At 32.1% G+C, this 72089-nt stretch overlaps 1 protein-coding gene across 1 annotated transcript; it reads right to left on the bottom strand.

The window, feature by feature from the left end:
• Positions 1 to 22790: 22790 nt before the first annotated feature.
• Positions 22791 to 57122, bottom strand: LOC140438473 (uncharacterized). Its single transcript, XM_072528140.1, has 3 exons — positions 56987 to 57122; positions 48743 to 48991; positions 22791 to 23662 (listed from the first exon to the last, which is right to left on the bottom strand). The coding sequence occupies exons 1-3, from the start codon at positions 56999 to 57001 to the stop codon at positions 22907 to 22909; spliced, it is 1020 nt and encodes a 339-aa protein (XP_072384241.1). The 5' UTR covers positions 57002 to 57122; the 3' UTR covers positions 22791 to 22906.
• Positions 57123 to 72089: the final 14967 nt, after the last annotated feature.

The raw sequence follows: 72089 nt of genomic DNA, 5'->3' as shown, positions 1-72089 counted from the left end.
ACATAGGAGGTAGGGTACCGATCAGTATTCATAAAATTAATGACATAGCTGGTAACAAAAGAAACAAAAAACTCGCTTTTTACTATATTTTTCAGTTCATATTATATCCATAAATAATTATAGTTTTAGAATAATAAAAACATAGTTTAAAATGCTAAGTAATTGTACAAAGAATAAGCCGCAAGAGGTATAACAATTTTAAGCTGCTGCAAATGGTTGAATTTTGATTCATTAATTTTTGGTTTTTCTTTGTACATTTGTAAATACGGGTCGCATATCAAACACCGTATAGTTGTGGCAACAAAGTTTTGTTTTATAATACAGTGCAGATGCTTTTAGGCACAATGACAGCTTTACTGCCTGCATGTCAAGGCAAAGGATTTTGCCCTTTTTTTGTACTCCTTTTTCCTTGACCCTTTCTTTTTCTGTCCGAGCCATTTGTTTCACATTTATATGTGACGCATAATCTTTATTAAACAAATTACTAACGCTATGCTGATGACAAGTATCGCACTGATCCTTTTTAGAAGCAAATAGTGAAATATTTTTTGAAACAAAAAGTTTTCTGAAACTGGTTCTGGACAGTCCTCATTGTTCTGTTTCCTTACATCTTACACCTTACATCGATATATTCCGAGGAAAACTTTGATTTTGCAGTTTTCTCATTGTAAGCTTTTCTTTTTGAACCACTCCGAGAAGTGGAAGGGAGATCATAAATATTTTTATGAGATCTAATCCCATGTTCTCCATTTTTCACCCAGTTGTGACCAGATCAACTATTTATAGATAGGGTGTTGCAAAATATTTCCTTACACACTTCTTTTCGTTCACTATTTATTTTTAGAAGATAATGAAAACTATTTTCTAGTCTATCTCCAGACGTCGGTCTTCGTTTTTGGACAGGTTTTTTGCAGTCTACTAAGGATGAATAAGAATGATTCTCTCTCTCCTGTTGCCGACAAGAATGTAGCGTAGAATAATTTTTAAATAATTTTAAACTGTTTGTCCTTGTTTTAGAGTAGTGTTATGTACAAGTTATGTTTAATTTCATGTTTATTACATTCTGCGCTTGCTGGATAGCCCAAATTTGACGAAATGCCCCTGATGATGCTGTAGAAAGCGAAAGTACTTAAGCAAGATTTGATTATTAAAATTATGCTCAATATTTGCCTTTAATTTTTCAAAATACTAATTATATCCAAACTCGATTACGGTTCAATTGTTTATGCTTCCGCAACCCTAAAACCGTTAGATACAATTCACAGTACCGCACTTCGGATCGTTCTCAGAGCTTTCCACACTTCACCCATAGAAAGTTTATATTCCGAAACTGGAGAACCATCATTGCAGTATAGGCGGACACTTTTAACACTTTCACACGCTTTTTCTGTAGCTGCTAATAAGGATCATCCACTCTTCGAAAATACTTTTTCTAAAAATAATCTTGACTTTCTGTTTAATAAACCTCGTACTGAAAAACCTTATTACACACGAGTAATATCAATTCTGAATAGTTTTGACATATAAATCCCAGATTTATTTCACTGTAACATCCAACATCCGACACAACATGGTTAATAAGCATCCCAAATTGCAACACCTCTCTAATAGAGTTCTCCAAAAAATGTAATAACAACATACTAATCAAAAAAAAAACTAAACGATATTCTTGAACGAGACTACCTTAACTGCACAAACATCTTTACGAATGCCTCTAAATCTAATGATGGCATTGGTTGTGCATTTGTTACTCCAACGTCTACTTTGAAATTTAAACTACCGCCTAGCTCAAGTGTTTTCACCGCTGAACTGTTTGCTTTGTACCGGGCTCTAAAACATGCAAACCTCTCAAGAATTTCAAAACCTCTGTTTCTTACCGACTCGCTCGGCTATCTTCTTGCAATACAGCATCTGTATCCTAAACGGCCCTTGAAGCAACTAATAAAAATTTGAGAAGAGAACCACATAACTCCTAAATTTATATGGATCCCTTCGCATATAGGAGTTATCGGCAATGAATAGGCAGACAGTAGTGCTCGTGATGCAGTAACAAGTGCGGAATGTGAATTGGTGCGTGAGAGTGTATGTAAAGATCTCAAAACGTTTTTTTAAACAAAAAGTGATTGGTCAGTGGCAGCGCAAATGGTTGCTATCTTAATCTAAATTAAGATCGCTAAAACCAGATACATGACAGTGGAAAACTGGTGCTAGTACACGGTTTATTCAAATGGTTCTAACGCGCCTACGTGTAGGGCACACTAAGATCACACACTCTTATTTAATTTCGGCCAGTGAACGCCCCCTATGCGACATAATGTGCTACGCCTCTTACCGTCGTCCATTTGTTGAGTGTCCAAAATTCCATAGAGAACGTTCAATAAACAATATACCAAATACTCCACCAGATTTATTAGGAGAAAACTGTCACGTAAAAAACTTATTAAATTACCTAAGGTCAATCAATATTTTGTATCAGGTTTAAAGATTTGTTTACTGAGTAACGCCGCTAATAACCTGTTGTGTCACATGTCAGATTTAAGCAGCAAAAATTTATACACAATATTGTCGGAAATGCATTTTCTTTGAATTGTTTTCTGTATCTCATGCAGCAAGTTGTGTTTTTAGTATTGCTTATATTAATTGTTTACTGATTTGACTGATTTCAAATTTATACCTTCTTCCGTTCTTGTTGTTTATCGTTGTTAGATAAAAAATACTAACCACGCAATACTTTACAATACTTTAAAAATCTTGTATTATTTTTATGCTGAATAAATGTACACGCTTTATACAAATCGTCGCGAGTGCTAAATCAGGACTTTTGTAGAATCATAAAAGTGCACGCGAGCTTTTAAGCGTCTTTCCACAACTTTTCTGTCTCTACTCCTAACTTCAAACAAATTATTCATGAACAAGTGCATTTGGTTAGGCACAACGAGAAAAACAATGCATGGAACTGAGATAATAACTTCTGCTGGTTTCCCACTAAAAAGATTTTTACGACTGCTTGGTAGTTTACCGCAATTTTTTGGTACACACAGCTCTAATGAAAATATGTTTTCCGCACTTTAATGTGCAGATTATACTTTTGCGCCTGGCGTTGGATAAAATTGGCTTTGTTGGTTTTGACAAAGGAAATAGACAACCTTTGTTGCAGGAAACTATTATTTAAGCTAATTGTCGTAATGGGATCTTTGTTGTAATTTTTGCAGCTGTGCATCTGGTTTAAGCGATTGTGTAATAAAATTAATTACAAACTATTTCCACATATTTTATAATAAAAATAATTCAAAAAACTGTGCTGGTTTTCAAAGAAGAGAAAATATAATATTTGTTTAATTACAATTAGTGGATTCTTTGGGACGTAAGAAACTAAGGATTTTGTATCCATAAAAGCAAACTAAAAAATCTTTGTAATATCTTGCTGTAAGTAGCTCTTTTGGAATATAAATTTTATTTTTGCGCAGTGTTTTACACAAGTTTATATTTTTATTTAATAGCTTGTCGGTTAAGTCAATATTGGTACAAAAGTTATAGGTAGATATTCTATTCTTCTTCTTCTTAAGGTGCCGTGCATTTCTGCGAAGGCGTCCACCGTACATCGTCTTGTCAGGTGAGATGTTCAATAGTCAGGATTAAATAATTATGTTTTTAGCAGCATAACGAAGCATTTCATATTTCATGAACATTTCATGTCTATTGTCGAATATTGCGCAGCCATGACATTTTTTTACGTCCCAGACCTCTCCTACCCTCTATCTTCCCTTCGAGTATTAGTTGCTAAAAAGTATATCTTTCTCCTCGTAATATGTGTTCCAAGTATGCAGTCTTCCTACTTTTTACATAACTAAAAAGTTCCCTATCCTGTAAGCCCGCTCTTCTGAGTACTTCCTCATTTCTGACGGTATCCGTCCATGATATTCTAAGCATCCGACGCAGGCACCACATTTCAAACACTTTAAGTTTGTTAATGGAACTGACCTTTAACGTCCATGCTTCCATTTAGTACAAGAGAACAGGCCACACGTAATACTTAAGCATCTTGTATCGTAGATTGAAGTCCAATTTACGATCAGTCATAAACTTACGAAGCCTCAAAAAAGCATTTCTGACTTGTTCAACTCTGCTCTTGATTTCATTCTAGTGGTAACAACCCTCGTTCAGCAAACAACCCAAGTATCTAAATTGCCTAACCTGTTCGATTTCTTCTCCAGAGACATATATCTTGGCGTTGGGGTAATCATTTCTAGTTATAATCATTGTTTTTGTCTTCTTGATATTTATTTTTAAACCCCGAGCTTTACTTGCAAGAGTTAGATCATTTAAAAGGCATTGAAGATCTTCGATGTTATCTGCCACTATGGCTGTATTTTCGGCATACCTGATGTTATTAATAAATATGCCGTTAACTTTAATACCCTTATTAGAGTCTGCCACTGCTTCTGCGAAGGATTTTTCTACGTATAAATTGAACAGCATTGGAGACAGTATACAACCTTGCCTTACTCTTTTTTTAATGGAGAACTCTTCTGTTTCGTTAAAATTTTAAAGACGTATTGCTGCTGTCTGGTTCCAAAGTTATTCTTTATCTTGCAGATATATAGTTTAACAGGTATATCACTACCCTTTGTACTTGGTTCTTTTTAAGTTTGTTTCCTTCTTGGCCTAAAACTATAAATTTTTTAATATTCGCTGTATAAACCGAACTACAACAGCCTTGCCTCAAATCTTTAAACCGTACTTATCAAGCTTGCTCTTCATGTAAATCCGAAAAGGGGCCTTGCTTCGAAAAGTGGCCAACTGTTGATCCACATACAAGTATTCAAATATATTTAAAGATTTCTTGCAATTTGACACAAAACCATCAAAGACATCTCTAATTGAGATAAATTTATCAGCGCGTGTTCTTTCTTCTCTTGTTTATAAATTGTCGAATCTTAGGTGAAATCTATTGCATAACAAGATAATACCATAGGACAACATAAAGTTCTTTTAGAAAACTGTTCTGCATACCGCGTAAAAGTTGAACTAGAATTTCCTAAACACTCGTCTAAGGTTAATAACATGTCAATGTACTCAACTTTTGAGTACATTTTGATTAACAATCTAATTTTACAAATAACAAGGTTTGAAAAATCTAATTATTGTTGACTCATTGTCATAACAATCAATAAATGTCAGTTTCACATGGTAAAGATATTTCTATCAGAACTTTATTATTATTTATACCAGCTATATTACCACTAAAGGGAGCGGCTACAAAAATGGGTTTAATAATAAACACCAATAAAACGAAATACATGAAAATAGGTACGCAACCACAAATACTATGGCCACTTGTTATAGAAAACGACGTCATTGCAGCAGTTAACGAATTTGTATAGCTGAGAACGCAGAAAACCGCAGAATTTGCACGGCTAATAGATGCTATTTTGGGCTTAATCTTCTTTTTAAATCTACAGTTATATCAAGAAATACAAAAGTAAAACTCTACAAAACAATAATACTCCCAGTTCTAACATATGGTTCAGAAACCTGGACATTAACAAAAAGCAATGAAAACATGTTAGGATGTTTCGAAAGAAAATACTTAGGCAAATCTATGGAGCGGTAAATAAAAATGGTGTCTGGAGAAGACGATACAACTTCGAACTCTATAGAATATACCAGGAACCAGATATCGTAAAACACATTAAGATAGGACGTCTGAGGTGGGTAGGCCATGTAATGCGGATGAAGCAAACCGACCCAGCTAGAAAAACGCTCCTTGATAGACCTATTGTTCAAAGAAGAAGAGGAAGACCCAGAACAATATTCCTAGATAACATAGATCAAGATATGAGAAATAAGGAAATACGTGCTTGGCGGAGGAATGCGATGGATAGGGACGACTGGAAAAAAATTCTTGGGGGGGCTAGGACCCACACAGGGTTGTGAAGCCAAAATAATGAACAGCATCGGTTATTACTTCATAATTTATTTTCAAATCAAAATTTTCCGAAAACATTACACCGTATTGAATTTTACCAAAAGCATTTTTTGGTGTAAAATTGTATGGTGTTTAGGTTCATTTAGAATTTTGAATTATAATTTTACCCTTAAAAAAGTTATGTTGAATAATATTTGGTACGTACCTTGCAACTAGCGCCCTCTACAAGAGTCGTATATAAAAATACATTCATGGAATGTATTGGCTTCCAAAACATATTTGCAAACACTTTTATTACAATGTTTTCAGTAGTTTTACAAAATCGTAAAAAAATGTGTAAATTTGTTTTTCTTCAACGCATTTGAACTTAAAAACGGAAAGCTTTACAAAAAATGTTTACTAAGCAAACCACAAATTCTTTTTAGTGTTTTAGCTATCCTACAAACGATATTACCTTAAACATTTCGTTTAACTACATTAAATAGATGTCTATAAACCTAAATCTCTTAAATCTAGTGCATGTTCAGTGTTTGTAGTCAGGGTGGTTTTATTACGCATTGCATCCAAGACATCCCTACATATGTAAATCTTCCCAAGTTACTCTTCAACAGATAGTAAAAAAACAAGTCGATTATTTTATAATCAATCGATCCTTTCAAAATACCGTGATACTGGTTACCACATATTCTAGACCGGACGTCGTCTTAGACCAGCATCCTCTAATAGGAGACTTTAATTTTAGACATTCCCCCGTGTCCTTAAGTAAAACAGGCATTCGAGGTGATGAATAATCCCTCATCCTCAGCTTCCGCCATCAAGTATATATTTTTTCTCCCTCTAAAAATTTTGAGCTTCACACCTCCTTTTTATTTCTTTTTGAAGGCAATGATAATAAAATGTTTCTCTCTACAGATAAGATGGAATGTTTCTTGTTCAAACAGTCAGGATATGTTGCTTCTAATTGAAGACGTGAGTTTATGAAGGTGTTAAGTGACATTTTTTTAATTTTTGGTATTTTTGCAATATTAAAGGTGTTATGTTCCAAACTTTATCCTGATCTTCTCAAAACATTAAAAGAATCAATAATAATAATAATAATAATAATAATAATAATAGTCTCCCGTTTTATACCGCTGTCGCGGCTTTGGGAATATAGCAGGGTAGTCTGCTATATCTAGGGCCTACGGTATACAAGGAAGGTAACATGGCCAGTGCTACGCTTCAACCGTCTATTATTACCCCTAGTTTTACCCAAGGTACTCATTTTTATTAAAAGAATCAATACTTACGAAAAAAGTCAGGGTGTAAAGGTGTTGTATATCAAAACATTTTGTTATTTAAGTCAATGAAAGAGTCATGGATACTTGACACCCCATGAAAATCGATATTAACATACGATAAAAAAAATATATTTAATCAATCATGTTCGTCCATGAAGGTGACAAGTACGTACATAACACCTTTATTTTCGAAAACTGCGCCTTTTTCCGAGTTCATTGAAAAATTGACAGATTGGAGGCGTTATGTTGATGCACATAACACCTTCATGTACGACCGTCGCTGTTTTGTTTTCGTTATCGTTGTGAAGTAACTTTGCGCATTTCTCTTAAAATAAAATTACTCCATATAGTGCCTTTCAAATAGTGCAAAACTAGATAAAGAAGTCGAGGGCTAGAAAACTAGTAGAGGCAGCAATTAATTCAATGGATTGTGATGTATTTATTGAAAAAGACAGAAAATATAACCTCAAAAATCGAAGCCCATGTAAATGTTATGTCAAAATATCTAATTTACTAAGTCCAACTAGTCTTGTTTAAATTAGTAAATACGTTGATTTCTACAATTTTTAATAAATATAATAAATATTAGTCGATAGGAATATCTAAACTCAATGTACATTACATTGTACACCAGGTCTGAAAGGGTTGGTGAGATTCTTTATAAATATTGTACTTCAAGTGTTTTCAGATTATTGCTTCCATGGAAAGTAATCTCAGTACGTGGTGCATTTACATAAAGGTACAAACAAAGATAAAGGTACAAACAAAGGTATTTTTATACTATTGGCAAAGCTTACATTTGGTGGGGTAATATTTGTGTATATAATCTTTCATTATGCTTGTTTTTATTTCTTTCTATTCCCTAATTTATCTATTTTTTTTTAAATTTGAACCTATTTAGTTTACTTACATACCTATGTACAGTCAGGGTCACATCAATTTACCCTGTTTCTTATCACTACTGTATGGGACTTCATATAATAGTGCCTGCAAACAGGGTTGGTCAACAAGTTAAATAGGTAGGTGCTAGTATTCTGGTATGAAGTACCTATTTCACAGTGTAGGTACCTCACTTATGTATACCTTTATTTGCATTTCTTATTTGTTAAAGCTGAGATTAAAACTATAGCATATTTATTATTTGATATAACTAGGTACATCTACTTCATATATTACAGTTTAAAGGTATACCTTTGTGTATATTAAATATTAGTTTCCAGTTTTAATTGGATTTCTAAAAATTTTTCCCGAATATAGTTAGACACAGACAGACGTGGATTGTGTTTTCTTTGCTCTATCTTTTATTTTGTTATGCCCCATTGTTTGCATGTAAAATAAAAACTAATTTTGCTTTCATCTAACACTTTATACATTTTTGTTTTCAGATCAAGCAGAAGAAATTACTCGGGAAAACAATAAAATATTGGATTATTCATCAGGTAGTAGTGAACTGTTTGTACCGGAATCCTCAGAGTCAGACTCTTCTGCTAAGTCGTCAAGTTTATTGGCTCGCGTCGCAGAAGTTTTACAAAATAATGGGTCCGGCACACACGATTATTTGGCCAACAACGACGATGTGGAAAGTACATCACGCAAAAGAAAACCTTTCTTAAGAAAGAAAATAAATCCAAGAAAAGGCAAAGGAATGCAGCAACTTGGAAAACTAAATCAGCAGCTATTTCCAGAGAAAGGGGAGAAGAATATCGGTCATACAAAAATACTGTAGTACCTAAAAAATCTATATGCGAAGGTACTTTATGCCATGAAAATTGCAGGTATGGCTGCTCTGACAAGATTAATATAAAGCAAAGAAAAACATTGTTGAAGGATTTTTATTCTCTTGATGTTAATAGCAAAAATGCACTATTGTTCAAAACTATTGTTTGTAGTAATGTAGCTAGAGTACGTGCAAATGCAAAAAAAAACACAAATCGTCGTCGTATAATTATTATGTTACTTTGAATGGCTTCAGTGTTCAAGTGTGTAAACTGGGTCTTTGTGTTTTATACCAAATTGGAAGAAAAAAGGTCGATGTCATTATAAGTCGCATCAAAAATGGCGCGACCCACCACCTGCTGATCGGAGAGGTAAGCACAACAATCGACCTATGAAAATGAGCGATGATGTTACTGATCGTATCAAAAAGCATATAAGTTCTTTTCCTGCCAAATAATCGCATTACTCTCGTTTCAAAAATATATACAAAATGTACTTATCGCCTCTGCTAAATGATACCAAGATGTACCAACTGTATTTGGAAATGTGCAACGAAGAGAGCTTGCCAAATATTTTTAAAGTCAAAAAAAAACATCCTAAAACAAAGTTTTTATAATGCAGTTTAATTTGTCATTTGGCTACCCAAAGAGCGATACTTGTTCAACATGCGATGCAGGAGGTAAGACTGACGAACACATTGCAAACTATCATTATGCAGTTGAAGCGATGCGAAGAGCCAGATAAAAACCCTCAAAAAACGACAGTATACTGTATATTACTGTAGATTTGCAGCAAAATATGCCACTGCCCAAAATATCTACATCTATGGCTTTTTATTTAAGACAACTTTGGTTTTATAATCTTGGAATACATGTTGTCAACGGTAAATCAAACAGCTCAGTTTGTTGTACTTGGACGGAGAATGTTGCTGACCGGGGTAGTTGCGAAGTTGCGCTGTGTTGTTCATATTGGTCACGACAATAAGCTCTGTGCGACTTCCTAGGAGTATTATCTACACCGCAGAATTATATGGAATACTTCAAGCATAAAAGACTTTAATCCATCCTACTTCAAATAAAAGCAAAACAATTGACATTTACATTGATTCTCTTTTCTCGATTCATTCTATAAGATGCATCTTCTCCAAAAATGCACTAGTCCAGAAAATACACACCATCTTTAACCAACTATATTCTGCTAACATAAAAATCATAATGATCTGGACTCCATCTCATGTTGGTATATTGGGAAACAAAAAATCAGACCAGGCCTCTAAAGCAGCGTGTTCTTCTGACTCAGCCTTCAAAGAGGTTCAAACTCATACGGATCTTAAGATATTGATAAAACACAAAATCCTCAGCTCATGGGCAGACCTATGGAATAAAACAAAAATCAAGCTGCATGACGTTCAACTTAACTTATCTCGCGTCAATATGTCCTCTATGAACAGGAAAGAAAAATCAGTTATTCGCCGACTACGAATAGGACATACACGTCTCCTTGGGTACAAGGGTACCATGTCGTCGACATGGGTACCTTATGGCATCAGAAAACCCTTCAGTATGTCACTACTGTAATAATCCCCTTTTCCATCAAACACGTGATAATGTGATAATGGACTGCTGCCAGTACGATTCTTCTAAAAACAAGCACAACCTAAAACAAAATTTAGAAGACATTCTTAGTGTTCTAAACTGTTTTGACAGTGTTCTTAAATTTTTAAAAGAAACAAGTTTAATTCATCTAATATAAACAATGCATAGTGATAATTTCTATTGTTGAATTTCTCCACAAAAAAAATGTTCGTATCAAATTCTTGTATATAAAATATGTATAATTTTGTAAATTGTACCCGTATCAATGACGATTAGCTGTCGAGACACGTTAACTTTGAATAAAAAAAATTTAGACAAAAACTAATACAATCCTAGACAAAAAAAGATATGACATCAAGGATTTGAAAGAAAATAACAATAAGGAAAAAGGGAACTTATTAAAACATAAACCAACTGACGTGCAATATACATAAAGCCTTTCAATTATTAGTTATATTGCGACGTGCATTTCGTATGCAATTTAATTTATTAAAGCAAATAATAAAGGAAATTTCACCTATTTATTCTCTACGCAAAACTTTTCAAATTAAAATGGTTTTATGTTTAAGTAAGAAGTTTTTATTTCTATTAAACTTCGTGTTTCAAAAAGCACCAACCGGTTTTTGTGTCGCCTAAGCTTCATACAGATGCACAGCATGTATAATCCTCAAAAGCTTTGTACTTAAACATTTCATATGGAGTTTAGGCTGTGACGCAATGCGTTAAAACGCTTTTTTAATTACGTAATTTATAAAAGAATGTCAGTGAAGGTACCTGCCTGTGTACATTTAATGTTTTTTTCTCTCCCGGTCCTTCCTTCCTCTTTTATATTCCCGGAACGGCACAATAGCTTATTACGGTGAAAAAGGTTTTCGGAATGAATTCTTGTTTAGAGAACGCAATAGTAATCTCTTTTTAAAACACGCAAAATTTCGGTCTCCCAACAACAGGTTTATTTTGAATGTTGCGATTTTGTTCCCCTTAACTTTATTCTTGTGATTTACAATACAGTTGTGTAATATGAAAAGTATTCTTACTTTGCAACGAATAACAAAATTGTTGGGAGGATAAGATGAGTTTTATTTTTATTTAATCAATTTATTGAGTATTTTTAAAATACTGTAACATTCGCGTATTGAATTCAATACTTTTTAATATCTACTATTGTGGTATAGATCAGTGATTCTCAAATTGGGGGCGATCGCCCGGGGGGCGGTTTGAGATATTCAGGGGGGCGATAGAGCGAAGGGGGCGATGTGGGGGGGCGACAGAGAAAAGGGGGCGATAAGGGGGGCGTTTAGCATCCGAAAAACGAGAAATGGGTAATTGAGAAAAATAAGAAAAGAGAAAAAATAATACAATACTTTCGATCGGATATCCATAGGATAATAAAAAGTAAATATATGTATACCAATGCAGGTAATAATAACACAAACATCTCGTCTAGTCACAGAGAGCTATGAATCATAATACAATTTAATTCTATACATTATCGTTATAATTATACATTATAGAGAATTCTGCATTCTCCTTTGATCGAGCTTTCGTATTGTGCGATCATCCGCACAAAAAAAAAGAGAGAGAAGTGGAATAAGAATGATGAGAAGTACGTTTTTCGGTTGTCGTCACTTCAAATGTGAACTCTTTCGTTCCCTAGTTTTGTAGTGTGGTATATAAAGTTGTTTTGTTTCAACTGACAGTCATTGTGTTCAGTGAATTGTTATTTTAATAAAGATACTGTGATTTATTTGTGAAACTGTTAAGTCTGTCTTTCAATTCGGACATAACCACTTATCTTATCGAACACGAGGCGTCACAATATTAGAATCATTATTAGTCACAATGTTAGAATTCGGACAGAGACGTCGACGCGTGGCAATATAATTATTGCGAGATAGTGTTTTATTCTTTTCCTTCTCAATAAGTTGTAATTAATTACTCTTTTGTTTTGCTCTCAAAATGTCAGCACCTAAAAAAAAGTGCCGGCAGTACTCAACGGAGAATTTAAAATATGGATTCATTGAATTGCCAGGAAATAAGAATCTACCATTGTGTCTGATTTGTGCAAAATCTTTGCCAAACGAAGCCATGAAGCCGTCTCGGTTTATGGATCACTTGAAGAGGACGTCGAAGATGTTCTCTGCAACAAATTGAAAAGCAGAGAGTTTACTGTGCAACTTGACGAGAGTACTCTGAGAGCACAGCTTTGCTGCTGTCATATGTCCGATTCATTGACGACAATGGAGAAATGGCCGAGGAAATGCTGTTTGTTAGTCTGATTACTGATACAAAAGGATCTTTCATATTTGAGGTCGTTAAGAGATTTTTTGAGGAAAAAGAAGTTCCCTTATTAAATATGATCGTCATGCGTCATTCACAGAGAGCATTTGGCTGCCAAGAATTTGAGTGGGAGGTTACACGATTCTATTTGACTTGTCATAGATGCGGTAAATAAAATTAAAGCAAAACCAAAGAATGATCGAATATTTCGTACACTTTGTGAAGAAAATAATGTGATATTTAATACATTACTTTTACATACGGAAGTCAGCTGGCTTTCTAAAGGCAATTGCTTAAGGCGGTTCTTCAGTCTCATGGATACTGTTATTGAATTTCTTAATACTACTGACAGCACACTGAGTACATAACTACAAGAGAAGCGAAATGACATCGCTTATTTATCAGATTTTTTTCAAAAATGAAATGAAATGAACCTGCAACTACAGGGGAAGAACATAAATATGGCCAAAGCGAAGGGAGTAGTCGGAGCATTCATTGACAAACTATCTATTTTTGAAGAAAATATGCAGAGAAGAGATCTGACCAAATTCCCCAACTTGAAATCTTCTTGTGGTGATTCTGAGGATCTTCAAACATACTGCCTTCACCTTCAAACACTGAAAGAAGATCTGCAATCCCGATTCCAAGATTTGACTAGTCTGAAAGTGCCAACTTGGTTTATCAATCCTTTCAGCGTGGAAGTTTCAACGGTGTGTCCTTCTCTTCAAGAAAACTTGATTGATTTGAGACAAGATATTGAAATTAAAAGTTTGTTTCGGGAGTGTGGGTACGAAAGATTTTGTGGAATCTTGTGGAATGCAATCAAATTAATATTATCGGCATTCCCCACAACATATCTAGTGGAGAAAGGTTTTAGTTCTGTGTGTATATTGAAAAACAGACAAAGAAATAGGCTCGACATAATAGAAAGATGGGATTTGAGGTTGTTATTAACCAACATTAAGCCAGACATAAAGAGATTATGTGAGGGACACCAGGCCCAAGGAAGCCATTAACAATTCTTTTACACACATATAACCATTTATCATTTTACGAAATGTAAAAATAAATAAATATGGATACTTACCTTTTGTATAGATTCATTATTTGTTACAATTTAATTGGATGGGGAGGAGGGGGGCGATTGTAGTATTCATACCTGGTGACACCTGTCTAAGGGGGCGATCATGGGAAAAAGGTTGGGAACCACTGGCATAGATAGTGGTAATGATCCAGTTCATCGTAACGGAGTGATAATAATTCTAGAAGACAAATACAACAATTCTGTCATAAGATTGTGCAATTTTTTCACCGATATCTTTTTATACCAGTATCGGAAAAAAACAGTAAATATTTATTAAACATTATTCAGACTTACACTCTTATAGCATATAAGCCCATGGCAGAGCCACGAGCGGGGTATATTAAGGTAGAAAAACTTGACTAAAAAACGAGACCTAACTTTTAGCTTAGGGGATATTAACGCTGCGGTGTTCGGTAAATAGAAGGTTTCTGGATTGGTTGAAGACTTTGGACTAGGTATAATGAACGACAAGGGAGAGAGACTGAGTTTTGTCAACACAGCATGGTACCGGCAAGTAGATGGTTTTATCCTTTTAATACTGCGAGGCACATAGATTAAAGCCGGCTCTAAAATATATTGGGATTAAATAACTTCGTAGTATGTCTTTGCTTGGATTTAACCTATAAAAAGTCCGTTATTTTTGGTCTCAGTAGTTCGCGCTTTGGCTGACAATAGTTCGCGCACGTGTTCTCTATATGTTTAAGATATTTTTATTGGTTTCTTTTGTTTATATTGTTCTGAAGCTAGTTTCTTGTGGTATTTTAAAGTAATTAATATTGAAATGGGAATAAGCTACAATCGAAGGTTAAAGTAAGTTTATTGACGTCCACTTATTGTTAATTTCCACTTCGGAAATCGTTGCTAACTACAACAAGCACATGGGCGGGGTCGATTTATTTGTTCAGTTAATAGCTTGCTACTTTACTTCATGGAAGTCTTCTTTTAAGTCTTTATTTAAGTACTTCATTTAAGTCTTAGTATTAGAATAAAAATCCGATAAAATACCTTCTAACTTCGCAAGCGAATTATAGTGACAATGAATAGACTAACACCTATTCATATTTCCAAAATGAGACAAGTGACAATGACCACTGTCGCACGCATACATTAACACGCGAATACAGTACAAAGAACAAATTAATTTTTGCCAAATCGGCAGCTGAGTGACCGAACACACACTTTCCCTGTGCGGAGGGGCACCAACTTAGGTTGGTGCAGGGCACACACTTTTTTAGGGACATCAGGTCCAAAGTAATGCTCATACCAAGTAAATTCAGTAAAGTAACTAGGGAGAAAAGCTTCTAGCTACCCCTTAATTTCAGGTGGGCTAACCAAAACCATGTAGATACGAAGGGTGTTGTTCATTGCCCAAATCGCCCGACGTAAAGTTCATAAGCCTTCACTACGTATGTTAGACGTAGTGAAGGGGTGGAGGAAAAACCTGGGGGTCAGATAGGTACCGTTCCAGAATGATTAGCTCTTCTGGAGGGAGACCGGTTTGATCTTCGGACATGTGGATCCCACTGACTAGCAGTGGTATACACATGTCACTAGGGGTTGGGTTGAACGCTTCGCGAGTGTGTGTGTGTGTGTTCATGGAAGTCTAGGAGGTGATGGTTAAAAATATTTTTTTTATTTGGTAGATAGTGCAATAGATATTTTTTTTATTTTATTTTATACAAAAAAAAATTATTACCGTCATTGATAAATGCAAAACCCACGACTCATTTATTATTAAGTAGTTCACTAGCTCACCGATTAATAGGAAACTATACAAATACAAAGAGGTTTGAAAAAAAAATAAAGGTATCACTATAACACTAAGAAAAGAACTACAAGAGCCTATTATAATAAAGCCTAGAATAGAAACACATTATTAGTAGCACCGAAAAAAAGATAGAGTTTGAAGCTTTTACATAGGGAGTGATCCGAAAGACACTTTAATTACTTATTTTAATCTAAAACTATGTACCGGGATTCTCATTAGATTTTGACCCCCACTTATTTTCCTTAATTTCGGGAATACAAAAAAAAGTTTCAAATAAAAGTTGTATTATTTTACCTATACCGACCAACAATGTAGCAACATAAAAAATTTTGTATACAGGGAGTGCCCAATAAAATGCATCTTCAAATGGGACACCCTGTATTTTTTATAGTTTTGAATAGCCCTGCATTTCCTGATTACCAATATATAACATTGCGTAGCATTAGTTATGTTCTATAATGGCATATGGTACTACAAAACGGTAATCATAGGTGGCTATGCAACTGACATTTCAAAATGAAACAATTATTAATTTATTATAAACTGTCAGTCCTCATACCGAGATGGGTTATACTGCAGATGAAAAAGTAAATATATTCTCAGTTTACGTAAAAAATAATAAAAACAAGCAAGCGGCAAAAAGAGAATATAGGCTGATTTATCCAGATCGACAGACTCCTTCTGCAAATACATTTTTATATAATTATCGTCATGTCATAAATAAAAAAATGTTTGAACGGAAGAAACGTACTATCGTAGGAATTGATGATGAAGATCTTAATACTTTGCTTTACTTTGAATTTAAAAATTAAATACTTAAATAATAAATTAAATCCATAATAACATTTTTATTTTAGAAAATTCCGAAACTAGTCTAAACAATGCTACTAATGCATTAGAGAAAAGCCGTGCAACGATACATAGAGTCTTAAAAAAGCACAACTATAAGCCGTACAAATTACAAAATATTACCGGTACAAGAACTTACCGATGTTCATAAGAGAAAGCGTTTACAGTTCTGTCAAGACATGCTTACAAATTTAAACAATAATCCTAATTATTTTTATAACATTTTATGGACAGATAAATCAAATTTCTCAACTTCAGGTATTTTTAATCGAAGAAATAGGTATTCGTGGAAACAGAAAAATAATAGAATAAGAAAAATTAAGCAAATAAAAAAGTGAGGAAGAAAATCAATAAATGTGTGGTGCGGAATATTTCAAAACAAAATAGTTGGACCATTGTTTTATGGTTATAAATTAACTGGGAAATCATATTTGGACACAGTCATTACAGAAGTGGATGAGTTATTAAATCAAAATTATACACAAAATCAATTAAATAGTATGATACGGCGAAACAAGATGGAGCACAGCGCATAAATAATCAATTTAATGTGTGGATCAGCAATAAGTGTACCATTACATGGCCACCAAATAGTCCCGACTTAACACAATGTGATAGCTGTTTATGGGGTTTTCTTAAAGAAAAAGTGTATTTTGATCAAATACAAAAAATATTAACACTATCACGGCAAAAGTTCGCGCGGAAATTGAAAATTTAAATGGTCATAATAACATAATATCTGACGCATTAGAAAATTTGAGACAAAGATATTACTTGTGAATTGATAAGAATGGAGGGCACTTTGAGCATCTATTGTAATCTTAAATGTAGTATTGTATCTTAAATGTAGTATTGTAAGTCATTAATTTTGTTGACTTTCTAAAAATATATTTTTTTCTTATCTTAGTATAGTATAGTAGTACCATACGCCATTATAGAACAAAACTAATGCTACACTATGTTATATATTTGTAATCAGGAAATGCAGGGCTACTCAAAACTATAAAAAAATACAGGGTGGCCCATTTGAAATATTGAAGATGCATTTTATTGGGCATTCCCTGTATACAAAAATTCGTCTGTTGCTCCACTGTTAGTCGGTACAGATAAAATAAAGTTTGTTACAAATAAAACAAAGTCATTTTTTAATTATTAATTAATTATAGTCAGGACAAAATTATATAGGGCACCCCTTCTTTTTTATAATTTTTAACATACTGAATTACATATCAAATAATTTTTATTCGTTAAACAAATCGATTGGATCATGGTATAACAATTTCTTTTTGTAAATGTAATAAAAATATTACCCAATAAAGTAACTTTTTGTACACATTGTGTATGAAAAATAGACTTATGAGCCTTGTAACTTTCTACACAATAGATATGTATAATTTATCGGTGTTTGTAACTAAATTTTCTTGATTTTACTAGTTGATAATAATTTACATCCTAAGGGCACGTTGATGACCCTTTAAATAATACAAATTCTTGTAATCGATTCGAGAAAATGCAGCGCATCAACCGTTACACGATTGACATTTAATGCAACTGGTATTTTTACAGAAAAAGATAAATTACAAGGAAACGAAGTAAAGATCAAGGACAGATATATCGTCACGAAGAGAAATCACTATTTCAATACAAAAAAGGAGACAACTTTGTATACGAGTAGTTGTTTGTCTTTTTGCCAATTAGTTTGACAAAAATTCTTTAATGCAGCTAATGTAAATTGATTTAGAGTAGTAAAATTAGAAGTTGAAACGAACTATACATTATACATCATTACCCATATAATCCATGACTTTATTTAAATGTCTAATAGATCAGGGTGAATATGTTTTAAGGTGAATTCGGATTTTTTAAGAAGTGGTCAGGTGATAACTTCATTAATGATTTACTTATCCTCGTCTTAAGTAGGTCGGGAACATTAATAAAAAAAGTAGAATATTTAAAAATTACCAAAAACATCGATTTCTTTGCTTAAAACTTCAACACAATTCACTTTGAATCAAAGTCGTTATAAAATAAACAGCGACAATAAAATTTTCTTAAGATACGGCTGGTCAGAAATGTTTTAATTTCTTACCCTGGCCACAAAATAGAAATAAATACAAAAAAGGGGGGGAAAACAAGCCTTTTTTCATTGACAAATCAACAAATCTTTTTCAACCACTTGAATTACAATTAAGGGCCGATTCTTCGAACGCTAATCAAAACTTGATTGTAATCAAATATTTAATTAATATCAAATACGTCACATTTTGAGGTTATGTTGACTGATTTATTTTATTAAATTTTATTATTTTGCGTTTTAATTTAAAATAAACCATAATTAAAGTTTTTTTTTTATGTTAATTTCATGTTTTTATTTACAAATAAATAATAATAATAAGCAATTTTTAATAATTTGGGCAGCTACTGTGACGTATTTGATTGTAATTAAATTTTTGATTACAATCAAGTTTTGATTAGCGTTCGAACAATCGGCCCTAAGACTTTTATAATTCGTCTAATAAATTATTATAACATAATAAAACAGACCATCAAATTTCATTAAATTCGATTTAACAAATTTAGTATAGTAATTTTGCAATCAAATTTTTTTTAATCGAATTTGTTTTAAATCTTGCACAACAAAAACCAGAACTTTTAGAATTTAAAAGTTTGCCAATTATTTTACTTTTTTACAGTGGTTCCTGATATACAACTGGTCTAAGTTGACCGGCATTTGAAACGAAGTTATAAACAATAGGATAATAATCTTTAAACCGTTACCTTTTTCTCGATAAAAATTTTCATATCTTCAAGATATTTATAAAATAATATGTATTATAATAATAAAAACCATCAGTATTAAGTGTGAAAATGCAAAAGAAAAGGTTGGAACAAATTTAATTTCAAATATCAAAATCGGTATACCTAAAAAAGTGTATTTTCTCGGCTTCCAATGAAGCAATTTTCTTTATTTTTTTTAATCCGACCGAACTCGAACAGAGCCATCTAAAAACGCATTACAAAATGCCGGAGATGCTTTAGTTTTGTTAAAAGTAAATAAATTTATTTATACTCTAGTCGAAAGATACCCAAATGCCTCTGAATCTATAGAAATCATACGCTGATTTTTCTGAGAATGTTATCGAATCACAAAAAATATGAAAAAAAGTATACTATTTCTACCCCCGGGCTTCTCCCTAAAACCACCCACTGTAGCAGTTATCACGCTGCTCCCTTAAAAATCTGCTTAGATATGCTCATGGCCCAAATTAAAATGTAAGAGGTCGCTGTGGTGTGAAGGTCAAAGCCCAAATCTTAGTGGGGTCAAGACTGGATAATGCCTAGCAGCCTTGCACATCTCTGGTGGCGAATTCGGAACCGATTTGAGAAGTGAGCATCTTTTACATTTGTAGAAATTTCAGTTATTACTATCATTAAATATTAAAGCAACTCAAATTAAGAAAAAAAACTTAAGTAATAATAAATTTGATATCAAACCGATTTGGGGCCGAGTTAAGCTCGAGACTGCACAGGACCAATGGTCACTAGAGACAAGGCTTGTCGTGTCTAGCTCAAAAACCAACACATTCACTGGAAAGAACATCGATTCCAGTCAAACCCTCTCGCCCCTGGCTCGCTGGCTGCCTGAAAAGTGACGAAGAAAGAAGAACGAAAAATCGCCGGTGATTTTTCAACAACAACAACAACATTCAAACTCAAGCCTGAAGAGGGTCAACCGACCCTAAATGGGCACTTCGAACATTCTCTCCCTCATGAATAAAGAATCCCTACCCTATCCTCCGAGAATGAACACTGATGTGTGTATGTGTGTGGAAGAGCAACACTTGAAGAAATTACCTTGGCTTATTCCAGTCAGCTTTCCGTTGTCGTTGGTTTTTGCAGAGCCGAGAGGGTCAAACTCAATGTGGACCTGTTTTCTGTGGAACCAGCTGTTGGAACAGATAAGCTTTTGTTAATTCTAAATTTATATAAATATTTGCAAATCGTTTTATATATTTAAATTGTTGATACTTGTTTTGATTTACAATCAGTTATGCTTATATTTATATATTCAAGTAAACTTACTAGTTTTTTATAAATAGGGAAGGGGTAATTAAAGTTTATATAGGTTGTTCAATAAGGGAGGGGAAAATTTAATATGGTTTTTTTTAATAGGTTTTTATAGAGTCTCTGAACCGACTCATTCTATTACATATTTTATATAAATATCTTGATTATAGTAATTGGTATTTAGTTGCTCTTCGAACACATATTAATCCTATCGGTGAGTACCTCACCCCTTTGCGTTTGCTAGGTAAGGTATTTATTTATTATAACCATAGTTGTTCTTTTCTTACCTTTAATACCTAACCTAGTCTAGGTTTACTTTGTATTTTAATACTAACCTTTAGTGTTGAGTTATTTCGCTTTTCTCCTGGACTTTAGATTATTGTTTTTACTAATACCCTTGTTACTTGGCATAGTAGTGGTGGTATTTTTATTTGTTCGTGGCTATTAAATATTTATTAGGCCCTATTTACCTTTACATTCCCACCACTACTGTTATTTCAGTTTTTCTTTTACATGTAGGTTAATTATTTAAACTGTGTTTATCAAAATTTATAAATATAGTTGTCACCAGTAGTTAGCTTTTTATTTAAGTTTCTACTAACCTATTTTAAACTCATTTCAGGTTAGTGTATTAGGTATACCTGTTTCTTGTTTTTCCTCATTTCTCAATTCTCAAGCTAGTCTTAAGTGACGCCCACATTCAATACCTTAGGCAACTTCGTATATTTACTTATAGTGTCTTCAATACAAGGATAAATTCCAAGTTGTCCTATATAATTTCATTGTGTTACAACGTCTCATTTTCTTTCTTGTTTGTATAATTTTATCTTCCTATATATTGGTCTTTTATCTCAAACTCAATTTTAAGTGTAGAAAAGTTAGTCCGAATTCTCCCTTGAGATTTGGTGCTTCTCTGGAGCTTTAAATTGAGTCTTCTGAGCAAAGCCATTCTTTATTAATACATTCAATAAATTCACTTCAAATTCTACTTTTTGTAAATTTTTATTCCTAAATTACAATACCCCAGAGTATTGGGGTTTCACCACTTCGTAGGGAAAAAACGGAAAACGTCGATTTAACAAGAATCTGTGCGCCGCAAGTCTGATGTATTTTGCCGCAATTTAAGTCAGTTTCTATAAAAGTATTAAATAAATAAACGTTGCGTAATTTTTGCTATTTTTTACGATTCTCATGGGATCACTTCTTAATTAACCGGTAACAATGAAATTTCTATTTTTAAAGCACAATCTTCAAAACCTATGGCATGAATTTTCGGTTTTGATTTTTGGCAACAAATGTGAGACGTTTCAAATATGCCTAAAAAAACTCTGAATTTAGACTTTCACATTCCAAACGATTGTACGTTACGGAAAATACTTCCATGAATACGGCAATGGGTAAAATTTGCAGCTTAAGTAGTGAAGTTTAGAAAATTGGTGCAGTCAGTTATGAGCAGGATAAGTCATTGAGGTATCAAGATAGATGGGAGATTCATAAGATAGCTGAATATGTTAAGAGCATCAAGCGGGAATATCCTCAGATTCAACACTCCTAAAACAGCCATGAGCGAAAAGTTTTATTTTAATATGTAATTAATGTTTGATAATACTTAAACAATTATTTGTATGACTACAATTTTTTAATAAACAGTATATTTGGTAAGATTTATTTTATTTTCCTTTATATTTATAACTTGTATAACTTTTGGGAGGGTACTGTAACTTACGAAGTTGATGTGATAGACAAAATCTGCGCTTATTTTTGCAGTGGGACGTCAAAAGTTATTGAACACAAGTCACAGATTTGAAACAACAAAATTGCTATTCCTCTATGCTAATAACGTATTAAATGTTGTATTTAGTCCACATGCTCATTTTTTGAAATAGACTGATTTATAGATATAAAGTTTCTTAATACAAGTTGATTCATTAAGTTTTGGCTCTAGTAGAAATAATTTTTATTCCACATTTTAAAAAGTGCTCTTAATTCACATTAGACAATTAAATAAAGCCATGGATTAGCTGGGTAATCATGAATAATGTATATTTCGCTGCAACTTTTAATTTTACTACTCTAAATCAATGAATCCACTTTATCTTATAACTAGTCAATTACACAATGACCGGTGTATATACGGTACTCTGATAATGCTATTGCAGGCGGTCATATTTAAGTCCTGTTACTTATACTATTGGTAATCTTGTGAAAATAAAATATCATATTTTACAAAAAAATAAAAAACATTATATTTAGCTATCAAATTAAAACAGTACAGATTTGAAGGGAAAACTATGTACAACAGAGTTTTGCAATAAAATAAATAACGTAAAAAACAAATTAAGAGGAATATGTGACACCCGCCTTTGAATGGCCCTGCGATCCCAACGTGTAATACTGTGGAGCTTGCGCAGCTGAACCTGCTGACTGAGAATAGTAGAGCTGTGGGCTAGATTGAGCGGCAGACTCGTACTCCTGTGGCAGCTGGTAGGTGTATTGTTGAGAAGGAGCTGAGGAATAAGTTTCTTCTTGGGTAGCGGCTTGAGCAGCAGAAGCCTTTTGGTATTGGTAGACTACAGGAGAAGCAGCTTGTTGGTAAGAGAGTTTTTGTGGTGCAGCTTGGTGGTAAACGGGTTGTTGTGGAGCCTGAGGTTGTTGTTCGGCAGCAGCATAGGCAGCTTTTTGAGCGATTTGTTGGTATATTTCTTCGTAATTTGGTGCAGAACTGGCTGTGTAGGCATTTGATGGAGCAGCACTAGCTGAGTAGGCATTTTGTGGAACAGCGCTGTATTGAGTTTTAGCAGCTGAAGTGTACTGAACTTTTGGAGATGAGGTGTATTGGACAGCTGATGGAGTGTACTGAACTTTAGGGGACGTTATATACTGCACTTTGGGTTGGGAACTGTAGTCGGCTTTTGCTGATTGTTCTGATTGGTAAGAGACAGGGACGTCCTGGCTTGAAGCTTGTTGGCCAGCAAGTTGTTTCAAAAGACCTAAGTTATTGTATGACACAATAGGGCTGCTGTAGCTGAAACTAGACACATCGGCTGCTGAGGAATACTGTACTTGCTGTTTGGGTTGTTGTGCGAAAGTGTACTGAAACAAAAATAACGCAATATAAAATTTGGATATACATTTTTCAAATGTGGTTTAAATAGTAATTTTTGGATTAAAAATATCTTTAACTAAAAAAAACGTCATATGATCCGGTTAAAAAAATATAAAAAAATATTCGTATGGCATAATTCGTAAGTAATAAACATAGCATATTCATAGTTTCTTGTTATCAATTCCTTTATTTTTTTATCCTTTCGGGTACATTCTATATCTTGTATTGACTTTTATTATAATTTTTAATAAAATTCTGTGGCTATGTAGAAAATTAAATTTTTGTTGGATGTGATTTTTATTTTGTATTCGCTGGACAGATTTTTGCATTTTTACTGTTCAGTTTAATGTTTTTTTGTCGTTGTTTAGCTTTGATGTAAGACCTTTCAAGCTTTTATTTTTTTAGACTGTTTTTTGTTTGTTGCTTTTTATAGGACTACTTCTAATATATTATTTAACTCGTTGATAGGTCTGTATATGTGTATGTTCGTACTGCTCAGAAAGTGTTCTATGGGGGAGTTCTGGACTAAACAGGAGTTCCACAGTACTTCGCTCCGGACAACCTGGCCAAAGAAGTTCATATCGCTGACATGGTGTGTTTCAGAAGCTAATAGGAAAGTTTCAGTGGATATATAGGAGGAAATGGTAGGTGTGAATCAAACAATTATATGCGAATAAACTGAGAACATAACATAGGGGCTGCCAAAGAAAAAATTGAAACTCTGTAATGGTTGTCCTGATGACTTCCATAACTTACAGATTTACAGATTTCCTTGCAGGTTTTTGAAGGTTCTAAAATGTATGAGGAATAGCTGATGACAAATCGTTGTAGATGTAGATTTTAAAAAGTTCTTTAATTTGCTATTTTTGAAACTAACAAACATAACCAATTGATCAAGATCATTGTAAAAACCCTAATTTCTGCAGTAATTTATAACTGTTAATAACTATGTTTTTTGCATAATGATACAACTACTTGAAATTATGGCAATTAATGAGTTAATGAAGTATGTCAAATATCAGCTAGATCCACCAAATAGTTTATAAGTTATTCAATTTGTTTTTCCCAAAGTGTAACTATTTAAACAAACATAATGGCCCAAACAGTAATTTTATAGGTGTTTAGCAGATCGCAATAAAATTCTTTGAGGCTTAATTTTAAGATGTAATAAAAAACATTTTTTCAAATTTGTTTTTAAAGCATTATTTAAAAACTGACTTTTGACCTTATAAAAATTGTTAATACCTTTGATATTTTTTATGTAACGCGCTTGTAGTCTCATTAAAATAGAACCTTCTAATATCAATAGGAACCAAGACAGCAATTTTTTTTCTTAAAATTATATTTCGATTATTTATTGACGTTAATAGCTGAAAATTCAACATATTATAAACGAAGATCTAAATTTTATTATCCATTTTATAGAATGCATATACCAAGCAGGAGTAAAAAGGTATAACGGGTTAAAATGATGGTACTCGTAAAATACCACGTTTTCGAGCTTCATTTTTTATAGAATGGAACTTCAGATTAAAACGCACTGAAAAAAATGCAATATCTCGGATTTTATGGTACACAGAAGCTTGATTTATTTTTGTTTTAATTATGATGCTCCATAAACTAATAAGAACTCTGCTAATTTTGCCTTCCGGAAAAATCTAAAAAGCCCGGAGAAATCAATTAGTTAAATTTTTTCATAAAAAAGTTGAATTTTACCATTATTTTCTAACAAATAGTTAAATTTTATTAATTAATAATAATATTCTATATTAATATTATATTTATAACATTAATTATATAAAATTAATTTATAAACAAATATAGTAATAATTATTAATTTTTCTTGTAAAGTAGAAAAAGATTCGACTCATTTTTTTGTTGTAATTTTCCGATTTTTTCTAGAGGTGAAAGTAGTCCAGTTCTTATTATTTTGTCGAGCTACTTCATTTAAAAAAATGAATGTTCTACGTGCGATAAAAGGTGAGATATTGCATATTTTTCCAATTTGAAGTTCCATTAAAAAAATGGAGCTGGGAAAGTTCTCCCCTCCACTTTAAGGTGGCGGTATTTTACGATTACCGATGGCCAAACCCTTGGCTAAACCTCTGACGTTGAATGTCGATTGAACAGGAATATTTTCCAGATATTTTAAAAGTGGCAACAATTTCTTCAATACATAAAAAAGATAAAAGAAATTACATTCAAAACTACAGACCTATTAGCCTTTTAAATAGTATTGCCAAGATTTTTGAAAGTATTCTTTATGATAATATATATGAGCATGTTAAAAGTAAAATCAGAAAATTCCAGCATGGTTTTGTAAGAGACAAATCAACAGTAACTAATCTCTGTGTTCTCTCTGAACATATTTCTAAGGCTATTGAGCAGGGGAACAGTTGGACGTTCTGTATACTGATTGCGAAAAAGATTTGTTAAGGTAAACCACTGTGTTCTTTTAAATTAACTGGTACAGTTTGTTTTCTCAAGAAAAGCTTTTAATTATTAAAATCTTATTTGTCAGATAGAAAGAATACAGTAAAAGTAGGTAATAGCTTTTCTCGCCAATGTGTCATCCTCAGGAGTCCCACAGGGAAGCAAACTAGGACCATTGCTCTTTATTTTATTTATTAACGACTTGCCAGACTGACTAAGATTAGTTATCCAATGGTTTAACGATTCAAAAATGACCCTTAATGTTAAAAAGTGTGCAGTAGCGAAAACTCAATAGTGTTATTGAAGATTATTATATTAATCATGATCGAGTTGAAAAAGTAAGTGTTATGAAGGATCCTGGAGTTAAATTTCAAATCAACATGAAGTTCAATATACCCTTTTATGAAATAACTAATAAAGCTTATCGTGCTTTGGGTTTTGTCGGTAGAAATAGCAAACATTTCAGAATAAGCACAATTATAAAACTCTATAATGCTCTGGTGATACCACATATGAAATATGTTTCAATTATGTCCTACTGCATTTTCAAACTCAGAAATGATTGAAAAAGTTCAAAAACGATTTTTAAGATTTCTATACGTAAAGAAAAATAAGAAATATCCATATGTGGTCTCATACAGGGTAATGTTAGACTCATTTCAGTTGCAGTCACTTGCACTAGAAGAAACAGTCAGTGCGTTATGTTCATATACTTGATTTTTAACAGTATTAAGTACACAAACTATGGTTTAATTGAGTTTATTTACTGTAGGGTACCCAATAGTAGGTTAAGGATAACTAACCTAGATCTATTCTTTACAAATTGCTATAGAAACATATCACCAGTAATACACAATATGTTTAAACAATATGTTAAAAATTTGTAATGAAGTATTTAATAGACTGACTTATGTGGATATATTTAATGTAAAAAGCTGTAAACTTAAGACATTGCTTGCTCATCAGCACTAGGTTTAAGGGGTTTATTGTATTGTTTTCTTATTGTATTATTAATGTCCGTTTCTGTCATTCATTTGTTGTATTTTTTTTTGTCTTAAATACTTTGCATGTAAGTACTATTAGTCTATAGTGTTTGTAAGGTGTCTAAATAAATAAATAAATTACTATCACTTTAACAGGTTATAACTTTCTACACCTTTCCTTACGTATGCCATCTATAAATTGGATCATAAAATTGAGATGTTCACTTATAATCTATTCAATTTTTAGCTTTTAATATTAATCATCAATGGAAATAGGATTAAAAGAATGCTTTCCCGATTCTTAATTCTCATAGAAGGTTCTTTTTTCATGTTGTGTTTTTTCACTTAAACAGTTTTTTAAAAATAATTTAGATAAAATGTGAAATATTTTTTTAATACATCTTAAAACTGAAGCCCCAGAGAATCGATTACGATCTGATAAATGATCTCTAGAGTCACTTTTTGGGCAAGTACAACTTACAAACAAAAAAGTAGTTATATTATAATGGCATTGTTCAAAAAAGAAAGTTATTAACATTTACAAATTACTGCAAAATGAGGGTTATATTTAATTATCTCTGTCAATATTTTATGTATGTTAATTCGAAAACTCGCACTGTAAATAACTTTTTGAGACTCACAAACTTTATTTAAATAATTTTTCTCTATAATCTATAAGAAACGTTTTAAAGCAAAAATGATTTTTTTATTTTTAATGATTGTTTAATGAAATAAATAAAAATGATGTATCCCTCATATACCTTCAGTACCTTCAAAATCCTGTATAAATTGTTACGTGAAGTAGATATTTTTTTCACAGATTGACTGGGGTACATATTCTGCAATATACAGGTAAATCATTGTCGGTATAGGACAAAAATATAACACATTACACAATATTTTCGTCAACTATGTAACAAAATCCTTTGTCTTTAATTTACCCTTCGTTACTGTGCTGGAAAATAGTGGCAAATTAGCACGAGTATCGCACTACAAACTTTCATGATCTAGGCTAGGCAAACCCAAATCCGACTTTTACATTTACACCATTTAAAAATTCTTTTCATCTAAGTAGGTATTATTTTGAAGGTTAAATAAATGCTTATTATGTTCTATTTATTAAATATATTAATTAATTTGTATTATCTTAATCAACTTTAACAGTCAAATTCTTTTGATACATTTTTACTTTAGAGTATAGAAAATATTTTTATGATATCTTTATATTACTTATTTGACTTAAAAATATATAAGATATTATTCTGATATTTTTTACGAACCTAAGGCAAATATTTGTTAATTAATTTATCGTAACGTTAAGGAATCTATAGCAAAAGCTAATGAATTAATTGTTATAAATTCACTTTCTCTAAAAATTCCAACAGATGGAGCAATAACATAAAAATAATCGTCATTCTTGTTTTTATGTCGATATAGAAAAGCAGTAACATCATGTGCGGGTATAACGGTCGGTTTAAAATTGGATTTATGTTGCAGCATTCTTTACCAAATTACTGAAATAAAAGAGAAACTTGAACTTGAAATGCGCTTGTTTTAATAATTTATAACCAACAGATTGAAACCGACTGAATTTTAAATTTAACTTAAAATTGAGTTTGTCATAAAAATTCACTGCAAATTATTTAAATTAGTAAAAGTTTATAAAATATTAATTAGTTTGTGTGAAAGTAATAAAAATAGTAATTAATATCGCAATTGTAGTTTTTCTTTTGCATTCATGACTCGGGGGAACTCTTTTGCCTTTCGAGAGACTTAGCCATAGCATCATTTTGTGCGGGATCTTCCTGTGTTTGGTCTTTCTGTTGATTGGTTGTTTTTATTCGAACATTTTCTTTATTCATTCATTAAATTCATTGAATTTTTCATTAAGTAACTTAAAATTCATAACCTATTTCTTGTATAATTATTAGAATAAATAGGTTGTCTTTTAAAGTGGTTCTATTATGTCCAAATTAATTTTAATGATAATATAAATGAAATATTTTTTTTTTCAATAAAAGTGTAGTTAATGTATGTTTAAAACGTGTTTTTTTAAGTCTTCTTTTTTGGTGTGATTCTTCACCATTCAAACCTATCTATAGATAACCATTGCCGATATATGTGAAGCAAACCTTAACCCGTTTTTAAAAAAATTTACATAAAAATCAGCTATGTCGGTTCAAACTTTTGTCAAAAATGATAGCAACTTCAAAAATATATTCGTAGAAGAGCTGTAAACAAATATCCTGGTCAATAAATTAATTTTAAATGACTTGCATACTAATAAACTTATATAACAAACAATGATTGGAAATAATAAACTACGAGAATAATGACTGGTGCAACTGAAAATTAGATACCTGTAGTGTTTATTACCCTTTTCGGAAGATAACTTTCTTCTGAGTTCATATACTTATACATACAAATTGGAAAGTTGCAATTACTTCGTTATTGTTACTTTAGATTTAATTGAATATGATGGCAAAATTATTATTACTTCATTATTTGATTACTATCCGGAATTATATCGTATAAACAAATTGAATTATATTAAATATTAATAAAATATTTTATTTTAGATGTTTTTAAAAGCCCTAATTTTTAATTTTTACGTCAACTAATGGTCTGTTATTGATCTATTATTGGCCTGTTCCATTCTATACCTAATTTTTTGTTCAGGTTTTATGGACTTGACTTTCGTAAGGATCTAATAATCGTAATATTTAAATACGATACGAAAGACGATACCCGAAAATGCATATTTTGTGTATCGACATAAAAGTTTTGCTCAGTGTCACTCTGGAAAGTCCAAAGAAGACTGGTCCTTGTTTGTTTTTTGCAGTACTTCATCTCCATTAGCGCAAACTTTTTAAATATCCATTTTGTCATTATACTGGGTACACTTTACCAATATTATGTTGTCTTTGGATTCTGGCTTTTTATGGCTGAAAGATCTTCTTCTGGCAAGTTCCTTAGATCCTTTATTGCCTTGTACTTCTGATGGTCTGGTACCCATACAACTGCGACACTCTAGGTGTTCCCACACTGGCCTGGAGTCTAGCATAATAACATAGGACTCCTAATAGCTCTCTTAACCGCTTGAATATATATATATATATATATATATATATATATATATATATATATATATATATATATATATATATATATATATAACGGTGGTATAGGTATCTGAGAAAATGCCTAACTGATATTAAACTGATTTGAAAATCTCAAAATATCAAACAAATGTTTTATTGATAATGGTCGGAAAACGTTTTAAAGAATTGTAATCCTTTTCGATAAATTTTAAATATTTTTAATAAAATATACCATTATCCACCAGATGTCTTTAATTTTTGTAAGTTTTTTAAACTATGTTATATAGTTTTTACGCTTTTACACAGAAGATAGAGACGAATTTTCAATGGTTATAGCCAACCTTTACTAGTGGACAACCAACCTTCATTAGTATACAGCCAATTACTGGGATTTTTTTCTTTTACTTTGTAGCGTAAAAGTAATTTCTGAATGAGAGTTAAAAAGTGATAGAAGTTGTTCTATGAATGATGATTGGGAGAAATTGCAGTATTTAAGTTTTGCAGTATTTGTAATGACAAATAAGTTAATATTCATCAGAAAAATCATAGACAAAGAGGATTTTTGTCAGCAAAAAATGATAGAAGGGTTTGTTAGGACGTTTAATATACATCCAGTAAAACTACTTCAAAACTTTTTTAGAACAGGTCCCCAGGTCGGCTCGAGAAGTGCTGCACAAAAGATATAGAAAATAATGAACACAATTTGAACAAAAACTCCCATAAAATACACTACAAACAATCTACTAATTGTTTGGAACACTTCATTGTACCCTTAACAATTAATGAAGCTAAAATCCCCGATTACATTGTAGCTATAGGCTCCATATTCCAACTAAACACGACGTTTTTGCATAAAAAAATGGCCAATTATTGTTACATCTACTTACCAAACAAACAACTAGTCGGCACATTTTTAAACTCCCATAATGCTGTCAATATTAATGGAATACAATCAGAAGTTAAAAGAAACATTACTTTAAAGCAACGGTAGGTTATTTTCAATGCCAGTCCCACAATCTCAAACTCGTTGGTTCCAAAATTACGTATCTAAATGCCAGAATCTGAATACAGCTATGTTCTTAGGCTCAGATGACAAGTTTTTATCAATCCTATAATAATAAGTCTCTCCTAGGCTACCTCATGTTCTTTTACGAAAATACTCCCTACCTCATAATATCTTTCTATAGATGGGCTCAAAATGAAAAACACTGGGTTAAAAAGAATTAGACTGCACATTATGTCCCATTGTTCACAAAATAAAAATATAAATTAAAATGATTCTATCAATCAATCAAAAAACCAACACAAATTGACAAAACATATAACATTTTCCACCTTTCTAATACAGAGAAAAAAACTTCAGTAATATCGGAAACTAACTTAACTTTGACAAATTTTTTCTTCTTACAAATTACAGTCTATTATCATCAACTGAGTTGATGATAATGACGCTGTGTCCAGCGTCCACTGCTGGACACAGGCCTCTCTCAGCTCTTTCTCTTTTCTTTTGTTGTCCATCGGTTGTCTGATAGCCTGGCGATATGTGCTGCCGAATTCTACTTTAGCAACGTGGTTTTTTCTTTAACTTACTTCTCATCAAAGATAATTAAATAAATGCCTTTATATGTATTACTGAATAACGCAACAACTTACAACAAATAAAAAGACAAATGTTTATATCTTTTGAAATAACAAATAACAATAGTATCCCCCTGACGTTCGCAACTCCTCAAGCACCTCAAGAAAACTTAAAAAAAAAGTGAAAGTACTCTGGATTACATATTTGAAGCTCTTAACTCTATTTAAAGTTAAATAGAAAAGCGAAACCCACCATTTTTCTTAATTTTCCAGAATAATGAATTATGACTCCTTAAATAATGCCTTAAATTATTAAAATTCTATGTATAATACCCAAAATTATAGAAATGAACCATCAGAACAATTAAATGATATCCTTACATTCATATATGGCCATACTTAAAATTAAAATTTAAGAAGTAACCTTACAAGAATTAAAAAAAGTAAAACTAGTAGCACAAGATGAAAATGAGCTGAACAAGAGCTAAAATGTCGTTTACAACAAAAAGATTGATAACATCTACAAGAATAAGAAGACAAAGAAAATAGGAAACATATATAAACGAAAGCAAAATAAACAACCTGACTACCAACATGAAAAATCTATTAAGCTAAGTTGAATCAAGTACTGAAACGTTTGAAAGACATTAAATTTTACAATATTTAAAATAATATAATTATTTTTTAATTTAATTTTTTTAAAAGTTAGAGATTGTAATTTATGTTGTATTTTCTGTTAACTCTCTGTAATTGATGCAAGGTTTTTTTTTAAGTTGTCTTAAATTAAAAAATAAGTTTGTTTGATAGTTATTTATAATTTAATAATTATTGTTTATATTCTCATATTAGATTAAATCTATATTTATAACAATTAAGTAATTATCTTGTTCCAACTTATACTTATTTACTTGAGATTTAGAAGAAATTATATACAGTATTTTTCAAACCGCATTTGATGTTCAACGCTACAACAGATATCCTTGTATTTTATTACTTCCAATAATTATTACTGTATACGTTGAAACTTATTAAATCAATTAAATCGGCCAGTCTAGCTAGTCATCTAATAACTCCCGTACAAATACGAACGAGTGAAAGTCAATAGAACAATAAAAATGAACTTGTAGCAATAGGAAGGACTATCTCGTTACATTATCAAATGAATAAACGTAGCAGCACTGACAAGTTCTCTAATCTGATCAAGATATGCATCAGTGGCTCTCCTGCGTGATGTTCTACATGTTACTCTGAGTTATTATAGTCGAGCCATTATCATTGAATAAAGTTATATTAAATTATTATGTGTATTATCTGAATTTCGAACTATAGTTGTTACAGGTTTGATAAATACGAAGTGTAACTTAAAATGTATTAATAATTAAATTATTATTAATTATCAATGAATTTATTATTTATTATTATTCTTTATTTAATATTATGATTTATAAAAAATGGGCCTATACTTTATTATATGTTAAACAAAGATTCAGGCTTCCTGTTCTTTCTTTAAATGCCTCTCTGTTAGTTCAGTCAAAACAATAACTTTCTAAATAAAAGTTTAGGCGAAAAGACATGATTTTGTCATGGAAATATCGATTTAAAGTAATAACTATTACCTTATATTTTGCTTTGAGATGAGAGCCAGACTTGAGATACGAGGAATCGGTTTTTATTCAAATTCATACCTCTTATTTGACTACTTCTAATTTGCTTTGTAAATAAAAAGTAGTTTTACTGGTAATAGATCTTTACAGCCTCGCGATAAAGATCATTTTACGGGTCTGTAGATGACTTTTACTTGGACCGACAAATTAAATGGTCGTTGGAAGTTAAATCCGACAAAAATTCGGATTCTAATACTAACCATATTGCACTCTGATGTCAGTGTAATTTACACTATGTAAATTTTTACTATAGACCTCAGTCTGTCTGCTTTGCTTGTTTCCCTCATTTTCGAAGTATTGTTGATAAGTTGGGTTCGCGTTTTGTGCTTTTTGTACATTACAATATTATATTTATTTTTACAACCATTGGTTCGAAGAAGAAGATGATGTCTATTGAACTAAAAGGTGAAATCATTGAAAAACATGAGCAAGGAGGAACCTTAACACATAGCATCATATGTAAGAAGGCACGAGCGATTTACAAAGATTTGCTGAAGCAGATTCCACAAACTTCTACAAATGATAAATCGGAAGACCCGTTTAAAGCCAGTCGGGGCTGGTTTGACAACTTTAGAAAAAGGACCCATTCACTCCGTTGTCAGGCATAGTAAGGCAGCAAGTTCGGATGTGAAAGCAGCTGAGGTTTACATCAAAATGTTTTCCGAACTGATAGAAGTCAAAGGATACATCCCCCAACAAATCTTCAACTGTAACGAGACAGGGCTTTTCTGGAAAAAGATGCCGAATAGGACCTACATAACGGCAGAGGAGAAGACGATGCCAGGTCACAAACCTATGAAAGATAGATTAACTCTACTACTTTGCGCCAATGCGAGTGGAGGCTGTAAAATCATACCTCTTCTAATGTACCATTCAGAAAATCCCAGAGCCTTTAACTCACATAAGATTTTAAAAGAAAAACTGCCAGTTATGTGGAGGGCAAATTCAAAGGCGTGGGTCACCAGAAAATTTTTTGTGGAGTGGATAAACGTGATGTTTGCCCCTTCCGTTAAAAAATATCTACAGCAAAACAACCTATCCATGCAAATCCTTCTTGTCCTCGATAATACCCCTTCTCAACCATCAAATCTCGAAGATGATTTACTCCAAGAGTTCAAGTTTATAAAGATTCTTTCTTCTTCTTAAAGTTCCATCTCCTATCGAAGGTTGGATATCATAACGGCTATGGTCACTTTGTTGGCTGCTGCTGTGAAAAGTTGTAGTGAACTACAGTTAAACCATTCTCTAAGGTTCTTCAGCCAGGAGATGCGTCTTCTTCCTTGGATCCTTCCTTAAAGATTCTTTACCTACCAGCAAACACCACTCCTATCTTGCAGTCCATGGATCAGCAACTGATTTCTAATTTTAAGAAGTTGTATATCAAGCACATCTTTCGGCGGAGCTTTGAGGTGACGAAGAACACAAACTTTACCCTTTGAGAGTTCTGGAAGGACCACTTTAACATAGTAATATACCTAAGAAATATTGAGTAGATCTGACTAGGTGTTACAACAAGAACCCTAACCTCTGCATAAAAGAAGCTGTGGCCTGAGGCTGTCGATCAGGATGAAAGGGCATGTGAAGGACTGGAACCTAAAGTATCAGTGGTAGATGATATTGTTTCTCTTAAAAAATCCATGGGTCTGGAGGTGGATGAAAGAGATATGAACGAACTTGTCGAGAAACAGTCTCAGGAGCTGACAAACGAGGAGTTAGACGAACTACATTCGCAGGAGCATACGGTGGTTCAACGAAAAATTAGTTTTGAAGAGGAGCCAGATTTGGAAAACGTTGTCTCTACAAGAGAAATAAAGGAGATCCTGGGAATGTGGGAGAAGGTTTCAAGGTTCTTATATGTTGAATATCAGCATATAATAACGCATCATATATGCTGAAGGCAGGAAAAAATTAAAAAATATTTTATACCATCTAAATACACGTTACTTGTTTAGCACATGAAATGAACAGAGTTACGGAAGAAGTTATAAAAAATTTTCATATGTAAACTCCCTAATATCAAGCATAAAAAAGTATTCCTTAAATCTCCACTAAGAATTTAATTTTATAAAGAAACGCTTCCAAATATTCCTCTTCCTATTCCGTCACAACCCATTCTAACACGATGGGGAACATGGTTGGAAGCTGCTTTTCTATTTAGACTATTTCGTAGATTTAATAAATGTAATTGACGCTTTTACAGATAAAAGTTCCCAATCTTTGCTACATTAATTTTTAAAAACAGTGATCTTCAGCAGCAACTTTCATTCATTAAATCAAATTTTAGTTTGCTCAAAAACCTATTACTCAATTAGAATCATCAAAGTTGTTCTTGGTAGAACGCATATCCTTAATAAAAGAACTTAGATCAGCTTGTCAAAGTGTTAAAGGTGACACTAGAAAAGATATTTTTGAAAAATTTGAAACAATAATTAAAAAGAAGCAATGATTTTCAGAAACTTATTGCGGTAGCTGACGTTATTGTTGGTAATTTTTCCGAAGAAATAGATTTAGAACCAAACATTTTTGTGAATTTAACATATGTTTTTATTGGAAGCCATAGTTTTTATTGGTCTAAGCCATTGGTTTTGTAAAAATTTGAAAAACATTTGGTCATTTATTGTTTTCATAATTCCAAGCAATAGTATTTTACTTTTTAACTACTTTCATTACAATTAGTTAGTACATTACAATTATCTACTTGGTTTTTAAATTTATTTATATTTTTTCTAATTATTAAAATAAACATTAATTAATATACCAATATTAAATATATATTTTAATTGACATTATGCATATTTTCTAAAAGAAAAAATGCATATATTTTATGCCCATATTTTTCACTTTTTATTGCATATTTGTCTAGTCATATAAGTCTATTGCATATAAGTCTATTTATGACCAATCTTTTTGTAGCACCCTGTACATAGCAATAAGTAATCGAGACTGATAAATTGATCAGTCATAAAAAATATTCACGGATAGTTTATTTAATGTTTTGGGACGCTTTTGTTTTCAGAAAAAAATTAATTTAATTTATCGACATTCGTGTCCCTGTAAATTCATCAACACAATCCCTTGTTTAACTTTTGTTCTGTTTGTCATTTTTTATGTTTATTCAAACAATGACACCCTTTATACGCAAAATCTAAAATCAATACGTAAAGGTCCTATCAAATTTTCGCCTAATTGAAACGACGGTTGTTTAAAACAGAGACAGGTCTTTATTAGAAATCCTCAAATCAACCTTACGTGAACTTAACGACTACTACAATCAATCAAATACTACGGGAAAACCAGCCGACAATCACTAATAAATTGGAAGCAAGATCTATTTACTTTCACTGAAACTATAGGCCAATCACTTCTTTATGCTTGCAATAAAATGACTTTTATTGGAGTATATAGTACTTTATATGCGGAGAAAGTATCACCTTACTATATCCTTTGGCTTAATTTTTTGCTTTGAAAGGTTGTTTTAATTACGAGAATGTATTTTTATTACAAAAGTACGTTTATTTAAATAAATCCATACATAAGGCTCCAAATGCACTGAAAATATATTGTAAATATTAGTATAAGTAGTACTACATGCTATTATTCTCTAAAAGAGACAGACAATAGAGTATTTATGATAAGAGCTATGCAGTGGCGTTGCAATATTAAACAATCGAGAAGATTGTTTTAAATTGGAAATCGTACTGATTAAAAATTATTACTCACTTAATAATAAATGGAATTTGATTTTACACAGATTGTTTTATCGATACCAAACTTTTTAGTCAAATCAGAAACTTAGTAAAAATGTTCAATACTGACACTGTTATAATTGGTATATTGATGATCGTTTTTTTTTTCAAAATATTCTACGGAACGTGGGCTGAAAGGTCTTTAGTTGATACTCTATGAAGTTTGGTAGAAATTGCCAAATTCTTAATTTAGTATCGGTTACCTTAAAACCGTAATTATAACGTTATTATTAATGTAATTAATGACTCATTAAGGACATACAAAGAACTGATAAGAATTATTTTCGAGAATTTCTAGTCACTGGATTTAAAAAATAAAAACGCAAGAGAATGCAGCGATTACAGCACCATTAGCTTGATGTCTCATGTGCTAAAGTTACTACTAAAAGTCATCCATAACCGAATATATCACAAACTGGACATAGATGTTAATGACACACAATTTGGTTTACGCAAAGGACTAGGAACGCGTGAAGCTCTTTTTTTACTTAATATACCGATACAAAGATGTCTGGACGTCAATCAAGATATATACATATGTTTTATTGACTATAATAAAGCATTCGATAAAGTACGACATAAACAATTAATGAATGTCCTGAAATCAAAGAAGATTGACTATAACGACCTCAGGATGATATCAAATTTATACTATAAACAGCGAGCAAAAGTACGTGTTAACGAACAGCTTTCAGAAGAAATCTAAATGAGATGTGGAGTGAGACAGGGATGCGTATTGTCGCCAATTCTTTTTAATGCCTACTCCGAAGAGATCCTGAAAAACGCACTTGAGGATGAAACAGCTGGAATAAAGCTAATAAACAGCTAAATAAAAATTAACAACATTAGATATGCGGACGACACTGTGATTTTAGCCGAAAATATTGAAGATCTTCAGAGACTGGTGACCAGAATAGCGGAGTACGAAAAAGAGTATGGTCTAACAATAAATGTCAAGAAGAATTTATGAGAATATCGAAAACTCAAAAAAATAACTAGAATCTTCTAATAAACGGAACCAACGTCGAACAAGTAGACAAATATGCATATCTAGGAACAATGATTAACTCCACAAATGATTACATTCAGGAGATCAAAATCAGAATAGAAAAGGCTAGAGCAAATTTCAACAAAATGAGAAGAGTGCTATGTACAAGAGATTTAAAATTGGAACTGAGAGTTAGGTTGGCGAGGTGCTATGTTTTTTCGACTTTATTTTATGGAATGGAATCTTGGACCTTGAATGCGACATCAATGAAAAAACTGGAATCATTCGAGCTGTGGGTGTATAGAAGAATTCTGAAAATATCGTGGATAGAACACGTCACAAACAAAGAGGTTCCAAGAAGGATGAATAAAGAAATATAATTTTTTAAATATAATTAAAACAAGAAAATTGGAATATCTAGTTATTCTAAAAAAAAACGGATATGTTATCTTAATTGACAGAAAAAAATTTACCATTCGTATCGTCAAGGTTAAAATCGCAATTGTATGAAATCATCAAACGACACACACAAGATCATATTCAATATAAATTTGACAAAGTACTGAACGAATTTGTACATGGTTCTTTAAAACGTCCACCTTATCATTCAGACTTGAACCCTATAGAAATTGTTTGGGCGCAAATAAAAGTTGAAAAACAATATGTTTATTTTAAGTTAGAAGACGTAAAAGTGTTGATGAAACAGGAATTTGCTAGGGTAATTGGAGATAACTGAAAGAAACTGTGTGTGAACATGTTAAGGTAGAAGATACGTATTTGAAAAATGAACGTCGCATAGATGTAATTATTGAACAATTAAGGATTGATTTAAATGATTCTAGCGACGACGACAGTTCTTTAGATTAAGTAAATATACTGTACTATAGGTATATATATATTATTTTTTTACTTTATTAACATCATTACGTATATTCTTTTATTTAACATCGTGAAGTTTCAGTGAGTAATATGTAATGAGAAATGATATAAATAATAACGGTTTTAAAGTTAAAATAATATTTGTAATAACTATTTATTAATAGGGTAATATAATATATAATATACTGTTTTACATACATTATGTTAAACAATATTGCCAAATAAAATCTAATATTAGTGTTTAATACATTGTGTTTGTCTGTCTTTAACAACTTGATTAAAATCATAAGATTTTTTTTGGAGGGCCACTGCTTTCTTAGCTCAGGCTTTACTGTTCCGAGAAATTTCCGCCACTACATTTGAAATATCTTTTAGTATTACAAAAGTAAGCTTTAAATAATTATTCTTAAGGATAAGATTGGGATAAAACGTGGATGCCCATTTCTCGTTTATAAACCGTGGAAGACAATGTGTTTGAAGACAATAAACTAGATTGGTCACAAATGGAAACATTTTCAATAACAAAAAAGTTTTTTAACATAGAAGATTTAAATATCAACAATTGGAATTATACGATTATACGAGGTAAGAGAAAAGGATATAAACTTAAAAACACTGTCACCTAGCGACAGACAGAGAAATGATGGTTGACCATGATTTAGGAAGACACCAGAGGACACTAAGGATGAAATTAAAAATTTATCTGTATCTGTATATACTATATCCACCCTAAAACTCGTCTAATGCGTTTTTGAATATAGATTCCGAATACAGATTAAATAATAGCGATGACAAGACGCAACCTTGTCGCTTTCCTCGTCAGATTCGTATATCTTTGGATGTTGTGTACTCTATTTTAATTGTTGCCGTTTGGTGCCAATATAGTTTTAAGATAATTCGCAAGTCTTGTTCATAAATTCCAGTTGTTCTCAGAATTTCGATCATCTTTTGATGGTCAACACAGTCAAACGCTTTTTCGATAAATTTTCGTTAAAAATCCATAAAACATCTACATCCATGTCTCTGCATCATTGTGTTAACACATTTAGGGCAAAACAGCTTCTCGTGTTTCCAATCCATTTCTAAATCCGAATTGAGTGTCACCCTTCTGAAACTCACACTTCTTGTAAATTCGTGTATATTATTAACATTGTAAATCTAATTTTTTTTTTGTTCAGAACATTATATTTGTTATAATTTTGTAATTTAACTATTTATTTCTATTTTATTTTAATACTGATATTGTAGAGATGTACATTCCAAATATTTAATAGTAACATTAATAATAATAAATAAATTTACTCAATCCTCTTAAAATTTTAAATTATGTGAATATACCAACTTACTGGCCTATTGTTACAGTCTGCAACGCTTTTATTTATTGTTGAGAAAGACGGATCTTGAAAGTTGGATTCAATTTATTAGAAGCAGTAGTTATAGATAGCTGTAAGACGGCTTTCATTAACGAAAAGAATATTGTGAAAAGCAATTGCGAAAATGGATTAAGAACTTCTATTATCACCTTCACTAATTATTTAAAAGTCACATAGACAAAAGGGTAAAACTTAGGAGAGATTAATTTTTGAACCATTCTAGTAATTTCTTTAAGAAGTTATTTTCTAATTATTTTACAATCTTCTATTAGATTTATAGAGAGTACAAAAACATAATTCCAATTTAAGATATTTCTTTCATACTTTGTTGTTTTTGTTAGTTCTATATTTTCATTTAATAAATGTTCGAATTATCTTTTTAAAACTGAATTATTTGACTTCATGTTTATCGTCTTTGCTATTTTGTAAAGTATAAAAATCTCCATTAAAGCAAGTAAGTACTAAGTAATATAGTATTTAAATGTCATAATAATATACTAAATAATTTTCTCTAACTCACAAAAATTACTAGAACATATTTTGCTTTCTTTACCTACTTGATAAATTAAAGGCTAATAATATTCATTCATTACAATAATAAAAAACAAAACGATTAAATTCTAGCATTGAAGAAGCTTCCCTTGGTGAAATTTTCACGAATTCCAGTTGATACCGTAAAGTCTGACATAAATCTACGAGGATTAGGAGATGCAACTGCACTAAGGGACTAACGTCGATTGTCGACAGAATAAAACACTAGCGAGGAAATGAGCAAGCAGAAATTACATAGTTAAGAAGCAGAAACTTGTTGGGAGTTGCCAAATTGCTAAGAAATGGAAAAAGAGCAACACTCTAGACGTCTCTTTAAAAAGCGGACATTTTAAATTTAAGTTTTATTACGTATACAATTTGTCCTTTGATTTAAGTTCCTTGTTACACTTTGAGTTGTTTCCACTTAAATAACTTTAACTTTAATGGACAGCTCTTTGTTTAACTTTTATTTTCTTAGCAATTTAAAAATAGTTCTTCCACATTTGTGCTTATATATCGTGAATGTATTTTATTAAATATGCAGATCTGTTTTACAATAAACTGCAATAATACATTAAATGGCAAATCAAGATTCTTTCAATTATCTTTCTTATTGTTCAAAATCATTTGTTTTAAAGGCCGGTCCTCACTTAGTGACACAACATGCTATCCTCTTCTTCTGCTTTTTATGTAGACATGACTCTGTCTGTTTTTCAATGTGCATCCAGTAAGTTGTCGTTCCACCATTTTCGTGGTCTTCCTACTGATCGTCTTCCTATTCGGGAACCGTCTAATACTCTATTTGTTGTCATTCAGCTTATATTATGATCGTTCCATTCTAATCTTCTATTTCTTACCCAGTTCTTGATGTTCTCCACCTTGCATCTACGTCGTAGATCTGTACTTCTAGCTCTGCTTTATAGTGTCTTACCATCAATTTTTTTAAGTGTTTTGGCCATCGCCCATCTGTCATTCTGGCTATGTGTCCTGCCCATCTCCATTTTAGTCTGGCTATCTTCTCGATGATGTCAGTCACTCCGGTTCTTCTCCTGATGTCTTCGTTGGTTATTCTGTCTCGCAGAGTTATTATTAACATGGACCGCTCCATTCTTCTCTGCGTGACTCTCAGTTTGGTAGCTGCTGCTTTTGTTAAGGTAAGTGTTTCTGCTCCGTACGTCAAGACTGGGAGGACGCACTAATCAAATACCTTTCTCTTTAGGTATGTGGGCAGCTCACTTTTAAAAGTTTCTCTCAGTTTTCCAAATGCTCAAATGCTGCCCACCCAAGGCCGATTTTTCTCTTCAGTTCATGAGTCTAGTTATCCCTGCCAATCATAATTTCATGTCCCAGGTATTTATATCTATCTACGAGTTCTATTTCTTTCCCACCAATACTAATGTTCTGGTTAGGCACCAAATTTTCTGGGTACCAGATTTCCTTGATGTTATCGTTTTCTAATATGTTATCAACAATATTATTTAACATGTTGCCGAAATTCTACTAAATATATGCTACATGTTGCTTGTTATTTCAACAAGTTATTTGTTACCTGTCAGGGAGTGCTAAAGATAAAAGGATGTTGGCAAGACAGTTTTTGCAACATGTTGGCACTGCATACTTACTTAATATTTTTGAATCTATTCTTTAGTTGCATTATAGGCAGGAAAATTATTGATTTTAAGTTCCATCTATGATAAAATAGAGTAGCTAAAAAGTGCATAATGCAGTTAATATATATTTATTTATAGACAATAGCTTGGCGTGGGATTGCCGCCACAAAGATTATAAAAATCGTCAAATTAAGAGTGACGTATTTACCCAGATAGCGACAATATGTTCCTATGGCTAAAATCTAACAGTAATAGCTAGTCCTTGTTGTAAAGGTATTAAGTCTCTAACTCGAGTATCCTTCTCAGAATCAAGTTACGGATTTCTTGGTTGTGTTTTGCCGATAATGGAATATTCTTTTTTGAAGTAGTTGGACTGTAAAAATAAGTACTATCACAAGTAATTGCAAAATATGATAAAGTGAAACATGATTTATATGAAGGACACATTTTTGGTTACAAAATCATAAAACGAGTACATAGAACAGAAAAAACCGCTCGTTTAGAAGCCATTTACGAACAGCAATTGGAAAAATATGTAGTACAGCCCATATATGTGGTATAGACAAATAAACTTCATATAGAATTGACCATATAAAATGCAAAAACTTTTGAAAGCGATCACAATATCAAAGAATAGAAAAGCAACAGGTGCTGACAAAATTTTGAAAATAGAAATGTACAGACTGTTGGAAGACCAACAAAGAGATGAGATAAAAACTTTCTATAAATACTTTCTTGAAAATGAACAGCATTCGATTGAGATCTTTGAAGAAGCTTACTGAAGGAGGCCAAGACCCGACTTAGTATGTAATGCCACTAGATGGATGGATAGAGAAACGTTAACTTACTGTGGTTTTTACCATAAAACAAAATTATTAAAGAAACCTAACGTAGAGTATGTTGTATAGAAAATAATATCCATTGTAATTATTTTTATATTTTACAATTTACATATTTGACAATAAATATAAAGTAGGTAAAGTAGACAAGATTTTTTAAACAATAATTAGAAAACTTCTTTAATATCTTTAAGTATAAGTACCTATTTTAAGTTTGTGAACCTATTTTTCCAGTCTAAGTATTCGACCTACTTACTTTGTTTCCTAATTACCGTCTTAGAAGTTTTGTTTTCTAACGACACATTTAAGTACACTGATTTGCTTTTGTATGTACATACTTTGTTTTTATGAGATTGTCTTTTATAAAATGCAATGGTTACTCAAACACATAGAAGTGCCTCAAACAACGAGTTTTAAAAGGGTTTTGTTATTTTTACGATGTCTATCATGTCATTTTAAAATAAGGGAAAACTTGCTTTTGATTTATTTACCTTTGTGGGACGTGTAATTTATAGCTTTTATCGGAGATGCTATTACCGAGGAAATTTTCTGTTGTAGAATTATAATTAATTGGTATTTTACGACTTCTTGTTTTATTGTATTTCTCTTTACGCTTTTAATATAATCATACTAGAAACACTCGACCAGAAATTTAAATTCAAAATTCAGATTTTAGCGGTGTGCATTTTTGCCATCCAAAAGTAAATAGTAATTTTTTTGTAAATTTATTGACGTTGAATAAGTTATCACCAATGTTAGTGTTTCTGTTGCATTGTTTTTTTCAATTTAAATACGTTTTATAAATATCATGTGTATTGGTTCTTCTTCTTTTGGTGCCTATTCGTTTCGAATATTGGCTTTCGTTCTCGCTATAATTATTTTATTAACTGATGTTCTAAATAGAAAATAGATTAGTTGTTGTTGTGGAGAACCATTTTTACAAGTTTTTTAACAATGATATTCTTCTTCCCCAAATTCCTTGCTTTCCGAATATTTTGCCTTGAAGGATTATTTTCAGTAATCTGTATTTGGTGCCGCTTTTCATTACGTGTCCAAGATATTCTTTCTCCTTTTAATCGTATACGTCACTTTTCCTTCTTTCCTTATTCTTCGTAGTACAGTTTCGTTGGTTATCTTGTCTGTCCATGATATTAGGATTCTTCTATATATCCACATCTCGAAGGCTTTAAGGTTTTTCTCCATAGCTTGAGTGAGTGTTCAGGATTCAATTCCATAGTATAATATCAAAAAGATACAATACCGTAGGAGCCTTACTTTTATTTTCAGATTAAGGTTGTGGCTTTTAAAGAGTTTGGCCATGTTTTTGAATGCACTTCTAGCCTTCTCTATTCTACATTTTACTTCTTGTGAGTAATCCCATTGTTCGTTTACTATTGTTCCAAGATAGGTAAACTGTTTTACTCGGTCCACTGATGTATTCTTAACAAGCAGTTGGACGTCTCTAGTTTTATTTTTGCTGATGACGATACATTTAGTTTTTGATATGTTTTCTTGTAGTCCAAATCTTTCACTTACTTTAGTTAGTTTGTTTATTAATTGCTGTAAAATATTTAAACTGTCTGCAAATATAACGGTGTAATCTGCATAGCGGATGTTGTTTAGACGTTCTCCATTTTAGAGGATTCCATGTTCGCAACTTTCGTTTGCAAGTATACATCCTTGTCTAACGCCTCGCAGAATCTGGATCGCTTCTGTCGGTTTATCTCCAAGATTTGTCCTTATTGTAACTGATTGGTTCCAGTATAAATTTTGAATCATACGCCGGTCTTTATCATCTATTTGGGCCTCTGTTAGAACATCCATCATTTTTCGGCGATGAACTGTGTAAAATGCTTTTTGGTAGTCCACAAAGCAGGTATTCCACAAAGCAGGTGTATTGGTTAACCTTCTGTTAATCATTTAAAAACTGCCTAGCGGTTTATCAAGCTTCTGTTGTTAAAATTAAGTGTGCACACAACCAAACTTATATGGAATCACCATGTAATTCAAAGTAATATTTATTTCCCTTAAAAAACTTGTTATTCTTGCAAAGAGTAAAGGTTTTTATTAAAAATAAATAAACTAATAAAACAATCAGATAACACAGCCCGACACGGTATAGATTATTTTTTGTTTTAGTTGTAAATTAAACGAAAATAAATAAACTAATTTTCGCTTTTAAAAACGAAAATATGTCCTATGTGGAGTTAACGGATGATCAAAGCGGAAAGATTATTGGTCTTGTGGAATAAGGAATATCTCAGTGGTAGGCGTAACACAGGGCGTTGTGTTAAAAACCTATGCTAGGTATCAGGAGTTAGGAACGCTTAAGAATAGACAAAGATAAAGTAGCCAAAAGTAACAACACGATCGTTTTATTGTCCAAGTAGCTAGAAAGCTAGAAGAGACCCAACTCTTTCTCAACCGCAGCTTTAAAATCAGCTTTTGGAAGGTACAGGTGTAAGTATTTCAGTTGAAATGATAGGAAGAAGATTTCGTGCAAAAAGACTATACAGTAGTAAACAGTTACCGGTTCCCGAGTTAACCAGGCAGCTCAAGATTGATCGCGCAAATTGGTGTCTTCAATACCAAACCTGGATCATTGGAAATTGGCAAAATATGCTATTTTTACTTTTTTGCCTTATTTTTGGTTCTGGAACCTGTAGTTAGTGAAAAAAAAAAGAAAGGAAAAGTGCAGTAGAAAAAAATTAATTTTCATGCATAATAATGCATATCCACATACCAGCAGAGTTACTACAGACTTCTTTGAAGCAGAAGATATTACTATTGTGTAGTGATCTTCTTACTCACCCGATCTTAACTCTATAGAGCAATTCTGGGATAAGCTTAAAAGAAAATTAGACCTCTCCGTCATAATTCACAAAACACCTTACAGCTAGTACAACCTGCTCTTAAAGAAAGGAAACAATCTACCACAATAAAATCTCGTTTTGACAATTTGTTTACGACCATTTCTATGCGAACTGGTGCTTGCATAAGGTCCAAGGGTTAGTAATACCGACGACTAAAAAAAAAAAATCGGTTGCCTGTAAAGTCGGTTTTACGGGCGAAGATTTTACGTGACAACGTCTTTTTCTCGGTAGAATATTTATTGATATGAATATTATTAAATTGCACAATAGGAACAAGGAATTGAATGAAAATAAGAATTGCACAAATTTTAACTATAGAAATATATTTTGTTTACTAAAACATTGTACATGTAAACTTAAACTTAACTAATTTCTATTTGAGTGATTTTGTTGAGGATAGGACGATGATAGGAGAAATATGAAATGAAAGGAAGTGTTTCTGCTGTAATGTGTCTTGAACGCCAAGAACGCTCGAGAAAGACAGAGACACAAGCACGGAAGCACGCACCGATTCAACGCGCCTAATTCTTTAGTGCTGCGCGCGCAGCGGACCGATCATGTTTGAGTGGGAGAGAGACGCAAGGCATTCGCCGGTCCGGCGGGCCTCTCTCTCGTTCGGTGACTCACTGTAACAGACGTGATTTTCATCTCAATCACTATCTGTGCATTTGCCAGAATTTTTGACACTAGTTTTTTCAAATTTAAAAATAATGTTGTTAATTATTTTATATTTTTTTTGGTACAGGGCCAGAATGCATGGTCTAACAGATAACAACTTTTTGTCAATTTTTGTCATTTTTCGCAGATCATCTTTCCAGGTGTAGGTGGTCTTCCTTTAATTCGTTTATCGGTTCTTGGCCATAATAAAATTGTTATGTAGGGGTATTTCCATGCCTATAGTTAAACAATAATTAGGAGCAAATGCAGATTATATTTATAAACACTTGAAAACAGATTTACTAATATAATATACTTATATTAATTGCAAATCATGCACGTATCACCTAAGGTTTTTTCAATCTGCACAATCGTTAGAATAGATATTCTTTAATTAATTCTAGAGCAGCTTAATTATCTATAAAACTAATATAACGAACAAAGTAACCAAGTTTTTCTCGAGCTCATTTCCCTATTACACGACACCATCCCGTCTTGCCAACGAGAGGGAAACGTGGATCTGGGGCGCTACCAGCAGCACCGATGTGGCGACATGTTCTCAAACAGAACGCACCAGCCGGCAAAGAACAAGCAACAGCTTGAGCCCTACGGCAACTACGACAAGGTTAAAAAGGCCCTTACTACATTTTCTTACTTCATAGTAATAATGTTATTGTTTGAACTCCTTGTCTCAGAGAAGGCGGCTTCCTGTCGAATTCAGGGTGGGATTTAGCGGGGTAGATGTTCACAGTTAACGTATATCACACATAATAATTTATTTTTTTGCATTGGCTATACTCTTAGTAGAACTTTACAATTAAAAAATCTGTCCCTTTTTGTATAAAAGCTTTAATATACAGGGTGTGTCACGACAAGCTTACACTATCTACACAATATTTATAAAAATTAGTTTATGTGGAATAAAATTTATGACAAACCGAAAAAAAAATATACTTTAACAGACATACCTTTTCCGATGATACCGGAAGTGAACACTAACTTTTTTATTTTAATGTGAAACACGTTTTAATTTGAAACACCCATCATAGTATTACATAAATATTTAGATTTTACTTAAGATTATAAATAAGATTTGTATAAAGTCTAAAACTTTATATTTTTTGAGTTATTCATATTTTTTCAAAAATTTTAACAGATAGAGACAAACTTTTCAAAGTTAATACCTCATTTTTGATTTTTGAAATTTCTAAAATAACTAAGTTAGTGTTGACTTCCGGTATAGCCGAAAATGGCTTTAAGTTTGTGTTAACTTGTAATCCCCCTTAACCAATTTTTATTAATATTTTTAAGTAGTTTTAGATATAATAGGTAGTTTAAGCTCCTAAATATCCTGTAGAGCTATGAAAAAAAATCGTACTTAAAGCCGGCAAATTCACTTCCGGTATAACCGGAAGGAGCTTTAAGTTTGGCTTAACTTGTAATCGCCTTAAACCAATTTTTAGAGCCATCTGTAGAGCCATGAAAAAAAATCGTGCTTAAAGCAGACCTTTGCATAAGACTTCCTTCATTTGAATAATTATAGTTTATTAGTTTTTACTTCCTTTGCTTTTAAAAAATACAAGCTTAAAAAACAAATGGACGTTACAAAATAAGGCTGTAAAACAGGTCTAGCCATGTCTCAACAGCAAAAATAAAATTCGTAAACAAGTTCATTCAAAGATAAATCTCTGTTGGTTGCAAGCCGTATAAAGACGTATTAATATCCGTTTCATAACTGTATTAACAAAACCGTTCCTTTAAGTTAATTATAAATATAAATTTAATACACATCGTTGCTCAAAAATCACATACCTTTTGTACTGGGGATGCACCTGCAGAAGCATACTTGCTAATGGGTTGGGTGTATGAAACTGCTTGTTGCTGAACGGCCTCAGGTTGGTAGTAGTGCTGTTGTTGTGGTTGGGCCGAGACGTATTGGGGTTGAGCAGGTTGGTGGGAGTACGCAGAGGCTTGATGGTATCCGGTGTTGGGATCCACTGCCAAACGTTTGTCTTTGACCTTTTCTGCTTGGGCCATGACGGCAAGGGTGACAATCGCTAACTGTAATTAATTTATATGTAAAGACATGGTCTTAAAAAGGAACAAATATTAGTTGCGTTTGCGTTGCGAGATGCGTTTAACAAAAATAAAAATATTAGAGCTCTTGTGGTTTATAAAGGGTGTACTAAAATTCAAGCAAAAATTGAATTTGTCGCTATTTGTACTGTAAGGTGGTCTGGATCATGTGATTTTACACCATTGCATATCTTTTTATAGGGTTATTTAAAGTCAAACATATATGCTAACAAGCCTACAACAACGCGTGCATTAAAGAAGTAAATTCAACACTGCATCGACGAAAATACTCCATTTAATAATACAAGGCAAGGTAGACGGAAGAAGAGGGCCAGGTCGAAGAAGAACGTCATGGCTTAGAAACCTGAGAGAGTGGTTTAACAGATTTTCTTCATCTCTTTTCCGAGCTGCCGTCAACAAAATTACTCTAGCCAATTTGATAGCCAACGCTCGATAATCGAGCTCGCCACATGAAGAAGAAGAAGAATCGATGAAATCAGCCCTATTTATGCAAAATGGTCGTGAAAAATTTCGACAAAAGAATGCATATGTACCAACAAAGCCATGAAGGCCATTTGCCTAGTGTGTTATTCCATACATTACTCTATCCATTTATGATTTTTAAAAGGATGCGATCTACAGAAAAAAACAGTATTTTCTATCAATTTAAATCTTGCATAAATTTCATTACAGTTATTTGATAAGTATGTTAGTCTTAAATTGATAACTTTTACCCTATGTTTGATAGGTTTTTTCTGTTGTTACAATGATAATAATTGTAGTATTTTAAGGATTTTTAAAGAATACTTCCTATAGCAAATAGATTATGTATATACTAAGATAGAAAAGAAAAACTTAGAAAAAGCTTGTAACAATAAAATGCCACTAAGGCGTTAAAAAATTGATATGCTGACGATAATCGATAGAATCACAGTCATCACAAAAAATCGAAAAAATTCTTGACATCTCTTCTAGCAGAAGGAGTAGTTGAAGAAAAAAAAAATTCCAATCTTAAGCCACGATCAACTTCTAACAGGCCATGATTCGTTTTATTAGATTCTCCTTTAATAAATACCTATCTGAAGATATGCACATTAGTGTGTACACAATAAAAAATGCCATAAAATATTAAGTATGCATCCCAATATCCTGTCAGTAAGCCTTCTCAATAACTAGCAAGTGAAGAGATTGAAATAATATGATTTAATGGATCTACCCAACCTTTTCTCATGTCGTAGATAGCGCAATTACCACATATGTAATTGTATTTTTGTCCCCTTCATTGGTATTTGTTTATTCTAGTACATAATATAATCATTTTTTTAATAAAATAGAGCATTCATAATGTTTTAACTTGTTAATATTTAACAGTTTAAAACTCCGGAAATAAAAACCATTTGAAGGTTCAAATTTTTCTTAAATCAAGAATTCCATATATAAAAGCTTGCATGGCTTGCAGGCCATTTTAGGCCCATAGCTTAGTAATTCTCTTCCATCTTTTTCTTTCTCTAGCTTGTTTCTTCCAATTTTCTATCTTCTTTTCTTGTAGATCTTCCGCAACTGCTTCCCTTCATCTTCCCCTTGGTCTGTCTCTTTTCCTCTTATCTTCTAACAAGATGACCTAGTTACTGCAATCTTTTATCTTTTACAAAATCGCGTATTCTCCCTTCGTCGAACATTTCATAAATTTCAGCATTTGTTCTTCGCTCCCATCCTATTTCTGTCAACGGTTCTCCAAAAATTCTTATTAATATTCTTCGTTCCCATATTTAAATTTTCTGTTGTGGTTTCTTTGTTAACACCCATGTCTTGCATCTATCCGTTAGAGTAGGTCGCAGGATAGTTTCATACAACCTTATTTTTGTATTTCTGGATACCTCTTTTGATTTTATTATTCTTTGCAAACTGCCTGCACACCTGTTTCCTTTTGCTATTCGTAGATGTATTTCCTTTTCTTCTTCGCATTTATTTGTCACAAGAACTTTCAGATACATGTAATCCTCCACCTCTTCAATTTCCAGAATTTCTTTCCCTAATGCAATTTTCGTATTTATTTTTCTGCTTTTCTTTTGCTTATTCTTCAGCTCCATGTATTTTGTTTTATTTATATTTATCTGTAATTCCATATTTCCTGCGGCCTCTACAAGATTCTTAGCTATTTTTTCTAATTCTTTTCTACTCCTCGCCAAAAGTACAACATCATCGGCATAGGCTAGACACTGGTGACTCTTTGTAAATAATCTTCCCGCTCTATTCATATTGCTGTCTCTTAATATCTATACCCTTGTCTTACACCGTTCTGAATTCTTAAGTAGGCTCTTCTTTCCATTATCCGTAACTGCACTTGTAGTGTAGTGTAAGAAATCAACAAGAGTGGAAAGACAATAAGGCTAAACAAGAACTTAATGTAAAAAATAAACATGAAAATAGAGCAGAGAAAGTAATTCCATCTAGGATCATAAAAGCACCATACAATGAAAATTACAGAAATGGATGCACGGAAAAAATTTCGAAAAATAAGAGGCAAAAAATATTTGAAAATTATTGGGGACTAGCAGATCATATCAGACAATGGAATTTCATCATAGAATGTGGCCATCAAAGAGAAAAGAAACAGGTAATAAAGAAAACTAAGTCAAGGCCCAATTTTTCTCGAAAATATAATTTTCTGCTTGATAATAAAAGAATAAAAATTTGTAAAACGATGTTTTTAAACACGCTGGGTATATCGGAAACCTGGGTTACAACTGCCTTGAAAAAATTGGAGAAGGTGGCACTTTAGAAAAGGAGATGCGGGGACGCCATACTGTAAGACCCAATAAAATAGCAGAAGATATTAAGGAAAATGTGAGAACTTATATTAAATTATTTCCATTAGTTCCATCCAATAATAATAGAAAACATTTAAAGAAAATATATTTGGAAAATGGTTTAAATATTAGTAAAATTTACAGAATGTACAAAGAGCATATTGGAACCAATTCAGTACAGATTGCAATTGAACGGCAATATCGTGAAATTTTCCACTCAGAATTCAATATAGCATTCTTTCAACAAAAAAAGGATCAGTGTCAGCTATGCACAGGTTATACAGATGCTGATGATAACATAAAATTGAAATTGCAAGAAAAATATAATCAACCCTTAGCTAACGAAGTTGCAGTCCGAAAATTGAAAGATGTGGATAAAGAACTAGCTAGTGTTGCGTGTTTTGAGCTGCAAAAGGAATTAGTTACCAGTTAATCAGAAGTAAGTATATTTTATTATAAAAGTAAAATTGCAACCTATAATTTTACAGTTTACGACATAGGTAACAATAAAGGATTCTGTTACGTTTGGTATGAAGCGGTGGCGAAACGGGGACCAAATAAAATTAGTAGTTGCTTGTTAGATTTTCTAGGGACACAAAAAACAAAAGGGGTTGAAAGTGTCATCTTATAACCGTTTTATTTTCTCCATGTTTGCATATGCTTCTAATATTCTCAACATAAAGATAACACAAAGGTTTTTAAAGAAGTGGCATACTCAGTATGAAAGAGATAGTATGCATGCAGTAATAGAGACAGCTAAAAATCGACAGGGTGCTGTCTATACCCCCAATCAATAGATCACAATAATAAATATGGCGGAAGTAGCTGAAAATTTTCTGACATGGTAAAAAATGAGAACTGGAGAATGGACGAAACTTTTAATCCAGTAAAAATTAATAAAATGCAGGAATTAACACTGTTTAATTTAAGTACGATTTTCCAGAAACCCTAAGAATTCTATGTCTGAAAAAAAGTAGGCGTAGTCAACTTCAAACTCATTCCACTTAATTGCCGAAACTTTATACTTCTCCTCTACCTGTTGATAGTAAGAAAATAAAAGGTTTATTAGAGCTTTGCAAAGGTGATCCACCTTCAATACTGCGTTTGTACGATAACTTCTTTTTTCTTTACGGTCAAAGGAGGGAACACATCCTTGATGATATACATCAAGACTCTTCTAGTAGCAGCGAATCTAAAGAAGATGACTTCGAGTAGAAAAAAATGTAACCTATTTTGTGAAATTTAAGATATAATTATTATAAAGTTCGTATTAAAATGTTTCTTTCAAAATGATCGTATGTCATTTTTTCCCTAAATTTTTCCGACGAAACATGTAGTAACTCATATAAAAAATAGAATATATTAAGAAAACATATAATCTTTTGGTGATAAATTTTGGAAAATGCATTTAAATCAACGTACCTATAAAAGTTTTGTTTTCAACAGTTCATTTTTGGATATTTTAATTCTAATAAACAGTTATAATAATATCTCTAATAAACAGTTATAAATAGACTTCGGCAAATATGCATATTGCATATTTTGCATATTGTGCATATTTTATGCAAATATTTCATATTTTGGCATATTTGTATAAAAGTTTGCATAAAGTGCATAAAAGTTCAGATTTTTATACTGTATTTGAAAATTTTTAAACATACCAATTTATTTCAATTCTTGTATAAAATTTTGTATCATTTTAATCAAGAAATGATCTAAGTACGTAATCTCTACAGGTACAAAACATTTACAATTTCAAAGAAGATCAATTTAAGTAGCCCTCAACATTCTTAGAAAGTCTCGGTCACTGAGGCATTCAGTTATTGGATAATCGCTAAGGGTTCGCTCATTTGCATTTTATGATCTAATCCCCAAATCTATCTACAATTTATTGTATCTTAACAGCAGGTAAACGGCTAATAGTTTTGTTCCTAATTTAGGGATTTTCCAAAATCTCCCAGTTTATTGAATTAGGTACCTAAACATTTCTAATTTGATGCTCAGATTTGTAAATCATTTTTGTTTTGATATTCAAAGCGTAAACACTCGTTGTGCGTAACAAAAAGGAAGATTGTGATTTTATAATGCCTAAAACAACCAGTGCTTCAACTTGGATTAAACCTTATAAAGAGCTGTCTATGGATATGGGAAAAATCTACTGTTCAGTCTGTGGCAAAATTGTAAGTATCTAATATTTTCTATTAAATATCTAATATTTCATACATACAGGGTGTTTCCAAATGACACTTACAACGTTTGACTGTAGATACTTCTCGAAAAATTGAACAAAACGATATAGTTAATGAGGGGTCCAACTTATTTACTTTTCGAGATACAGGGTGTTAAAATTAAAAAAAAATTAAATTCTTTTAGTTAATAACAACAATAACTTTAAAACCAATAAACGTATTTACTTGAAATTTAGTACTCGTAGGTTGTTTTTAAATGAAAAATAGCTTCCTTTAGTGAGAAAAAATTGTCCATGGTACAATACAATGGTGTGTATTTAGAAAAATTTTTCACCTTTACTTTTTTTTATGAAGTCAGCTATTCTAAAACACAATTATTTTTATTGTAATTGAATTAACAAAAAAAAAACTTTTGTTGAATTTTAAAATAAGTTATATGATGTACTAATGGTTAGTAACAAAAACTAATTTGTGGATTAATACTGCATTTAAAACACTTAGCGAGTGTTTTTTTTTTTCAAACCAGTTATTTGATTAATCAAAAACACCTTGTATATTTTTATATTTTAAAGGTTGGGTTAAAATAAAGGTTTTTATTTTTATTTATAGATAGCATGTGAGAAGAAATTTCAGATAGACCAACATGTGAGAACTGCTTCACACATTGCAAAAAAAGGAAAAATAGGAGGAAAACATCAAACTTCAATGGCTAAATGTTTCCAATCTACTTCAAAAAAATTAGATGAGCAAGAAACTTTTAATGTAGACTTGTGTCACGCATTAGTGTCTGCAAACATACCGCTTTCAAAATTAGCAAATGTAAATTTGAGTTCGTTTTTAAAAAAATATTGCAAACTTAATGTTCCAAGTGATCGGTCTCTAAGAAGAAATAATGTGAACGGGCTATACTCGTCGGTGTTAATTAATATTAAGGAAGAAATTGCAGATAATTATTTTTACATATCTGTAGACGAAACCACTGATTCCTCAGGTAAGTATATTGCTCATTTATTGATTGGTGTTCTTAAAGAAGATACCTTACCAAAATCTCATCTTATTTCATGCCAGCAACTTGAGAAAACAAATGCTTTAACAATTTCGCGTTTTATACAAGAAACATTAGCAACTTTTTTTCTTCCGACAACTATTCCTTCTAATAAATTACTGCTTATTTTATCGGATGCTGCTCCTTATATGGTGAAAGCAGGACAAAATTTAAAAATATTTTTCCCAGATTTAATACATGTTACTTGTGTAGCGCATGGATTAAACAGAGTTGCAGAGCAAATACGAAAAAAGTTTCCTCTTGTAAATACCATGATATCCAGTGTCAAAAAAGTATTTCTTAAATCTCCTATAAGAATTCAACTTTATAAAGAAATGCTACCTAACATTCCTCTTCCACCACAACCTATTTTAACGCGATGGGGAACATGGTTAGAAGCAGCTAATTTTTATGCAGATCATTTTGTTAAAATAAAGAACATAATTGATACGTTAACAGATGAAAGTTCCCAATCTCTTTTGGATTCTAAACAAACTTTTCAGAGTAACTTGCTTCAACAAGAACTTTCATTTATAAAATCAAATTTTAGTTTTGTTCAAAAAACAATTACTCAGTTAGAATCACCAAAACTGTCATTGTTCGAAAGTATAGCATTAATAAAAGAATTTGCGTCATGTTGTCGGAACGTTAGAGGTAATATTGGAAAAGATATTTTAAAAAAATTTGAAGCTACTATAGAAAAAAATAAAGGTTACCATATTCTTTCTGAAGTAGTCAGTGTTCTAGCTGGAAATATTTCGGAAACAATTAATTTAGAACCAAATGTTTTGGTTAGTTTGAAAAATGCTCCCGTTACATCAGTTGATGTTGAACGAAGTTTTTCCATATATAAATATATGTACTCAGACAGAAGCCACAAGTTTTTGTTAGAAAATTTTGAACACCACTTGGTCATTTATTGTTACCATAATTCTAAATAAGTTTATTCATAGTTAAAAATGATGTAGTTACTTAAAATAAATGTAAATCTTAATGAATAGTAGGAAATATTTAGTTATGTACACTTTTTTTTTTAAATAAAATTGTTACTATTTTACGATTTTTTTATTTATTTGTATGCATATTTTGTAAAATATTTTCATATTTTCGGGTAAACACGTGCATATTTATGCGCATATTTTCTACATTTTTATTTGCATATTTGCCGAAGTCTAGTTATAAAGAAAAGCAACAGATAGTTAAAAAGTTAAATAAAATCTATGAAATGTTTAAGATTATATTTTGTTTGTATTATATTTCACAAGTATTAACAATATACTGTTAAAATATCAAAATTTATCTAGTACTATCCTTAATTGGACTTCGTTAAAACTTTTGAATATTTTATTGATCGCCGAAAAAAATATATATTGTTATATAAGAAACTAAAACTTTAAATAAACCAGACAGCCGTTAAAATATTAATATATATATATATATATATATATATATATATATATAGTTAATACAGCTATGTGCAAAATATAGAAAAATTTACAAAAAAACTGAAGAAAGAGTACGGAGATGTACTCCGTACTCTACTACTGTATCAGAAAAAAAAACAAATCGGAGTAAAAATATATGCTTTGTTTTGGTAGAAATTGTTTTATCCGAAGTTACTAACAAATAAAATTTTCATTTCCAATTATAATTATTTACAGGCCTTTTATAAATTTTATTAAATAATAATATTATTATTATTAATATTGTATGGAATGCTGCTTAACATTTTTATAAACTAACGGCAAAGTACTTACTTATTCTTTAATAATATTGTGTACATTGACTTCCACTTTTGCTTTATATTTTATATAAATGTTTAGCTGGCATACCTTAATAATACGGGACCGAACTTATATCATCCATAGAAAACCACTTAACACAAACAGCTAAAACTAAACCACAAATCACCAGAATAATAAATAAATCTACTCACGCAAATGAATCTCATGATGGTGTGTAAAAGTTTCAGAGAAAGAATATGCAGAGTTGAGGGGATTCATCGGGTTTTATATGCCTGCCGCTAGAAGTGATCTCCTTTCTCTCACCATCGCCTTTTTTTTGTATTAGCGTACTTCTGCTTAGTGTGATGGACTAGACCGGACGTGATTTCGATCTTTGTTACAATTATATTACAATGGGAGTCTTGGATAATATCTTTTATGACAATATACTACATTGCTCGCAAAGTATTACCATGATGTGAAATCGCACAAATATTTTAATTATCTTGGTTTAATCTTTTATCATATTATATCTTCTTCTTCTTCAAGTGCCATCTTCGTTCCGAAGGTTGGCGATCATCAGGGCTATACGTATTTTCGAAACTGCTGACCGAAACAATTCGTTGCTGCTACAGCTATACCATTCCCGTAGATTCTTTAGCCAGGAGTTTCGTCTTCTTCCTATGGACCTTTTTCCTGCTATTTTTCCTTGCATAATTATTCGAAGCAGTTCATATCTTTCGCCTCTTGTAATGTGTCCCAAGTATTGCAGTTTTCGTTTTTTGATCGTAAATATGACTTCCTTTTCTTTATTCATTCTTCTCAAGACCTCGACATTTGTGACTCTCTCGGTCCATGATATTCTCAGGATTCTGCGATACATCCACAGTTCAAATGCCTCTAATTTTTTGGTATCAATCTTTTTCAATGTCCATGACTCCATTCCGTAGAACAGCACAGAAAGTACGTAACATCTCATCAGGCGAAGTTTCATTTCAAGGCTCAAATCTCTTCCGCAGAACACTCTCTTCATTTTAGTGAATATGGATCTGGCTTTTTCTATTCTTATTTTGATTTCTGCTGAGCTATCGTTGTCTTCATTTATAAAAGTGCCTAAATATTTGTATTTGCTAACTCGATCGATAATTTCATTGTGTAAATATAAATTTTGGACATTTTGTGTTGATTTCGATATTACCATAAATTTAGTTTTCTTTATGTTCAAAGATAGTCCATATTCTTCGCTGCAGTCTGCTATCTTATTCACCAATGTCTGTAGCTCTTCAAGTGTTTCTGCGATCAGAACGGTGTCGTCGGCAAATCTCAGATTGTTTAATCTAACACCATTTATTTTAATACCTACGGATTGCTCAGAAAGTGTTCTATTCATTACGTCTTCGGAATAGAGATTAAACAGGGTTGGTGACAGTATACACCCTTGTCTCACACCTCGCTTTATTTCAATTTCTTCAGTGGTATTATTCTTTACTCTCACTACTGCTTTCTGATTGTAGTACATATTTGCTATTAGTCGGATGTCTCGTTTATCTAAATTCTTTTCTGTCAGGAGTCTGATTAGGTGATCATGCCGCACTTTATCAAAGGCCTTGTTGTAATCTATGAAACACATGAATACATCTTGATTTATGTCAAGACATCTTTGAGACATAACGTTCAGTGCAAACAACGCCTCTCTTGTTCCAAGTCCATTTCGGAATCCAAACTGGGTATTATTGATGTCCATTTCCAGTTTTCTGTGTACTCTAGAGTGTATAATTTTCAGAAATATTTTCAGTACATGGCTCATCAGACTGATTGTACGGTAATCACTACATTGTTTGGCATTTATCTTTTTTGGTATAGTAACAAAGGTGGATAAAAGCCATTCTTGTGGTATTTTTCCTGATGTATAAATGCTATTGAAAAGTTCAACCAAAATGTGAATCGAGTCTTTTTCTATTAGTTTAAGGATTTCCGTTGGTATTTCATCTGGACCTGGGGCTTTACCATTTTTCATTCTTTTTAGTGCGTACATTACTTCTTCTTCCGTTATTTCTGGACCTTCGTCTCCTTGTATGTTACTTAGCTCAGATTGTTGTCTATCATCTGCAAAGAGTTCTTCAATATAGTTTTTCCATGTCTTCAACTGTTCTTCTAGTTCTGTTATTATGATTCCGTTGACATTATACAGGGTATTTGGCTGCTTACGTTTTTGTGTACCTGCAAGTTCTTTCACTTTTTTATGTACATTAAAAATATCATGTTTTGCCTGCAATTGCTCTATTTCTTCACATTTTCTTTTATAAAAATCTTCTTTTGCTATTCTGATTTCTATTTTGATTTCTTTCTGTATTTGTTTATACCTTTGTTCGTTTTTTCCTTTCATTATTCTCCGATTGTCCATGAGAAGAAGGATCTTATCAATCATCCACCTTTGCTTTATTTTTGGTTTTTCTTTAGTCAGAATTTTCTTCACAGGATCTGTTATCGCCATTTTTACGTTTTGCCATTTTTTATCTATGTTGTTCGTTGGTTGAGATGTTTCTTTTTCATGAAGTATTTTGAAATTATTATTAATACATTTTTGCAGTTTCTCTTTTACCTCCAGGTTACATAAATGACTGACATCTATCTGATTTGCTCTTCTTTTCTGCTCCAATATTTTTAGTTTAATACTCATTTGCGCTATTAGAGGGTTATGGTCTGAAAAGACATCTGCGCCTGGGTAAGCTTTAACGGATTTTAAGGAGTTTCTGTATCGTTCGTTTATCAGTAAAAAATCAATCTGGTTTCGAATTATTCTTTCGCCATTGTCCTGGGGTGATTTCCACGTATAAAGTCTTCTCTTTGGTAAGTTGAAGAATGTATTAGATACAATCATGTTATTCTCCTGGCAGAATTGAAGTAGTCTGTCACCTCGTTCATTTCTTTTACCGAGTCCGTATTCTCCTACATGTTTTCCACTTTTTCCTTTACCAATTTTTGAGTTAAAATCACCTAGAATTACGGTGATGTCTCGTGGTTTCGTCGATTTTAATACTTGATTGATTTCTTCGTAGAATTGTTCAATTTCGTCCTCGGATTTATCTGCAGTAGGTGCATAGATCTGTATAATATTTAGTTTACTTGTGTTTGTTTGTAATTGAAGAAATAAGAGCCGATCTGATACTGGAGTAAAATTAATGACCGACTGCATCATAGACTTAGATACGAAAACTGCTACGCCGTGTCTGTGCTGGGTACTACTGTTTCCGGAGTAATATACAATGCCATTTGTTGTCGAAAAACTGCCAGAATTTGGCCACCTTGCCTCACTAATGCCTAGAATGTCGACATTTAATCTTTGCATTTCTTGTATTATATTATGCATTTTGCCTGGATCATACATACTCCTAACATTCCATGTACCAATTTTTAATACTCTCTTGGGTGTTTTTCTATTTTTTTTAGGAGTGGTATTTAGTACTTCACAGGGATTTTGCTGGTTGACGACCCGGGAGGCCCTGTGGTCTTCGTGTGATATACCTCCCATGCCGGATCCTGGTCTCCGATTCCCATGATCAGTGGTTGACGTGGCTTTTTGTTGTACAGTCATGATGATCGTACTAGAGATATCCAATTGGATCCTTAATGCAGTGGTTTCTCCTTGCCTTCTGCATCCTTACGCCGTTGACCATTTACTTGATTCATTCGCCTTTGGTGCCAATTTCTTAGCACCAGGACAAAAGAGTGCCCTTCAACTCACCAACTCATCCGCCCGAAGCCGTTGGTCAGCAAGTGTGGGATTGCTTATACCGGCAATCGCTCGGTGGAATTTTCGCCATATCTGACTACCCTTACTTAGTTTAGCCTGCAGACCAATGCAGTTGCCCGGGGTGTGGCACGTGGAGCCATAAGTAAGAGTTAGCTGTCTTATGAGGACCAGTTATCAAGAACCATCTCCCGTCTATGACGCTCGATGTGGTCGTTCCGATAAAAGGTGCTACCTCTATAACACAACTCTACACCCCATATTATATCACATTTAGACAAAAGGGTACAAAATGTTACTCATACGTAGCCATTGCGTTTACAGGCACGTCACATAATCACAAATTATACAATAATTAAAATGATGATTAAAACTTCTTGATGAATAAGTAAACATTTAGTCAATAAACAGTGAAGCATATTGGGCGACGAAATGAAGCACTAAAAAGCACTAAACCTACCAATTTTCAGCAATCAGATGAATCTCTTTGCAATTTTTTGCATTTGATTCGCTGACTATTGATTATTTGTGCATAAGGAAAATCCTGTTGTGAAGCTATTTTCTTGTGGTCTCTTAAGGCAATTACTAATTTTCTTGGAAATAAGCCACACTTTCGGTATAAAATAACTATAGGGTAAGTCCGGGAGACATGGCTCACATGTTTTTGACTATCTGTATCTTAGCACAAAAAAGTCTATGCTCTGAAATATTTATATATTTATATTAAAATACTATTCGAAGAAAGTGTACGGAGTTGGTTAAGCCGAATACTAACATACAAAAACAGTAAACATCAAAATACAAAAAATTGTAAAAGGCCAACTCACCCGATGTGTCAGGGTGAGATGACTCCGAAACTAAGGGTGATATTGCTCGATCATAAACTTTATTTGGCACGTTTTTTTGCTAATACTTTTCCACATATATCACATAAATTAATAGTTTTGAGCAGTTTTCATGAAACCAAGAATTGCAATGCACGCACTGTACCCAGTCTTCTTGTTTCGATGCGGTTGAATATATTTCCCCACAGCCGGCATATTCACAATTTGTTTCATCTTGTAGATCATCACTAGAGTCTTTAGTAAGTTCCATATGATCGTCAGAGTCTTCGGAAGAAGATGACTCACAAAACATCTTCTTTTGGTTCTTGAGTTTCTTGACTTTTTTTTCCAGAAGCTCTTTATTCTTTTTAGCATCCTTTTCTTTCTTTTTGCTGTAAGTAAGTACTGCAGCCAATTGCGCGTTTTCTTACTTGTGAAATACCTGATGTAGAATGTACTGGAGATATATTATTTAAAATTTTACCGGGAGTGATTTTTTCTTTACAGGTCGACTTATTACCAGGTATAGATGGTAGTTCTAATGGTGGCGTGTGAGATGGTGAGGTGTGAGACGGCGTCGAACTCCTTGTAGATAGTAGGTTTAGACGTTGGAGATCATCTATTTCAGTAATTTGTGTTGTTAAACTCTCAGGAAAGACGTACTCTGGAATTGTATTCCGGTCGACTGGATAAATACCACATGCGCGAAAACCAGATACGGCATTTTGTACTGAGACAGCTTTTGTTCAAGCCTCATTTAATAATTTGCCGAACTGCAAGCGATTAATCTTCTGTGTAGAATTTATTTTAACAAATGAATTGCAAGCATTGTAATGTAACTTCAGCGACTTAAAAAATGAACGATCTAATAGTTGCAAAATATGTGTGATCTGGCTCGGTAAACACAGTAGGATGATCTTATTTTCGTCTGCATATTCCAACATTTGGACGGAGTTGCAATGACATGCATGACCATCCAAAACCAGTAGGACTTTTCCTGGGGGCTTTCTAGGAACAAAGTGATGTGTTAACCAATCAATAAATATATCTGTGTTTATGTAAGCGGACTTTTCATTCATTTAAACTTTTGATCCTAGGCCGTCTTCAAATTCTTGCTTTTTATTTTTGCCTTTGAATATGCAGGTCCGGGGAAGGAAGTTACTCTCAGCATTTCAACAGGTGATACATGTAATTGCTTCCCCCTTCTCCAAAGAAGTTACTGATGCTACATTTTTAGATCCCTTTTGGGCTACAACAAATGCAGGTTTATTATTCAGTTGGAGTCCTGTTTCGTCCATGTTAAATAAACTCCCGGGCTTCTTCATCAACTCATTTTCTAGAATAACTTGCTCTAACAGATCAAAGTAATCGCTTACATCCTTTTTGTTTATGCCTTACTAATTATGCTCTTACTAAGGATACGCCTATCCGATTTTCTTATACTCAAGTCAGGTTTTCTTCTTAAGAATGATTGTAACCAGTCAAAACCTGCAAGCTTTTTTTCCTTGTTGAAAGTAGTTTTAACATGTAATTCTTTCGCTAATCTGAATGGCATTTTTTTAACTCCAGCTCTTTTAGGTGCAAAACCAGCTTTCTGCAACTTTAGGATATGTTTCTTTATTTTACTTTCATTTTCTTCGCCGAGAACACTACTTACTCCTAATGTACTTTTTTTTTTAATTATTACTTTACATTCTTCTTATTAATGTGGGTGCTGGCACTTCAAAATTCCTGGCGGTAGCATTGACCTCCATTTGTGTACTTCTTACGGCATGTATGGCTGATTCTAGTTGATTTTCAATCCATAAACCACGTTTCTACCAATTTCCTTTTCTGGTATACTTCGTTGGCATGGCTGAAAATAAATTTATCTATTAAAAATATCCTTATATAAGTAACTAAAGAGCTAGTCCATATCTCCCTAACATTTGCGAGCCAACTAACCCGATTGTCAGGGTGAGATGGCCCACTTAATTTCCGTGTATTGCTAATACCATACGCACGCATCAAATAACGCAATGCAACTGACTCAAAATAGGATAAAACTGTGATATATTCGACCGAGTCATCTCACCCGACGAGCCATCTCTCCCGGATTTACCCTAATTAAACTAATAATAATTGAGGAGCAGACTGTAAAATCGCACTTTGTCCATATTTTCACATTCTGACTTCGAGGTGGTGTCGGATTCGTCAAAACATCATTTATTAATTTACATACTCCTAGATATTCTAAACGTAATATTTCACGTACATTTTTAGCCTCAAAAATGACCTAGACAAAAAAAAACGCATTTTGTCCAGTAGAGAGAGACAAACAAATAGCGCTATTTTGCTTGCAATGCTTTTTTACCATGTAACGACTTTATGGACGGTCGTTCTTTGGATGTGTTTCATTGAAACCTATTAATACTCCAGTCACTCTATATTTTTTATAACTGGATCGATTTTGCTAAAAATTTGGAATTAGGCTAATCTTACCTCCCTCTTTAACAGTTATATATGCGCTACGTGAGCTTTTTACTTTTAAGGGGTGAAATCACCCCTTATTGAAAATAATGAAAAAATTTATATTAAAGCATTTTATGGATTTAAATCGTGTTAAATTAGGTAACTGAAATATTGTCAATTATAATAATGGATATTGTGTACATTCTCAACCCTTAAATAATCTTAAAAACCACCCCTTTTAATAAAAATAATTGTAAAAAATCGTTTAACAGGTTCAAACGCTTTTGTAGTGCATTTATATCATCTACAATGTAATTCTCTGCTTATATAAAATAATTTTGGTTGATTGCAACACTTTACTTGGTTGCTTATTTTCAATCCTTAAAAACCACCTGTATGCTCACGAAACAAATTTCCCTTTGGTAAATGTCTAAATAAAAAAATTAAGTATACTCATGATGTTTTTATTATAAACATATATATATATATATATATATATATATATATATATATATATATATATATATATAAATATATATATATATATATATATATATATATGTATGTATGTATTATATACATATTTGTGTGAGTGTTAGTGTGTCTGTTACCAGTTTTTCGAATATACTTGAATAAAGCATTTATTTTTACAGAAAATAAGTTGATGCTCCAAAATATAAATAACATGCTCCAAAATTTTTTTAGAATAACTCGTTAATTTAACGTTAATTTTTAAGCTACAGTGTCCATTAAAAACATATTTTGAAGATAATTTCAAAAGCTACAAGACTAAGTAGATTAAAATATGTTAAAATTCTTTCTTTTTAAATAGTAAAGGGCCAAAGTGCTGATTACAGATGTGTCAGCCGCTGTATCTCAAACTTAAATTGGCTATATCTCTATTATTTTTCGAGCTACAACAAAAATAAAAATATCAAAATTTTTGATAAAAAAAAAACTCCATTTTGGTATGAAACCATTTTCACGTATCTCTTATAGTTTTAGATTTATTTTGATAAAATGTAAAATTTTATATAATTAAAAAAAAAGATTTTTTAATTTAAACATGATTTTTTCAAAAAATAGGCATTTTAAACAGAATAAACTTTTAAAACTTATAAATAACACTAAAAAAAAAAATGAATTGTAGAAGATATACGTTTAATTTTAATTCTGATCGAAATAGTGTTACTTATACTGCTCGTTTTTTTTTAAACGCTAGAGTAATTCAAATTCTTTCCTTCGTATTTCGCTATGTTTTAATCGAAATGGCTTTTAACATAGCCCATTTTAAAGGTTTTTTCTAGCTCTTTAAAAAGTGTTGTATGAGTTTTCATCAAAAAAGATGTCCATTTTCCGATATTTGATGTTAAATGCATCGAGTATAGTATCCCAAAAATAAAAAGTCATCTTCAAACAATTATAAATCGCTTAGTATTGTACTTATAAAACTTAATAGAAAAAAAATCTCTTTGTTTTTTTATAAGCTTTATTTTTGTTCATTATAGATTTTTTAATAAAACGCTTTGTTTGTGAGTTATTCATACAAAATCATTGGAAAACATGTTTTTTTTTGCGAAAAGTTTACTTTTTCAAGTGCGTATAACTCAAAAAGTATTGATTTAGCGAAAAAAATTTATATGACATTTTTTGTTTAAAATTTGATTCTTTATCAATTCCCGGGGTTATTTTGAGTGTAAAAAGTTCAACCCCCTAGATGGGGTGCCAACCACCCCAGAGGTAGAAGCACACATCGGCACCATATAACCATATGTTTTTTTGAGCAATTTACTACCTACTGTAAAAATTTCGGATAAATCGGTGCAGTTATAAAAGATTTAAAGGGAAGATGCCACAGTAACTGGACTATAAAGCTCGTACACTACGTCCGAACTGCTTTGTACGAATTCTGACGAAAAAATGCGATGTGCGATCTATCCGAAACAAATGGGATAGTTCGCAGTTGTTATGACGAATTGATAGTCGATTTGTAACAGACCGAGATAGATCTTGAAAAATTAATTACTTTAATTTATTAAAAAAAGCCTCTGTGGGATATGACCGACAAGTCATCACAAGAGAGATATAAATAGAAAATTGTGGCAAGTAGTGAATACTACGGGTACGTTAACTCAAATTTGGGTCTCAGGTATGATATATTTGCAAACAAACAAAAGATTTGCCTTTGTTGTTTATAATTTAGCAAAGGCATATAAGGATCAGTGAAATACGAAATTTATTTGAATATTTTATTGGTTTAAAATATTGCATTAATTCTTGAGATGAAAAAAAAACATTTAAATTTATCTCTGATATCATAAGCTGAACTGGTGCCTCTGTTTTTACCCAAGGTTCCAAATCTTTCCGTTCTTGAATGTGTTTGATCGTTTTGGCAAAGATTTGAATGCGAAAAAATACCACCCTCACTTTCTTTATCGTATGCTCCCACATCAATTGCTATAAATTTGTAGTTTGGTCCAGCAACAACTTGTAAATCAATTGAGAAGTATTGTTTGTAATTCCGATACATGCTTCCAGAGTGCTTTGAATTCTGTATGCGTATATGTTTCCTATCTATGCATCCAACACAGTTGGAAAATTTCCACTTATTCAAAAATTCTTTAGATATAGAGTAGACTCCATGTCTTCATTTTTCAGAAATGGCATATATGTACAATACCCAACTTGTCCCAAATAGCATCACACGTTTTATAAATAATTCTACCCACCGTGACGTCTGATATTCGAAACGAATGCCCCAATGTCTTCAACGAGGAACCCGTTGCCAAATGCCTGAAAAAACGTGATTAATTGTATAACGATTTATAACGTATTTATAACGATTTTTGTTTTGTTTCAGTTGATAAAGTAAGAAATAAATGAAGAGGGGTGCGAGACACTCGTGGACAACCATTAATAATTCTTTTTTTTTTTTTCGAAAAAACTAATAAACCTTGATGAAACTAATAAATAGGATAAATTGATAATAAAATAGTACATTTATTCATATTTTGTGTTTTTATTTTAACTTTATTAATAATTAGGTAGCAGTTTTTCTTACTTCCTGAAAAATGTTAAAAATGGACAAAGTGCGATATGAAAGTCTGCTCCGGAATTAAAAGTGTATTGACGTTTCAATTTTAACTCCAAAAATGGTTTTCAAAATACAAAACATTAATAAATTAAACAAATATTGTTTTTTGATACTTGGTGAACAATTCTTTTAATAATTTAATTTTATCTGACCCACTCAGATTGACAATTCAGACATATTTTATACATTTTAAAGTAGACTACTTTAAAATGATATTGTCAATATTGCTGAGTTGCGTTCCTGGGACGACTTTATTGAAAAAAAATCCATTTCCAAAGTACATAAGAAATAAGAAATTTTGCAACTCAGATAATAACGACAGAAATGAATTCAGTTTTTTTACTGGGAAGTTAGCGAGGTCGCCCGATACGAATATGATAATGATGATGGTCGTCAAGCTACCCTATGTCCAGGATGAACCGTGTCTCCTGAAGTATGTTAATTTTAATATAAATCAATGGGAATTCATTACTCAGGCGATTTCTAGGTAAATGAACACGAATATGATAACGACAATTATTATACTCAAAATGAAATTTTCATTTTACCACCATGAATTTCATTTAAAAATGTTCCTGAAACTTTCTAGAATAAATTGCAAGAAGTTTTTACATATTGCTGCAAAAAATTGGTACTTTTAGTGCTTCTTTTCCTCGCCTATGTACAATAATCATCAAAACGCTGAGCAAAAACAAAACGCAATACCACACCTAAATACCTAAGCAGGGAAGAAAACTTCTAAGTAGTCTTAAAACATATCTATTCAATCATTGGCTCAAAAGTAATTAAAAGTACACTTTCATATCTCAATTACGAAGCCAATGAAATGTATGTCAGCATCCATTAGAATTCAAATATTTTCTACAAAGAAACTAAATTGACATAAAGGTAATTTCTGAGACCCATTTTATACCGTTTATTTATATAAAATTCGAGGATATTGTGCCTATTGGCACAATATCGTCGATGGATATCCATTATAGATGGAACCGGCCATGGTGACTAGTGGTGGAACAAACCCACAAGTCATAACCAGTGAAAACCCTGTTAATTAGCTCTGGAAAAAATAATGAATTTATAGAAACAATGAGGGGAAATTTTCCGCCTCCCCCCCCCCGCACGCGCGGCGGCCAAGGGTTCGTACTAAATGTAGGTACCCTTTATACAATGTTGGAAGATCGTCTAATTAAAAAAGCACCGAGAATAATTTATGGTACAGATGATGAATAAAATTAACTGTAAATATTTTATTGCCTTTCGATGAGGTTAAAAAAAGTTCCTAATTTAGGTTTAGAAGTCAGGAAGTACCTTACAGAAATTGGAAAACTTCCAATTTCTGTAAGGTACCAGTTCCAGCTCATGTTCTCTGGAAACACAGATTTAAAGTTATTTTCCAAATGAACTTACTTTTTACCTGTAGCAACCTTTGCTGCTGAGATTGAGTGACCGATTTGTACTCTGGGAGCAGAGCAGAACCTGTATATACAAGTTTGAAGTCCAAACATACATACAACCTATTTTAGTTACTTTTATGTTTAAAAGTATAACTTTAATTAAAGTTAGCAGGTAATTTGGTATTATCTTGTATTAAACTACAAAGAGCATTCCTGTTTATGCTGCCATAAACAGATTTAAGATGAAATAAAACAAAGTCTGTGTAATGTTCCTTTGTTTTTTCCAGAATTTTTTTCAGTGTAAATATTTAATTTATTGTTAATTATCCGCCGCTGAGTTTTCCGCTGAAAAGCCAGTTTGATATTGTTCCATTATGTGGTCTTCAATGGGTCTTAGGCGAGCACAGAGGGATGTATGAGAACATTTTATAAGCTGCATTTACTAGGTTGATCCCTCTGTAGCTAATGCATTCAAGCAAACCGGATTCTTGGTGGACTAAGCATATTATTCTTAGAATCTTAGAATCTTAGAAATAGATTCTTTTACGCAAATCATAACATATTTTTTTTCCATATTCATATTATTAATTTGTACAACCATATTGTTCTGAAGCTATTTTCTTATTCCCATTTAAATAGTAGTTAATTGTACAACCATATTTAGATTTTTTAGACTAATGAACATTTTTAAATGAATTTTGTAAAAAAGTTTAAACTGTAAGTCATTTAGATCGTTGGTAGCTTTAAACAGTGGTATAAATACTTTTACTAAATAACTAAAAAATATTGTAATGTATATAAAATACCATTTCCATATTTTTGAAAACGAAACTTTAATGAACTACTAATTAATTAAGTATGACTGAGGACTAAACTTTTAATGGATTATAAATTCTATTAATTTGATTAAATTTGGTTATATTATAACCAATATACTCTTGCGATATGCAATTTTTATGTCCAACATCAAAAGCTATATTAAAACGATGTTCGCAACGCAGTAGGACACTATTTGGTATATGTAATATAAATAAAATGAATTTAAAATTCAAAATTAATTAATGGATGCTCAAAATTAATTTATATATATATATATATATATATATATATATATACAGGGTGAGTCATGAGGAACTTTACATACTTCTACCATATGTAGAGTCCCTGAGGGAGCATATCATGTGGCCACTAAAAAATGTCAACTCCTCTTCTTTATTAATTAACAGGGTGATTTGTGTAATTGACCATTTATTTCGTTTTACTGTAGTGTTTATACGGCTCATTTGATTTTTTTAATTTGTGCATGATACAGTACACTACTATCAAGCATTCGACTGGTATTAGCTAAACTAAAAAATTCCAGGACTGGCTTTGGAAAAATTAATTTAGGGATTCGTATTAAATATTACACCCTGTATATATATTTTTTTTTAAATGCAATAAGTGATTTTCAAACTACATAAATAGCCAATGAAAACGACATATGCAACAATGTTGTCGCACTTTTATTAAATTTTTAGTGAACGATCAAATCTTACCAAAAATAGAACAACCATAATGAAGTATCAAATTATAAGGTAATTAATTTAAACAAATATTATAAATTTTAAACATTTTAATTGAAATGATAAACTGAGTCACTGCACAACAAAAAACAGTAACTACTACCAATAACGAAGACCAATTTAAAAAAAAAAACTAAAAATATGTACATAGTTATGATAAACCCATAAATTAGAACTGGAAAAGATACAATAATGGTAACAAAATAAAAATAATTCAAAATAGATTTTCGAAATGGAACCCTGCAGCTTGTACACATTTTTGTTGCCGAATTGTTAATTGACGTATTGAATTACGGATACTCTGGGGATCGTTTCTAATAGTATTACAACAATGTATAATTCTATCAATTAATTGTTGTCGGTTATTAATATTCACTGCATAAACTAGTTGCTTCAATCGTCCCCAAATATGGTAATCAACGGGATTGAAATCAGGGGATCTTGAAGGCCACGAAATAGGACCTGCACGTCCTATCCACCTGTTGCCATAAACATTATTGAGATGTTGTCTCACTGCCAGTAAAAAGTGTGGGGGTGCCCCATCATGCTGAAAATACATCCCTCGGATAGCAACGTTCGCGTTGGCAAGCAAATTCGGCAAAATATTTTGTAGAAAGTTCAAATAGACCTGCCCTGTTAAAGGACCATCAAAAAAGTGAGGACCTACTAATTGGTTATTTATGACACCAATCCACACGTTAACCGAAAACCTTAACTGAGAACGACGTTCTCGAATAGCATGGGGATTTTCTTTTGCCCACACATGTGAATTTCGTGAATTATTTATCCCGTCTCTGGTAAATTGGGCTTCATCTGTAAATAGTGTCCTGTAGAGCGTTGGTCGATTATTGTTAATCCATCTACAAAATTCCAACCTATCGATCTCATCTCCAGCATGTAGTCGCTGAACCATTTGAATGTGATATGGGTATAGATTATTTTTTTGTAAGACTCTACTTACTTTTGATTGAGTAACATTGAGTTCTCGACTTACTTGTCTAGTGCTTATTGTAGGGTTCATAGTAACGGCGTCCATAATGTCATCTTCCTGCGCTTCATCTACATGTCGCTCTGTTGTTCCACTAGGAAAAGTGCCATTTTCTCGCAAATAATTAAAAACTGACCCAAATGTTGGACGACTGGGAGTTCGACGATTAGGAAATCTCCTGCGATATTCTCTACTAGCAGCCCTACCATTCCCATTACAGAATCCATAAACAAATATTATGTCTGCATATTCTGTGGTCGAAAACTGATGTGGCATTTTGAAAGAAAGTAACAAAAGCTCTACCAAAACTAACACAATGTACTTAACGTAGATATGACAGAAGAAATATGTATTCTTGTACACATAAATAACAATTGATAATGACAATGGGTATAAAATATCAAGAAACGTCAAACGGTCAACGCCAACCTTCATTTTAAACTTTTTTAGATTTATTTTTATTTAGTACAGTTGATGCAATGTATTATTATTTGACATAAAATTTTAATCATTTACAATTAACAAAAACTAACACATACAGGTGGTTTGACTTTTTAATCAATTTAATTTATTATTTATCGAAAATAATGCCCCAATACGATCTATGAGTAAAAATTTAAAATTGAAAAACAATTGATTCTATCGTAGAGATAATACAAAGTGACAGTAAAGATGTTAATTTTCTACGTATTAGATTATGTTGTAGAAACTCATTTTAATTAAAATGTTTGAAATTTATAACATTTGTTTAAATTAATACCTTATAATTTGATACTTTATTATGGTTGTTCTATTTTTGGTAAGATTTGATCGTTCACTAAAAATTTAATAAAAGTGCGACAACATTGTCGCATATGTCGTTTTCATTGGCTATTTATGTAGTTTGAAAATACCTATTGCATTTTAAAAAAAAATTATACAGGGTGTAATATTTAATACGAATCCCTAAATTAATTTTTCCAAAGCCAGTCCTGGAATTTTTTAGTTTAATACCAGTCGAATGCTTGATAGTAGTGTACTGTATCATGCAAAAATTAAAAAAATCAAATAAGCCGTATAAACACTACAGTAAAATGAAATAAATGGTCAATTACACAAATCACCCTGTTAATTAATAAACAAGAGGAGTTGACATTTTTTAGTGGCCACATGATATGCTCCCTGAGGGACTCTACATATGGTAGAAGTATGTAAAGTTCCTCATGACTCACCCTGTATATATATATATAGTACGACCGTCAATTTAAA

The sequence above is a fragment of the Diabrotica undecimpunctata genome, chromosome 4, assembly GCF_040954645.1.
Source record: "Diabrotica undecimpunctata isolate CICGRU chromosome 4, icDiaUnde3, whole genome shotgun sequence".
In the NCBI taxonomy this organism is placed as follows: domain Eukaryota; kingdom Metazoa; phylum Arthropoda; class Insecta; order Coleoptera; family Chrysomelidae; genus Diabrotica; species Diabrotica undecimpunctata.
This window is presented reverse-complemented; position numbering and strand designations above follow the sequence as displayed.

What these genes read in the sequence shown, in the direction of transcription:
- LOC140438473 (XM_072528140.1), bottom strand. An exon ending in GTGCATCCCCAGTACAAAAG is followed by an intron (nt 23,663 to 48,742) that starts GTATGTGATTTT and finishes TTTTTGTTTCAG; the next exon opens with TACACTTTCGCACAACAACC.